Here is a 56,630-nt window from a genome sequence, read left to right on the forward strand (position 1 = left end):
AACCTGATCCACCAATGGCAAATGAAAAAAGTGCAATCATCACAAAGCAAGAAAGCCTGAACAATGTTCAGACTGATCCTCCAGGAGAGACTTCTAAAGAGGAAATGATTGTGGAGCAGGACAGGATGAAACTGTACAGATTGTTCCTTCTGCAATAGTACCTTGAAATCCAATCACTAAATATGTTTTTTTTATGAGGCAGCAGATTTGAAGTGCATAATGCTTAACAGACAATGTTAGCCAAGCTTCTGGACTGTATTGTGAAGTATTGTGAGGGCCTGTAGGGTTTCCCTCACACGGCTACAGATGAAATGAGGATATCATATTGGATATTACATGTAAAGATGGGCCTTTGGCTCTTTGGTCGCCTCTTCCAGGTCTCGATCCGGATCAGCCTCCCAGGATTCACCATTTCTATTACAATGCACTGAACAAAACGAGAATTGCATAATGACAGGCCACGTCCCAGGTCTGGGTTCGATGTAGTTGAGATGTTAACAGACTCAAATTGTTTTTTTCTTTCCTTTTTGAACTGCTTGATGAAATCTACATTTTCTTGATCTATTCTTCTTTATTTTTTTCTGTAAAGTGATTATCATTAAAACTATTATAGGGGATCATTAAAGCTGTTGTGACTCTTTGGCTTTATCTCATTATATTTCTTGTTTGTTTTGATAAAGTCTAATTGCATTCTATCATTTCAGTTCAGCAGCTGACGAGGGCAGACATTGCTTCATTTTTTGATAACATAGTAAATCCAAATAGTATGTTCTATTTTAATATCCTTGATCTCCCTCCAGGGGGAATGCCAAGATATCTGCAACATACATTCTAAGAAAAGCCTGCCTCTTTTTTCATGAATATGAGTACTATTTGCAAAAGTATTAATATAAAGATCACAGCACAGAGTGCCCCGTGTTGTTTCACCTAACATGATCTCCTCCAGGAGAAAGTAAGACTTCCTGTTGATCAGGGAAAACAGTGATAATTTGGTACTTCTACCACAATATGAATGTTATATTGTCTAAGGAGACAATTATTTCCTGACCATTTATAATACTGTATATCAAACAAGTATGTATCCATAAACCTTGGGAGTCATTGACAGATGAAAAACGGTGGAATCACACTTGTCGTTCCGTCAACATAACCGCATTAACGATTGTTAATCGTACGCAAGTATATCAATTCGTACGTGCTGTGATTTGTTTTCTCCCTCCCTACATCTTGGTTGTTATGTGGTTAGCGCCCTTGGTTACCACTCTCCTCCCATCATGCATCACTGCTAGCAGAGCTCGTGAGGTAACTTGGGCAACGGCAACCTTTCAATACAAGATAGCAGCTTCGCGGGTGGAAATTAATAACAAAAGATAGAAAAGATACACATTAATAGCAAACGTCGAATGCTAACGTACGGTAAGAATGCCTAGCTATTATCTAGCTATATGGCTAACATAACGTAGCATAGAACAGGCTAGCTATACTACCAATGTTTGCTAACAGGATGCTAGTTTCAAAACAAATGACGCTTACCGTTAATTCACTTCAGTGACCAACTGACGTTAGTACAACTTTTGAAAGTTAATAAAGGCCAATTATTCACGTTTGAACAAGCGTCCTAACTCTATTCACAGTTAGCTAAAATAGTTACAACGCTTTCGTATTGGGGACAGCTCATACTTAATTAAATTGGATCTAACTTGGATTTACAACCCGTTTCTAGGTGTGTGGTTGCAAACGAGAGCCAGCGTTGGTGAGTGAATTTCATAAAGGATGGAGAAGGAAGCGCACAACACTGTCGTCTTCAATGTTTCGAAGAGAGAGCTGTTTACGTCGAATAATGGCTACAAATCCATGCAGAAAAGACTAAGAGCTCAATGGAAAATCCAAAGGTAGGGTGTTTGCAGTGTAACACTAACAGTCTCTGCTGACTAGGGCGTTGTGCCTCGGTTTAGACAACATTTGCCATAGTGTTGCATTCATGTTGAGAAAAGCGCCCCAGTTGCAAAAACAAATGCGCTCTCTCTCCCCTAGTATGAAGGAAGAGCTGTCTTTGGAGAAGATGAAGGGAGTCAAGTTGTGGATAACCGCAGGACCAAGGGAGAAGTTCACAGCTTCCGAGGTGATGTATTGTGAAAAAGAACCAAAGCATGTTTTGTTAATTCTCTCAGAACAGCACTTGGCGTGGGAGATGGTGCAAACGGGGAAGCTTTACCAGCTGCATAAAAATCAACTTCCACTGTGCTACTTTTAGCTTCTGCACACACAAGCAGGGTTTCACGCTATTGTTGTCCCTTTTTCATTTACAGCTGGAGGTGCTGAAGCAGTACCTGGACGGAGGAGGAAATGTCCTGGTCATGCTCGGGGAAGGAGGAGAAATGAAGTACGACACCAATATCAACTTTCTCCTGGAGGAGTTTGGCGTAATGGTCAACAATGGTGCGCATTTAAATGTGTATGAAATGACAGCGGGCATCATCTGTGCAGTTAAAGATATTTTTTCTAACAATTGTACTGAATTCTGTGGTGTCTTTTGTGGTGTTTCTTTTTTCTGCATCCCTTTTGCAGATGCTGTTGTGAGGAATGTGTATTACAAATACTTCCACCCAAAGGAGGCGCTGGTGTCCAACGGTGTATTGAACAGGTTTGTCGTCACAGCATGTGTTTTTCTCACACAAACACCCATTTTATACTGCATATTCCGATAAATCCCAGACTATTTGTAGCCTGTGTATGTATCAGAATTCAGTTGTAATCATTGTACTACTATTAAATAGAATAGATTGATAGCTGATGCATATTTTCTTGTTTAGAGAGATAAGTCGGGCGGCTGGCAAAGTGGTGACAGGCATCAGCGAAGATGAAAACGTTGGAAACAATGCACAGTAAATGATTTACTTCCACATCTTCTACATTAAGCGTTGCCTTTAGTGACCTGGAGGGTGTTTGAACTTAACGCTTTCCTGTCTTATTTCTGCAGGGCTCTTACATTCGTGTACCCATACGGCGCCACCCTGAGCGTGATGAAGCCTGCTGTGGCCGTTCTTTCTACTGGCTCCGTCTGCTTCCCCCTCAACAGGCCGGTCCTGGCCTTCCACCAAGGAAAGGTCAGAGGCAATCTGTACTTTTCACACACACACACACACACACACACACACACACACACACACACACACACACACACACACACACACACACACACAGACGTGTGCTCGTGAGATGATGTTCAAAGATGTCTTGTGTCCCATGCAGGAGGCTGGCAAACTGGTAGTGATGGGTTCCTGCCACATGTTCAGTGACCAATACATAGACAAAGAGGAGAACAGTAAAATCATGGTGAGTCCAGTTTGAATTTAAAGATTTTTGTTTGTTTGTTCAACTAACGCATCAGAAGAGTGTGCTGCTTTCCAGTGGAATTTGTCAGTGTTCAGTTGTACTTTCTTCGTTCCAGGACGTTGTGCTCCAGTGGCTCATGGCTGATAATATTCAGCTGAATCAGATTGATGCAGAAGACCCAGAGGTGAGGAGGTATACTCGACAGGAGAATGCCCCCCCCCCCCGCCCCCCCATGTTGTCTTTTTAAGTAGCCAACAATCCCATCTTGTGCGTGTGTCCCCTAGATCACAGACTACACCATGTTGCCGGACATAGGGTGTTTGTCGGAACAGCTCAGAGTGTGCTTACAGGAGGGCGACGAAAACCCCAGAGACTTCACCTCGCTCTTTGACATGTCTTTGTTCAATTTGTCAACTGACACTTTGCCCCAAGTCATCAGGTGAGAATGCAAGAGGAACAACCTGGAAGGCTATGCTTGCGTCACTGCTTTCCCCCCCCCCCCCCTTCATGGCTTAAAAAAAAACCCAAATGTTTTCTGCAGTGCCTACAAGCAGCTTAATGTGAAAGACGAGCCACTTCAGCTGATAACGCCACAGTTTGAGACGCCTCTGCCTCAGCTCCAACCTGCTGTGAGTTTCAGCATTCATGACCTCATGTTCTTGCATACATACAATTTATGTCATTTTTCGAGCAAGGGACTCCAACCTTTTTTCCTCTGAAAGCTAATTTGACAAAACGAAAGAGGCGAGAACTACTCTACAGCACCAATAGCTGCCATCATTTCAGTCTTACTTTTATGGTCCTAAAATAAGCTCTCAGGCAACGCGGTCATTGCCTCTATTATGATTCACAGGCAACGGGCTTTTTGTGTTCCCTTAATCTTGAAACCAGCGTAACTCGTTTAACTGGCAGCTGATTGTCAAATAATCCTGGACAGAAATTTAAAAGTTTTTTCAAAGTGAATTAGCAAATGTTACGTATTCTTTGAACCTTTAGCGAGCTACTTGTAGCCGTTTGAGTCATAGCTGAAATGTTAAGGCAACAGACATTTTTAACGTGGGCGTTGTCTCGTCTTTTAGGTCTTTCCACCTGCCTTAAGCGATCTGCCTCCTCCCATGCTGGACCTGTTCGATCTAGATGAAACATTCTCTTCGGAGAAAGTGCGCCTAGCACAGCTCACCAATAAATGTAAGTTCAGTACCTTACTAAGCTACGTGATTAACTGGTGAGGTTAAGGGCTGTTAAAGGGACAGCGCTGATTCCATGAAATGGGGCTGTATGAGGTACACAGACTACTTATCCGTAGTCGGTGTACTACCCAGTTTGAAGAAACGAAGAGTAACATCACCAAAGCTAAGCAATGCGCTGCTGTGGACAGGGGCAGCAGCAGAATGTATTTTAGACAGCTCAAAAACAGAACAAGGACATTTCTGGTCTACTGCTGCGACACTCAGTGTTCCGAGTGGTAAAAATGCTGTTTTCAAAAGGAGCATAGATAGTAACTTCAGTTCCCTGTCTGAAAGGTAAAGCATTAAATACTCTAAATATAACGTACTCATTCTTTTTGGGTGGCTGAAATGAGTTTTGCTTACTAAGAGCGTGCCGATCGCCATTTACTGTAGATTATACAGACTATTGATTAGTACCTCATATAACCCCACTTAGGTACACTAACCCTTTAGGAACCTTATTTTAATGAGTCAATTTAAAATCTATTCTTTAAAAAAGGTACGGACGACGATCTGGAATTCTACGTGCGGAAATGTGGTGAAATTCTGGGGGTGACTCCAAAGCTGGATAAAGAGCAGAGGGATGCCAAACACATCTTGGAACACATTTTCTTCCAAGTTGTAGAGTTCAAGAAACTCAATCAGGTGAGAATCTTAGACTCTTTACGGAACAGATTATGCATCGATGGCCTTATCTAAAATGACTTCCCCCCCCCCCCCCCCCCCCCGCAGGAGCATGATGCCGACACAGAGGCACCATTCACTCCGTTGTGATTGGATACAAGAAACCGGTTAAAGATTTTCATCTCTCCTGCCGTCATACTGTGACATGACCAAGCAGATGAGACTACTCTTTCTTAGGAGGTGAAAGACTACAGCATCAACATGGGTACTGTAGTTTTACAAACTGTATTTATTTTTTTATGTAATCGGTCTATTGTATTTCACATCAAAAAAAGTACAATACACATGCAAATAAAGTTGACACTTTTATTTAAATCTTTCACATTTTTAAAAAACATTTTGAAGGCATACAGCGCTCTGCATGAATTGTCACATGAATCCTGTAAAATAACAAAACAGTTGAACACAGACGTCTTCCTTCCAAAGATCCTCCATACTAGGTGTGTGTTTAGAGGGACATTCTTGGCCACATCAGGGAGAAACTTCAGCTAGTGAATGTTGTGTGGACTGGGGTTTTGGACTCCATGTTGCCTCCAGAGCACTGGACTCCAGGCAGAGTTTGGGGCTGTTCTCAGATTTAATCAAAGACACATCCCATGACATTTGAGAGGCAGTGAGATCCCCGTACGACCGGTCAAAACCAGCAGCTTTTTTTGGCTTTCCGAGGAGCACGTGGGGAGTGGAGGACTTTGCCTGTAAAGGCACGGACAGGTGACAGTTGTCGGTCTCTTGAGCGTTCAAGATGTGCATTGAAAACGCCGGAGGGGGAGAAATGGGGTTGGAGGACAGGCAGAGCGAGGCCAGGATGGACAGCCTGGTGTCAGATCCATCAGCCGTCATGTCGTTGGACGCCCTCGACGTGGACAGCTGCTCCAGCAACAGAGCAGACGGCAAACTCTGATCCCCCAAGAACCTCCTGTCAAGCTCCGACGGAGAAGAACACTCAAAGCTTTTCATATCTAGGAGGTTAAAATGAGATTTCACTCAATCACATCATCTGATCGGACAAAAATCTATTTGTCTATCTTGAGAATGAAAGAAGTTTTCTTACCTTTAATGACAAAAGCCTTCTCCATTGTTTTCCTTGGGCCAGAGAGTGTCGACTGATCGCCAGCTGGTTTTAACCTGTTGAAGCTGCTTGTTAATTGACCCAGCTGGTGGCAAAGCAGGTCATCAGTCCAGAGGGAGGTGGGGTAGCATACAGCCTGGTGGATGATCATGATCATTTTTTAAAATGTATTAAATATGTCAATAAAATGTTATTGGAATTATGTGATTTTGTGTTTAACATTTGTTTTTGTTCTAGAAAATAAAAATCGGACTTTCTTTTTTTTTTTATTTCCTTGTGGACACATGAGTAAAACAGCGCTCCAGATAAGAATAATTGACATTATCGATAAATGTATTGATTATTTTCTCCAATTGTTTAATTTGACCATAGGTACTCTTTCAAAATTGATTATTTTGAACGATCAGAGGTCCTAAACCATTGAAACAACAAAGAGAGAAGCAGCACATCTTCTCATTTGAGAAGTTGGAAACAGGAATATTTAGTATTTTTGATTGGTAACTGATCGCCAATTCATTTTCAGTCGTTTGATTAATTGACTAATTGTTTTAGCTCTAATTGAAATGATGTCAAAAATATTGAGTACTGAGATTTATAAAACAATTATTATAATAAATATTACAATTAACTTTTTTCCCGCTATAAATTATTTTCCATTATTTTCCAACATTTTGATAAAATGATTATAGTGTAGTTTAAACATGACAATGTGCAGGTCTTGGTTCGTCACTAAGTTGATAAAGTACACGTGGAAGCAATATGACAACATAACCCGTTCTCATTAGTCTACATTTTTGTATTTGATTTTGTGTGGGACACGCGCGTCAGTTTTAAGTTTTTTTATTTTGAAGCTGTCAGTGGAAGTCTCCTATCCGGGGCCGCCTGACACCACGCGCACGTCCAACGCGCAACTACGTCACCATCCGGTGTCTACGATTGAGAAGGGCGCGAGATAGAAATCCAGGAGCGCGGACAACCCGGGCGCTCCGCTCCAGCTGGCTAGTAGCTGCAACTTTACCATTCAACACCGAGCCTCCTCCACTGAACCGCCTCACGGAGACAACAAACGCGCGGAATACACCGATATATTACCAGATATTCGTGCACATGACGTGCAACGGCTGCAGGACAAATCACCGCCTGACCGTAAACAACAGAAACAGAGGGAAATGTCTTGGTGGCCGCGCGGGTAAGATGTTATTCTTTGTTTTCCGCAGCGTAAGCACTACTCATTTTATTCCAGACGGATAAAACATTACATTTTGACGCTACGGCGTTGATGGCATTGATGGCATTCAGTTGGCTTTGGAAAAAGGTTTGATTTTGGACCTAATCTTTCCATTCGTGAGTACTTCACGGACTCCTTGTCTGTGCCGCCCTTTTCCGGAGAATCGCGATTAAAAAAAAAAAACTACAGCATTTCATTTAACGTCCATCACTCCATGTCTGTTAAATCACAGCGATCAATTCAACTGTCTAATAGTGCACCGACTATGTAGTTTACAATGCAACACTTTATATGGATGAGATCGTCGCCATGTCAATAGAAGTAAACCTGATAATCAGGTCATCCTCGCCACACCATGAAGATGTGTCCGTGCTGCGTTCACTGTCAGCGTTATCAGTGCACATCACAGCCTTTTTCTTCCTCAGTGAGGATGGGGAGGACGCCATGCACCAGGACACCGATTCCGATGTGGCAGAGCAGAGAGACGGTGGGAAAGTGAAGGTGAAATGGACACAAGAGGAGGTGATTGTCTTCACACGTTCCAGTAGTTTGCATGTTGTCCCAATGACTCCTGACACCCCCCTCCCTCCCCCTCTCCTCCATGTAAATAAAGACAGTGTAGGACAAGGTAACATAAACATGCTTGTTTGTTTGCGTCAACAGGATGACAAGCTCAAGGCTCTGGTTCAAAAACTAGGACCAAGTGATTGGAAATATATTGCCAACTACATCCCAGTGAGTTAGATCATCCTTTTTGTTTTTGTGGTTGACCGTAAGCTTCGGGGTTTCCTTGGCTATTTTATAAATGTATTTTATAATACCTACAGAAATCTGATTCATGCTCGTTTTTGTTTTGCTCAGAATCACACTGAGCACCAGTGTCAGCACCGTTGGTTTAAGGTCTTGGATCCAGAATTGGTCAAAGGCCCTTGGACCAAAGAGGAGGACGAGAAGGTAAGTGACTCGTTGGGTTTCAGTGCCCGGGGGTTTATAATACGACTAAAACAAACAGTACGATAAGTCCTCGCGCACCCCTCAGGTCATAGAGCTCGTCAATCTCTACGGCAACAAGCAGTGGGCGATGGTAGCCAAGCACCTGAAGGGCCGACTGGGGAAGCAGTGTCGAGAGCGCTGGCACAACCACCTCAATCCCAATGTGAAGAAGTCGTCGTGGACGGCGGAGGAGGACCTCATCATCTACAAGGCGCACTGCCTGCTGGGAAACCGCTGGGCTGAGATTGCCAAGCTACTCCCTGGAAGGTGAATACACTCCAGCTACGTCAGCTCAAAGGACGAGTTTTTGATTAAAACCCCTCTCAGAAGGACTCACGTTGTGATGTTTTGTTCACAGGACGGATAACGCCGTGAAGAACCACTGGAACTCCACCATCAAGCGCAAATTAGAGATGGGCTTCTTTGCCGGGGAGGTCTTCAGGCCAAATGAACTTGAAGAGCTGTTGGACCGTGTAAATAAAGATGTGCAGGTGGGCTATTTTTTTTTTTTCATGATGTTCTCCTCTTAGATGGATGTAGGAGCATTTAAAACATTTTTTGTTTTTATTACACAGATGGCCAGTTGCTCCCAAGATGGCGCAGAAAAGGATCCAGAGCAGACGACGCAACCTTCGGTGAGCAACCAGTTGCATAGATTTGTAAAATATCGCAATTTAAATACAAGGGTGGCTTTGAATAATTGAATCTCCGTCAGTGGTTTGGAAAGAAATATCTGTATTACACGTCCGTTATCGTGTTATTGATGTCAGTATTGTTATAGATGTTTGTCATTTGCCAACCGGTTGCAGGAAACGCCCGTCTCCGCCGCGGCTAAAGCTGAGTCCGGCGAAGCGGGGCCGTCAAAGGCCGCGTCCTCTCCGAAGGACGGCCGAAGTCCCAAGAGTGAAGCAGACGCCGTGGGAGAAGTGAACAGTACCAGCTGGGTGGTAGATAGCTCTGGCTTTCTCTCCCCCACTGGGCCAGTACTGAAGGAAGTGCTGGACATGGTGGACGGGGTACCTATCCCCCAATAAATACGTTTTTGTTTTTGTTTTTGTTGCTACCAATGACAAATAGTGCTTTTGAATATAAAGTTCAGTTACATACAGACAAGGAAAAGATCATTTGTGCTGTTTTAATATGTATATTGTTATTGTTCCTCTACAAAACATGTATATACTTCTATAAAATATTTTTACACATCTATATTTATCCAAAAAAAGCGGAGCCGGTTGTAATATTTTATAGTGACTAGATGTCCCGACTCACAAGTAAAAATGTCTCTTCTGCTACCAGGACCTGGATGGCTGGTGCAACCTGGCGGCCTTCGACCTGCCGGAGGACAGTCCGAGCCCAGAGCGCCACCAGTTTCGGCTGGAGGGCAGCGCCCTGCAGGAGCTGAGCAAAGGCAGCAAGGGCGAACTCATCCCCATCTCCCCCGGAGGGGTCACGCCGCCCTCCATACTGAACCGCCGGAGACGCATCGCCTTGTCCCCCGACGACAATAACTCCATGACTCCCAAGAGCACTCCTGTCAAAATCTTGCCCTTTTCTCCATCTCAGGTAAGTTAGTAAAGCATTCGGCTTTTTTTGCCACCGCTCGTAATGTCGCACGAGACGGTCCATTGACTCAACACCTGTCGTTCCAGTTCCTCAACATGTTGACCAAGCTGGACGCTCACGACCTGGAGAACCCGTCCCTCACATCGACACCGGTGTGCAGCCAGAAAGCCATTGTTACTACACCGCTACAGCGTGAGAAAACCCCCCTCACCCAGAAGGAAAACTCAGCGTGAGTGGTCTCTTAACTAGTGATGGGTTCCAATAACTTGTTGCATTTCGGCTCCAGTTTGTTTGTTGTCGGCGAAATATCTGGATTCATTAAAGTTACTGTGAGGAATTTAATGCTAATGCTTCTACGTGACCTACATAAGACCATCAGCGAGATGATTTGCTATTTCTATATTGTTATTGTTAATGTTCGTCATCGGTGCCGCGGCATTGCTGGGAGGGATATTAGAATCAGAGCCAGGACTGAAAGGGGCATAATATCAGACCCTGCTGCAGTAAAGTAAGAGGCTTTCTAAAGGGACTCAGAAACACTACCGATTTTTGTCTCGGGACCGCCAAAATCAACACAACAGGAAAGTTCCTCATAGTGGCTTTAAGCTTCGATGCTAACAAATCTCTTATCTACTCTCACTCAAGTGCAATGAAAAACATAATGGGAATAGGATTTTCAATTTTTAGCCGACAATTTATTTTTAAATGACAGACATCAGATCAGCTGCACATTATTAAAGTTCATTCAGTAACGGTTCAATGAAAAAGTTGTGAGAGAAAAACACATCACTCTGTAACACCAGTATTGTATGTTGCACATGTTCTACAGATGGCGACAAAAAAAATGTTTAGAAATGAATCCGCTCATCTCATTTACAGGTTGTGAACACGAATTAGGCTGCAGCTAAGCCTAATAAGATACAATACTGGATTTGAATTTGAGTGTCGGTGTTCACATTTTGTCTTCATGTAGGTTTGTCACACCCAACCACAAGTCCGAGCTCTGTTCGACCCCGCGAACTCCGACACCGTTCAAAAACGCCATGGAAAAGTACGGGCCTCTGCAGCCTCTGGTGAGTATCTGTGCTCGTCGGTGGAAAGTTCACCTCGTGGTTTAATCAACACCGCATTAACACGTCTTCTTTTTTTCCTGCTGTGTAATCTCAGCCTCAGACTCCGAACCTTGAAGACGACATAAACGAGGTCATCATGAGAGACTCTGGGATTGACTTGGGTGGTGTGCGCTCGACTCCACCGGAGCAAAGGCGCAAATCGATGGTAACGGGGTCAACTCTAATACTTGACTGATCTGTTTGAATCCTTTAACCCCTGTTAACAGTACACCATAACATTTCTACGTATTGGTGCTAGATTATAGAGGCCAGCATGATAATAGAACCTCATTCAAAATAACATGGACATTAGTAATAATTAGCTAACAACTGGCTAGCTAATGGCCACTGCGCTGTGCAGTGTTTCAATACCAATAGCAAGTAGTTGTAGCTAATTTATCTTATATATGTTAAAGATGGATAGTTAACTTATAGAACAACAAGTTTTCAGAAAACTAAAACAAATGAGGCATTATATAAATGTACAAAAGCTAGCATAACAGCAGCTAGCCCAAATGTGAAGTCAGGGTTCAGCTTTCTGTAATGGCGCATGCTAATGCTTTAGCACCTTGTAATTTAATAATGAAGAGTAGGGGAAGTGTTTATATGATGGGTTGTGCTTATGCTCAAGTGTGTGTCTGTTAAACTAAAACTGTAGATCGTCTGTGGGAGGTAAATCTTGGACAGCCTGACTGCTTGGGGACGTTGAATGCTTGTTGCTTCTCAGCCCCACACTGCGTCACGTCCACAAATTCACACCGTGGAGCTATGCGTTACAAGGACAGTCTTTCACTGTTGTTCAGCAGACGGCTGCAAAAGAAACGAACGAGTGTGAAATCCCGTGTTCATTCACTTCCTCCAACCAGATATTTATAGGCTTTTACTGCCACGGCCATTCAAGAATGCTTTGAACTAATTTACATTAATAAGTTTTAGCTTCCATGCTGTAACCTTCACAATGAAACCCTTTATTGAAAGTTCAATTCTGACCTCTTTCCATTTCTGCCTGGACCTATTGTTGTCGCTTTTATTTTAGGCAGAGACTTCATGATCGTCTTTCTTGTTGAAGCTACTAACTTAGCATTTGATTGTTTATTTTATTCCCAGCATCGGCCTCCTATGAAGAAAGTGCGGAAATCATTGGCCCTGGATGCCGTGGACTGCCATGTGTCTACATCTAAACGCAAATCCCTAAAAATTGAAGCCAAACACACAATTAAGGTGAAACCCAAAGAAGTCTAAACGTATCATAAGCCAGTCCGTAGATTTGACGCATCCTAACTTGTTTTGTCCTCCATTTTTCCGACCACAGGAAGAGCCGGTGATAGTGTCTCTCAACACCTCGTCGTTTTGCAGTAAGCAGCACGACAACATTTTGGATCAGGGCTTCCTTTTGGGACCCAGCGACAGTGCCATATTTCCCAGCACGGTGCCCCCAGTTCTGGTAACTTCCACTTTTTTTTTGTAAAGTTTGAAAGGAATGGATGGAAAAGTATTTGAATGTAGCTTTTTTTCTGTTTTGACCTGGGTTTTTTTCTCTCTCTACCTTCAGATGTCAAAAGAATGGGAGACGGTTGTTTGCGGACAAACTAAAGACCAGCTCATAATGACGGAGAAAGCGAGACACTACCTTCGCTCGCTAAAATCCCGTGCCCCCAACCGGGCGCTGATTCTCTCCTGAGACGTGTCTCGTCTTCACACCAACACGTTACACATGCAGAACTTAATGTTGCCGTTTGTCCCCTGTACCGTTATGCCGTTGTAACCTGTGGTGTAGAAAAGCAGCATGTCATGTGTAGGTTTAGTACAGTTCTCATTTGCAAGCACAACACTGACAATATATAGCCCCGTGAATAATTTAAGGAGTGATTTTAGATTAAATCTCACGCCAATGGCCTCGTGCGAGGCTTTAAGAAATAAATAAAAAATGAATCGCATTTAATTGTATTGTCACTTAAAAAATCAAAAAGAGCAATGAATGTAGAATCAAAATAAATCACGGCCATAGACTTTAACTATCACTGAAAAAACATGTTTTTACATTGCATAATGTGTTTGTAATATAAGTGTTTTTTAAAGTTGTGAAGAGTACAAAGACTCAGGTCACACCTCCATATCTTAAGTTCTGCTGTATGACTTGAATATGGAGTAAATTCAGACAGCTTGATCACTAATACATTTAGAGACAAGGGGGGGGGGGGGCTTCATGTTGAAAATGTTTAGTGAACATTGTCTTGTTGTAAAAATGTGTAGATTTATAATGTACATCTCAATATGCAAATTAAAAGTGAGGTCTTAAGGGCGAAACTTGGGTGTCTGCTGGAAACAGTTCCCAGCCGAACACATCTGCTATCCATCAAGGAGACCTACTTCTGATCCAGCTGAGTGAGGAATACACTTGGGAAAGTTGTTGCAGCATCTGTGTAGTGTCGATTGTAATGGGGTCATGGATGCTGTCCACCATTGATGTTAAGAATATTATGTCAGTTGGCACTGTTTGTAAATATTTAGAGTTGTATGTTTTTACTTTTATCTCACAGCATTTTGTTAAGAAATTTAATAAAACACAATTAATATGTCCAATGCACACTTTCCTCCTGATTATGCTTCTGCAGCACAAAGTGTATTTAGCTATAAGTATTTTACAATAGGTTTATAATATACCATTTCATGAAATAAAACACGGGCGAAAGAATATTTTATTAATGCAAAAAAGATATGCAATTGTAATACAATTATTAATAAACGGCGCATAACTTTAATATATTTGGCGTGTACCAATGAAACTTTCATTATCATCCTTATTTTGGCACGTAGGCTGAATTTATCTGACGTGTACTTACTGTGGCTTTTATTTTGAAACGTCAACGTACCGCCGGATATTATACCTTTGGTGACAGCTCACACAGACATACCGGAAGCAATCGTCGGTTTTGGTGACGCTGCATAAGACTGCAAGACATGGACCGGTCTCGTAAGTGAAAATTCTACTATACATTTCGGATGTAATGTTCGATAACTATATTTTTGTGATATTGACGTTTTGAGTGACATTATGGAACCGCCAATCGTAGACTTGGTGAAGCAGCAGCACCAGGTGCACGAAGTGTGTTGCTCCAAACCGACGCTAGCTAACGTTAGCTCGCCTTTGTAGCTTACCGTGCAATGAACGAGCGAGCGTTGTCTCAATGAATGAATACACATCGTCACAACAGATAGTACATTATATAAGTGTAGTGTTTGCTCTCCGTGGTGGTAACCGATCAATACGCCTTGGTACCAGGCAGCATGTTAACCTGCTTCCGCCCTGTGTCTGCAGGTCTGTTTGGGTTGTTCCTCCTCAGCCTGGCTCTCGCTGGAGCTCAGGCGCTCACACCGGCGCACTACCTCTCCCTGTCCGATGTGGCCCGACTGCAGAACCTCCTGAGCCAACAATTCACCGATCTGGACTCCGCATACTACTCGGTCGTTGGTCTGACCAAGCTCGGGGCAACTGTTCCCGATCACGAGGTAAGAAAAGCCCACCATAATGAATAATTCTGATATAAACATTCAGTGATGATTCAACCTAAATATGACATGTTACATGTTGATCCTCGATGTTCTTTGGCTTAAAATGTGTTCGTGTTTGCAGGGAGTGTGCCAGTTTCTCAAATCCCAGCTGGATCCCTCCAATGTTGACTCTGTCTTCTTCGCTACTGAGACCAGTCAGGCCATTTCAGGATGTGAGGTATGCCTGCCCCGGCCTTCTTATCTGTGCTGCTGCCATCCTTTCTATGCAAATGAATTTTGGAATAGATGCACGTGTAGTTGGACAATATAGACAAAACTATATACATTTCAAAATATTAAGACTAATGTAAATGGGATAGGAAATCTGCATCATTGCTTCATGGTCAAGATGTTAAAAACAACTTTTCATATGATGGCAGTGAGTGTAAAATACTATAAGATAACATAGACCTTAACGTCCAAATTGGCAAAGTCGACGATGGCTTTACACTGATGTGAACCCCTTAGAACCAACAGTTTTTCTTCACTCCATAGATCCCCGTGTCCAACGAAACGCGAGACCTCCTCCTGGCGGCGGTTAGTGAAGATTCCACCATGACTCAGATTCACAGAGCCGTGAGCGCTCTCAGCTCTCTGGGGCTTCCTCTGGCCTCCCAGGAAGTTGTAGGTGCCTTGACCGGTCGCATCAACAAGGAGGACAACGTCATGGCGTGAGTGTCCGTAGTGTGTGTCAGGGAGTGCGCTATCGTTCTGTGTCCTTCTTGCCGTGCTCATGAGCAAATTTGATTCGCAACGCGTGTCTTCTCTTCTCCGGACAGAATCACTTCAGCTCTGCAGACCGCAGCACGCCTGCCCCAGCAGGCAGAACTCGGAGGAATACTGGAGGAAATCGAGGTGAGCTCTTCAACCTCCACCAGGTGGTGCTGTGTGGCTGTGCTTTGAATTAGCGCAAGACGCACGCGGACTCTTAATCGTGCCCAGGTATTTTGAATTCTCTAAGTTTGAACTTGTATTTTGCTTTTTTCCCCTCTCAGGATCTTACGGCTCGTTTGGATGATCTTGGTGGCATCTACCTCCAGTTTGAGGAGGGACTCGAGGCGACCGCCTTGTTTGTGACCGCTGCTTATTCCCTGTCCGATCATGTGGACATGGAGCCCCCTCTGAAAGAGGTACGATGTCTCTCTGTCAGGCTTTTCTCCCCATGGGACCGTCCCTTTCTGAAACTGATGGGCGATGTGTTTTTCGCTACAGGACCAGGTCATCCAGCTGGTGAACTCAATCTTCAGCAAGAAGTCCTGGGACTCTCTGGCCGAGGCCTTCAGCGTGGCAAGTGCCGCCGCCGCTCTCTCCAACAACCGTTTCCACGTGCCGGTCATCGTCAGTGCTAGCGGCCCGGCCACGGTGTCCCACAGCCAGCCAACCCTGCAGGTACAGATTGTGGGATCTCAACCTGGCTACAGTCCTCTGAGTGGGTTTTAATCAGCTCACGGTGACGCTGTTTCTGTGTGATTCACAGCTCCTTGTCACTGATGTCATGTCTCAACCTCTGGCCTTGGCCAACGTGCTGCTGGAATCTGCGTACGCCGTGGCCTCCAAGAGCATCATCCTCAGCCAAGCTCCATTCACACTTAATGAGTACGTTTTGATCCGAGAGATAAGTGTTATACGCCCACACACAGTGTGACAGAAATGCAGCTTGAATTGTAACATTATACAAATGTAATTGTTGAGCTTTTTTTTGTTGACTGTGTGGATTGTGTTTTGCTAAGCATATTCAGATTCTTTTACTAGACTACAGCCCAGCCTGGTTTTGGTCGAATCTACACCGTGTTATATTTTGTTTAACTGATTTTCAGCGGCGTCTTTGAACTGAACTTCATGTCCAGCCAGCCAGGCAGCGGATATTACCAGTTTGCCGTTGCAGTGACTGGGGATACCCGGCTTGTTGCCAATCATGTTGAGGTGAGATGCCGGTCAGAATAGGAGACACAATAGTGGAATGATTTTAATTAAGTTTTAAATGTGTTTTTAGGCTTTAATTGCCTTGGTGGAGAATGTGACGCAAAGGAAAGTGCTGCTGTTGAGTCAGAGACGTGGCTCAACGCTAACTCTTGAATCGGGCACCAGCATCAGCTTTTGGTTGCCGACACTAAAAATGGGATTGCAAATTGAGTCACCTTATATTTTGAGTATTTAAGATACTATGGAGTAATACGACATGAAAGAATACAAGCTTTATTAAAGAAATGGAACATAAGTCTGTTGTAGTTTGTGTTTTATCTGATACTTTCCAGAATCTAGTATATCTTTTTTTGAATGTGTTTAAAACTAGTTGCCACTGATGGCAACCAGTTCCTCAAAATGTCTGCCAAAGGCAACCTGGCTAACCCTTCCTGTTGTGGCTGCAGCCTGTCCTGGGTTGACGGTCCATCTGAACATGATTGTAGTCATCCTTCTATCAGGGATTGGTTTGCTGCTCTCATGCCCGTCACCTGATGTAACCTTTGCGTTGTGTCTCCGTCCGCCTGCAGCTCAAAGTGAAGGTGTCCACCGAGGTGTCCGTCACTAACATGGACCTCTCCGTGGTGGATAAGGACCAGAGCATCGGCACAAAGACCACCAGGTTAGGAACCGCGTCTGATAAGTGAGCCGACCCTGCAGAGCATGACGAGAGAGAGTACTAAATGCTTCTTTTTTTTTTTTTAATGACTCAGGGTGGACTATCCCTCCAAAGGCAAGAGCTCCTTCACAGCAGACAGCCACCAGAACTTTGCCATGGCCTTCAATCTGGTTGACGTCAACACCGGCGTGGAGCTTACCCCTCACCAGGTATGTAACCCGGGTGGGACACACGTCAGCCGCAGACGGTATTATGTGGTTGGTCAAAACAATCATGAAAACAGCTGCGACCAGTTTGGTGAGGAAAAAAAAAAAAGAGCTTTGGGCCACGTTCAAGTTTTAAGACCTTTTTGTTTTCCCCGTCACAGACTTTTGTCAAGCTGCACAATCAGAAGACTGGCCAAGAGGTCGTGTTCGTGGCCGAACCCGACAGCAAGAAACTGTACAAGTTTGAGTTGGACACAGCGGAGAGGAAATCTGAGTTCAACTCCATGTCCGGCACCTACTCCCTCCACCTCATCGTTGGGGATGCCACTTTGGAGAATCCCATCTTGTGGAATGTGGTGAGTGTCCGTTCCGACGTGATGCTGGTAATGAGGGCTATTTACGGAAGTGCTCAGCCACCGAGAAGTTAATATTGAGCTCTAAAGTTGAGTTGTAATCTTTTGAAAGGCTGACGTTGTTCTGAAGTTCATGGATGAGGAGGCTCCAGTGGCCATTCAGCCCAAGACTCTTTATGTGCCCAAACCAGAGATCCAGGTAACACTTATTTACTTTTGTTTTTTAAATATCAGTTTCACTGCCCGATGATGGAAAATCAAGCAGCGTCAGTCCCGCTGTGTAAAATGTCCTCCCGTCTCTGCAGCACTTATTCAGGGAACCAGAGAAGAAGCCTCCCACGGTGGTCTCCAACGCCTTCACTGCACTCATCCTGTCTCCCTTACTTCTGCTGCTCATCCTGGTAATATTTCAAACTAAAATGTTTTTTTCTGTTTTTATTTGTTGCCATCGTCATAAAGGACTGTTTTGACGTGGGGTGTGGTATGAGGTACTCATCCATAGTCGGTGTATTTACCTACAGTAGATGGCCACGCCTCTAGTTTGGAGGGAGAGTTTAAGTTTACGCTAGATTAAGAGTATTTTCAGCGCTTTACCTCACCATCAGACCGTCCTTTCACTGAAGAACTGAAGCCTTTATCTATGCTTCCTTCAAAGTCACCAGACTCTTTTGCCAAAAACGGTAATTTAACCTCGCCGAACACGGGAGTTGTTGTTCTACCGCTGCCTCGATCAGTTAGTTTGTTTGTGTTATTGTGCGACTTTGGTGTTTATAAAGGGTTAGTTCAGATTCACCAAAAGTCACACAACAACAACAACAACAACAACAAACAACTAACCGATCAAGGCAGCGGTAGACCAGTAATGTAAAATAACTCTTTATGGCAATGGAGTCCTGTGGCTCTGCAGACAGAATAACTAACTGCCTCAATCCTCTGTCAGAAAGGGCTGTCTGACGTCAAAGTAATGCAGTAAAAATATTGTAAATGTAGGATACTTGTAAATGGATGTCTTAAATAGGTTTTACACTGCAGGGTGTTGCTTTGCTCCCGTGTTGTTCTTCCTATCAGTTTCTTCAAACCACTATCTCCGCCTATGGTCAAGTACCTCACACAACCTACCTCAAATAATCTGAACTCTCCTTTTTAACTGTAGAGCAACTTGGCTATGGATATAATGAAGATCATTTATAGGCCCGCCACCCAACAGACCTCCTTCCATTATTCATCAAACCTTCATTTTATTCAGCTTTATTGTTGTTGTTGTATGCACAGTGCTCTAGTTTTTTTTTTTTCCTCAGAAAAAGCTCTTCAGGAGTAAGCTTTCATAAACGGCGAATGCGGCTCCAGTACTGCGCAAATATAATGCTTGTATTTAATTTAGAAATCACAATAGCTTTGGTGTATTTTTATCCGTGGCATTTTCACTGCTGAGTAATAGTTATTGTTGCAGTGGATCAGCGCTTTGTGTGTTAGGTGGTAAACACTTTTTCAGCCCCCTTTGTTTGCCGCTCTTGGAGGGGATGAAAATCACATTGTCTTTCATTCCCCCTCTCGTCTGTAGTGGCTGAAGCTCGGAGCCAACATCTCCAACTTCAGCTTCACTCCCAGCACCGTCCTGTTCCACGTGGGACACGCAGGTCAGTCCCCGTCTCTCAAGTGAAATGTTCATCACGCATCTGATTGTTGCACGGCCTCTTCATCGCCAATTCATCCGCTGCCGTTCAAGATGATACGTGAATTGCAGCAACAACCGCGGCTGACATTGTACAATTTATTCCACGCGTACATTCTTAATACGAAACAACCGCAGCCAGAACATCTTAAGAGCATGCACCAAAGATCAACAATTTCTGGCGCTAATTCTCTAGTAAGGTGCCATTAAGCTATTGCAGAAGAAGAGGGAGCAATTTGTAGATGTAATTAAAGCGGTAGCGGTGAAACCTCACCGTGGAGAAGGTGATGGAAACAGGGCAGTTGATTCTTGTATTCAATTAAAAAAGGTTACGGTGATTGGTTTTTAAAGCACAAATAAACGCACCGTGTGGAGCGCCCTGCAGTTTGAACGTTTTGTGTGAAAACACTGAAAGGGTTCAAGTTCTAAGACAAAAACACAGACAACTCCCAGAGAGACCTGTCAATCACAAGGAAGACCCGCCCTAAAACATACTCTGCTTTATGGTCTATTTGACTCTAAATGGACCATAATTTACTAAATGAACATCATGACTCATCAAGACTTGAAACTCATAATCTCATGTTTACAATGTTTACTGAGGTAATAAATCAAGAGAGAAGTAGTCATTTTCTCATAGACTTCTATACAATCTGACTTCTTTTTGTAGCCGGAGGAGTCGCCCCCTGATGGCCATTAGAGATAATGCAAGTTTAATGTACTGTGCTTGGCTTTTGCTTCACTTTTCGGACCAGGCAGTGGTGATATGTGAGGACCTGGGAATTAGAACGGGCAGCACACCCACGCTCTGTTGTTGGCTGGGGGTTACACACCCACATGGGGGTCCAAAGCTTCTTTGCTGAAAGCACACAAACACAGCCACACACTTCTAGTTAGTAATAAGTGACGATTGAGAGGGTTTATTTTTGAATCGGTCCATACATACGCTGCATATTATACCTTGTTTACAGCACCCTACCCACTTGGGGAACCACTGATTTGGATGCCATTGCTCCAGCTCACTCTCTCGTTTCCTTTCAGCCTTGCTGGGCCTGATGTACGTCTACTGGACTCACCTGAACATGTTCCAGACTCTGAAGTACCTGGCGATCATCGGCACTGTGACTTTCCTCGCCGGGAACCGCATGCTGGCCCAGAAAGCTGTGAAGAGGTACGTGTCCTGATGGCGCCTGGCGTCAAATGGGGTCCCTAGAGTGTCCTTTTAGTCCCAGAGAGAGAGAGAAAAGCCTAGCCCCTTTCAGACGACGAGAACTCTGATGCTTTGAGGCCTCTTGGTAGTTCTTAGCCTCAAGCCCCTGTGGAAAAGTGCTTGTCTCATATCGCAGCTCCTCAGTTGGTCCCCCTAGAGGCCGATGTCGATGCCAGGCCCTCTGCCAGAAGCAGAGCTCGTGCCCACTTGGACCAGGAGTGAAGCGTGGCAGCAAGGTCTGCAAGAGTGATGATCTAAGTGGGCAATTTCCTCACCATCAGTATGTAGAGCCCTCCAGAGTGAGCAATTTGAAGCCTGTGTCTCCGACTCAAAACATCACTCCGTAATTGTTCACTTTTACTTCCTGCTCTTAAGACGAGCCCATTAAACCCCGTTTAAGCAAGTAGAATTTTCCAAGTAATGATTTCACAAATGTAATTTTTTTCCAGTGAGGACCCCCCCCCCCCCCCCCCCCCCCCCCCCCTCCCCACCTCCCTCTTCTTTCCTGCTAGTCTCTTTTCTCCTTTGCAGCTGATGCCTGTGTCTTTATTTAGTTTTTTAACCCCTCTATCCACACCTCGCTGTCTCTGTACTCCTTTTTTCAGGATTGCCGCAGAGCAAAGTAGTAGGTTGGCAAAGTATAGGAGCCTACGATAAAGCCCCCCCTCCCCCTCCCACATTTGTAACAAACGAGTCGGGCTTCCAGGCTGAAGTAAGGGCATCCTCATAGTCTGCATCCTCAGTGCATTTCCATAATGGCTGGCCGCGTGCATGGCTGTGTGGTGCTCGATCATTCTAACTCCCGAGTGTTCACATGTACTTGTCGTCCTCCCCCACCCCTCCCTCCTCCTGGTTTGCCTCTCACTCATCCCACCGTGGTCATAGCCATACCAGCACTGTGGTAATCCCTCCGTTGTGGTCTTAACACCCATGGTTCTGGTTGTGCCATTACATTTGAGTGACTTGTGTTGTGTTCATGAGCCAAGGTGTGCGTCGTCCAGAACCTTAAGACATTTGTAATGAGAGTTTCTCTTGTGTTTCTTTGCCCAAATTAACATTGTTTGTTGTGCATTAAAATGCATGATTAAAACCTTTTTATGTGACTATGATCAGGCTTTATGTGTTTGTAATAACTGCTTGCTTTTCTCTCTCTCTCTACAGAATTGAGAAAAAATAAGAGGAAGAAAATTAAGAAGACACCGACGAAGCTCTTTTTTTTTTTATTTTATTTTTTTTGGTTTCCAAGGAGTCATTCGACGATGCATCAAATCAGACTTTAAACATGGCGTTGCAGTTCAAGAATCCAATCGACAGTTCAAACATGCAGTTTGTCCGCGTTGCCAAATGAGAGAAATCACAGCGTCACCGAGGACAAACACCCACCGACAGATTCTCCTTTACAGAGGGCTGTAAAGCTACTGATCATTGCACTTCATCTTCCTGTGAGATTTGTGTTCTTATTGTCCAACATGCCATTGTTTTCCAAGTGAGCTGTGGGGTTTATTTCTTTTTTCTTATGGATTTAGGGTTTGATTTGACTATTTTTGTCTTGACGTTTTTTTTTTTTTTGTACATTCCTCTTTTTTCGCTCAATGCCCATTTCACCTTGTAACAAAAGCGGTTAGTTAACATGAACAGCTGAAGAAAAACCAAACATTGGCATTAGCACTGATCCGTTGAACATTACCAACTATGCCAGTGTGTTTTCCTGTTTGGTGCATCAGATGTGTTGGAGGGAGTGGTCATCCCCTATTTGATACAGAGTTGGCATCCCCCAGAAAAAAATGTTGATAAAGAAATGTGGGCAATGTGATGTTTTTGTAATGAAGAAAATGAAATAAAGAAGTGGAGGTGAATCTAAGTTTCTTTCTTTCTTCAGTAGAGGGAAAAAACAGGAACACAGTCCAAGAGTTGAATGATGATGATGATGAGATCCTGTTCCTACAATGAATAAGGTCGTTGTTGAAACGGGTGTACGGTACATACTGACCAGCAAACCCATCTCAAGTGAGAAAGTCACCAAGTCTGCAGCACTGACATCCCTTAAGGCCTCCCTCCAAAGCCCCTCTCCCAAAATGATCATGAAAAACATGGCGATTGTTAGCAGCACTCACAGCTGTCAAGCTAGCTGCTTGTAGAAGACTCCGTGCAGCGTGTGCACAGGAAGGTAGGTAGCCTAATGACTTGACGGGCTAATTACAGTCCTGCAAAAGCCACAGATACCAGATTGTTTTTCTTCTTCTTTATTTTTTTTAAATCGTTGATTGCTGTCACGATGTGAAGAGAATTTCAATAAATATAACTTTTTTTTATTTTTATTACCATCTTACCTTTAAATTGATATATCAATAACAATATACATTTTTTAATTCTTTTGCTATTTACTTCCCTCTTTGTGTTTCCCTTAAAAATATGTCCTTACTGACCTGCTGTGGAGCGTTAGTAACAATATCATACTAAAAGAAAGACCACAACTTTGAAACAGCCTCTTGGCAAACTCAGACTACTGACTTCACCTTAACTTCGATTTTTTAGATTAGGAACAAATCTCTCTGGCCAGTATGGAGAGGCATGGAGCGACCCGTGTCCATACATGCAAGTCTATGTAATACATGTATATAAATATGTAAGTACATACACTCTTCCTGGCTTAGAAGTTGAATTTGTGTGTGAACTACAGGATGATGTTCACTACTAAAACAGTGTGTAACTGTAGTAAGGTGAAAAGAGTGATACAGTCAGTAATGCCCTAACGGTCACTTTTCACAACCGTCTTGACATTTCATTACAGGTGTAATTAATAACATTAATTACGGCCCTGTTCCATTTAGGTTGGCCTGTGACACACTAAATAGAATGGGGCCATCATTCATTTCATTTATTCGACAGCAGCGTGTTGAAACAACCTGAATGGAATGCAGCCATTAGTGACGTTAATTTCATTTTGGCACGTCATGGGAAATGGGTCAGGATGAAACACAGGTGATACAAACGCCATTAATGATGACTCCGATCCATGCATGCACAGCTCTGGAGCTAAATGGAACAACTTTTTTTCACCTGTAATGAGCCAAAATGTCTGCTGTGAAAAAAGACCATCAGACAAAGTGGTGCCACAACACTCTCAACTCTCACACTAACTTACCCTGAGTGACGGGTTCCTATCGACACTTTATGTGAGTTCAAACTGTTTTTAGTTATTTAACATTAACGGTGATTCCTGTATTTATTTAATTTTCTCGTCCGTGCTATTTCTGCTGGTTTGAAGTGGGCGGGGCCGAGCTGGAAAAAGTGATGTCACATACGTCTTTGCACCAATTAGGTGTCAGCAACATTTGAGTCAGAATCTGAAGACTGTTGGTGAATTGTTGTTGTGAATCGTGTTAAACAACACACCCACACAGTCCTGATGAAGCAGGTACATATTTTTGAGTGTTAAACACCCAATAAATAAATATATATATTTTTATCTTGATTGCTGCTTATTTAGTCAAAAATGTATAATGTTATAAAGTAGGTGTTGTTATAAAGAATTTTGAGATTTGGGTCTATTTAGCTTTCATGACATGTCTTTTTTTCCAGACGAGTGGAAAGAAAACATGAATATGTTTATTTTACTACTTTGTCTATTTGCGTCTGTAGATTTCTCCTAAATTCACCACAACTTAGCATTAGATAATGCTTCATTTACTAAAACATACCATTTTAGAAAATGTGTAATACATAAAACAGTTGTCTTATTGTAACTAATCAACCAGATAAGTTTCATGATGATATCTATTTGGGTAATTTATATTATTAATATCATTTTAATCATTTTTTAACCATAATCACCTTTCGTGTCTCCCCTTAAACACATGTTACATCCTTTTATTTCTGTTAAAGCAAGAGTGCACAGTGCCATTCATTCCACAGTCATGAGCTGGGCTTTAGGTTTTCTTCAAATAAAAGAAAAAGTGACAACATTATTTTCATCTGTAGAGAACAGGTTGGAGGAAGTGTGAGAATACATCAGCGATGGTTTTGGGAGAGTGCTGTCGGCGAGGAGCACTCGCAGCCTTCAATCTGTCCGATCCACCAAATCTCAACTCAGCAGTCTGTGAAAGAGGAGAGTCAGGTTAGTGACAGACTAGCGTGTCATTATGCTTCCATCAGAGCTCAGAGCTCCAGAGTATAAAGCTCTATCACCTGGGCCTCATGACGTTCCCCTGCACTCCTCTGTACCTCTGATTGCTCTGGATGGATGTTAGATCTTCTTTATAAGTCCCTTCATAGATGTCTGACTGACGTTTCATGTAGCTCTCACTTTTATCTCTGTGGGGGGGAAAAAACACACATCAGCAATTCATATTTCACTGTTTATTCCTGTTACTCTGGTCGGATTGATTCTGCTCTCATGCTCCACCTACCCGAGCCGTTTGCCCATGATTGTCTGAAGGAACTTCCTGGCAGAGATTTGGCCCAGGACCTTCCTGTAACTGTTTGTAAAGATGGCATCAGCGTGGCGTCCGGAGCTAAAGTCAGAGAGGGGACAATTATTGCACAACAGTATTCTTGAAGGCAGTGCAATGAAGCAGCAGCAGCAGCAGCAACAACCAGACAGGTATGGAGTGTATCTGTCGGTCCATTTTACTGTTATCCAGCTTAAACAGTTCAACAAAATTACAAAAAAGAAAGAAAAAAAATCTTCTTCTTTATTATCGACATGCTCAACAATTACAGAGAAGCGACGAATACCTTGGATTTCAGGCTCCCTCCAACAATGCTCGTTAATAATGTATTTTAACAAAATAATCATGCAAGTAAAAGCAAAACGAGAATCAAAGACATTAAATAGTGCAAGTTAAAATATAAACATAAAAAAATACATAAAGTAAAGTAATATGTATTTGTGCTAGCCAGTATTGCAAATGAATAAACTGAAAGAAAAACAAGAATCTAATGAATGTATAATCATAATATATAATCATAATATGTGTGTATATATATATACAGTAAGACTACAGAGGTGTAAATCGTTTGTTAGTCTTATTGTCAGCAGGATGAAATGTATTCACCAGCCGTACAGATAGTTTGGGTTTTATTTGCCCAGATTATGAGATATCCTTCCATCTCGCTTCGCTGTGAACATTTTAAATTTCACTTTTTGGAAATACTTCCTAACAGATAAATAGTTCTTACTCCAGCACACTTGTTCTGAAAGGACACGCCGATGTAGAATTCTTTAAAATATAAAGCACCACAGGAGCAATTCCATTGACTCCTATCGTATTGTGGATGGAGGCAGAAATCGTTCAAAAAAACATATCTATTTGCATAGATATCCCTCTCGTTTCTTTTTTATTTGAACCCATTTTAACCCTATTTTAGATCAGCCACTCCGTCCATATTAACACACTGACCGTAACTCTGCTCGCTCCCTGGGAGGACTCGCGTCGTCCTCCAGCTGCTCTGCTGGATTCTTCATAGAAGATGTCATCAGTATGGATGTGTCCCTCTGGCCGAACCTGAGAAACATCCTCGTTAACTAAACGATTGTGGAATGTTCTATTCAAATATCCCCACACACGCCATAAATGCATTCAAAGTTTTTTATGATGAAGATGGATTTTAGACTGAGAAAAATATGCCCAATCTTACGGCAAAATGCTCTAGCTCTTGTAAAATGATGTACTCTGCTGCTTCGGGCACAGGGCACATGTGATTAGAGTGCTGTGCAAATGTAACGTGGTGACTAATCCAGACATCTTGACCCTATTTAGCATGACAAAACGCAGAGGGCACAGCTATGACATGCAAAGCAACCAAGTGAAAGGTAAAACATTGTGTGCTTTGTGCATGGAAATGGTCACATCTTAAAAGCCCCGACACTGTGGTCAAGTCCTTGTCCATCACCCCCCCCCTGAGCTCAAATCAGTGTCACGTTGTGTATCTTGTTGCACATCTTCATTATCGGCTTTTAAATGTTAAAATGTTTCCCATTTCACTCGCTGAAGCTTTCCAACCACATAACCTGTCCTCTGGAGCTCAGCAACGTTTAATCATACAGAGGAGTGTATTCTGATGCAATCTGTCCAAATTCTATTCAAAAACATGTTTTATCCAGAGCAATAATCTTCAAACACTTCTCAGTATACAACCAGACATAAAAAGATTTGAATACAAATAAAAAAAACACCCCACCAAACACGAACACAAAAAAAGAAAATCAGCAATGGAAAGAATTTCAGTAAATCTTCCAGGACTTACCTAATGGACGGGTAGAGCGGGGAGCCCGATAAAGACATGACCAGGCAACAAAACAGCAGCAGTGCAGCTTTCTCCATCCTCACAGCCAGTCCTGGAGAAGAAGAATGGACGGCTAGAATAAATGACAGGAGTAGAAATTACATTACCAAAAAAAAACTACAAAAAAAAGCTGAAACCACAGTTTTCCCTCAACCAGCCTCATCGCTCTGCAGGAGGACCTGAAGTTACAGCAGGCAGAGATGTATACTATGATGGACAACATCAACATGTAACCTACGATATATTTGCCACTTACATGTATATAATACACACATTACATTCACACATGGGAGTGGAAGAGTTACCTGGATAATTTTTGTGTGTGTGTCAGTTCTGAGCGTCCCCGCAGTTGCACTTTATTTGGTGCCCTCCGCTCTCATCATCTCTCACTGCCAGGAAAGGCTGATGCTGATCACAAGCAACACTGGAGCAGTACTGTTTGTTATCCCTCCATCCATGGTCAGCTTATATGAACCTGTAGCTCCCAGTCACTCCCACATCACACATGATCTCTCTCTCTCTCTCTCTCTCTCTCTCTCTCTCTCTCTCTCTCTCTCTCTCTCTCTCTCTCTCTCTCTCTCTGAGCTGTCGTCATTCTCTCTCTCTCTCTATCCATCTCCCCTTTTTTCAAATCCAAGTTTGTTTTATTTATTTACTAAAGTGTGTTGGTCAAGATTTATAATGTACTGTAGGTATAATAATTCAGAATGTAGAAAAGAATTGACACAAATGGTTGGCACATTACCACATAGTGTTCTGTGATTTCAGACAAAGAAAAGAAAAGAATATAGGTGATAGGATGATATACAGTTTATAGTACATGGTAAATATGTATTGTAAGGCTAAAGACTGCATTATTTCAAAGCTAGCAGTGGCACTTCCTGTTGCAAGCTCAGCCGCCACAACCGTTTGTGGCAGTCACCACTGTTTGTTGCCACTGTTTGGGAGAGGTGCCACGGTAGTTGCTGTTTTTAAGCCTTTATTTTTCATATTTTGACAATATGTGACAATACATTAAGGTCCTTAAGAGTATGACTTTTAGTAGTTGTAATTGGTTTAGTTACAAAATGCCAAATTGTAATATTATGGCTACTCGTTTTGATTTAACTAAGGAATTTAAATTGGCTCACGACATTGCAGTTCTCTTTGTAATTTGCATAAAACATGCAAAATAATGTCTATAATGTTTTGTCAATGATTTTAGAGACACAAACATTTCTTTTTTTTAAATTTGCCTTTGAAGATTTTCTCAGGGTCTACGATTACGGCAGATTGACATGATGGATGACAGCATGGCAGCCAGTTCACATACTCTTAGTAAAATGGTAAAAAGAAAGGAGTTCTGTGTCACAGCAGTGGAAAGGTTGAGGGCTTAGTGGAAACCTGGAGAGTCTGCTTTCTGACCACCTTGCAGTACTTGAGTGGAATGAATAGCTCACAAAAGAAACACCGTGATGGTGCATTTGGGAGATTGGTTCAAGACATTTCAAGAAAGTACAAGTAGTCCTATTTAATCACTGTTACTTGTGTAAAATAATTTAGATGTCTTTTCATCGGAGACAAACTCCAAAGAATCAGTGTACTTTGTTGTTGTATTGTCATAAAGTGTATATTCATTTGATCAGTTTTGAGTTTGTACATTTTTTTCTGTAGCCATACCAATACAATTTGGTATTTTTTTTACTAAACCAATTACAACTACCAACATTCATACTCTCAAGGACCTTAATGTATTGTCACATATTGTCAATTTAAGAAAAAGAAAGACTTAAAACCGGCAACTGCCTTGGCACCTCTCCTAAACATTGGTAGCTGAGCTTGAAACAGGAAGTGCCCCTGCTAGCTGCCGCTGTTACAATTTGAGTTAGCCGTTAGCCGTTGAGGCCAAATTTCTTCACTTTTTACATTTGCCTCGACCTCAGATATTTCCTCTTTTGGTCACAAAAGTTTTAAAGACCAACTTTTGGTGTTGATTCTTTTACCCTAGTTCATGTTAGCCATGTTTAATTATTTTAATTTTATTTTAAATCCATTACAGTTGATGGTTGGAAGTTGGAATTTTTTAAAAGGCAAATGCAAATCCATCTCTGTTCTTCTGCCTTTTGTGTAACGTTAACTAAATGGCCAGGGTAACGTAACATTGACATTGGTTTTGTTAGTCCAAAAACCACCAGTATGGGTAATAGGAGTCCCAACGGAGAGCAGAGAATCCAGTCTTTTAAAGATGGAGGAGCCAGGCTTACTGCTACACCTGAGCAGCTGTCAGCCGTTAGCCATTGAGGTGACAGCTTCGCTGCCGTTGCGGCTGCATCTCTTCACATGTGACATTTGTCTCGTCCGTTAATATTTCCTCAAGTGCTCTATCGAGCCTCCCTGCTACCATTTGTCACAAAAAGTTTTGAAGTCCATCTTCTAGCGTTAGCAAGCTTAAATTTGCCGGATAGGTTCTAGCATCATCCATCCAGTGTACACTTCCTGTCACATTAATTATGACCTGAGTGAACAGACTCAGACAAGACGTTCCACCTTCATGTTCAGACCATATAGTTCAGACCCCGACCCAGTACACGCATATGAGATTGTAGCATTTTACAATATTGATTAATTAATTAGAAGTGCAAAAGACAATTGATTTAATTAGCTTTCATTTAATTAGTTGCTTAACCCACGTTTCAACATAATGGGTAATTCTTTTTTGGAGGGGGCCAAACCCTACTTGTGTAAAAGACCCTCAAGCTCCACTAGGATAGGGACACATGTCAATTTATTTCTAGTGTGGGAGAACTGTGTGGGGTTGAGTCGAGTGTGAATGACATCCCTCCCACCAGCAGCCAACTCATTCTCCTGAGGGATTTGGCACACTTCAGGAAACAGCTGCCCCCCCCCCCCCCAACCATTTTTTATAAAGTAGAGTTGTGATCCAGTTAATGGTCAGTAATGTGGCATGATAATGACCTGAAGTTCACAATGTATTAGGATGATTGAAAACTGAAAATATGACATGATTACGTTCTTTAGTGATAGTTTAGGACAGCAAAATGTTCACACTGTTAGAATCAGCCAATGGTGTCCTTTCCCTCCAGATGGTTGGTGATGTCAGGCTCCGTTTCTATAACAACACACAGCCAGCATCTGTCACAGGAGTGCCTTTGTGGTTCATTGACCGGACCATACAGGGAGTCGGTGTGGGAAACTGAGCTCAACTTGTTACTCACACTGAATTCAAGGCACGTGTCAAAAGACTCTGCTGCATGATCACTCTGTTGAGTTTAGTCAAATGCCATGAATGCATCAAACTGGTTTCGAACATAATCTTTTACAAAATGGTACATTTTTGATGAAACTAAATTTTATGAAAAAGATTTTAAAAATGAAAAATCTAACCAATTTGCCAATTAAGATTTCACCTACTACATTTAAAGTTTTTACTCAAATCAATATATAAAAAAAATAAAATATTCAACTTTATTGTTATGCTGCATAATAGTCTGCAATCAAAATATTCTTGATGCTCCACTGCACGACTGTATACCACCAAGATTCTGCAACATTAACAGACAGTTAAAAAAGAAACCAAGCAAGCAAGTGGATTTTTTTTTATGCATTATAGTATTACGTTTGATAAATTTGCTTTGTACAAAACATAAATACATACATGTTCATTCTAAGAAAAATTGGAATGTAACATATCATCATAATTGATCCTCGACGTGTGTGATGGGATGATGAGCGTGTGCTCAGTAAAAAGTCATTGATCCAGCATCAGGCAGCAGATCTGCTCTCTCTACAGGGTCACCACTTTCCCAGATTCACACAGAGCTCTCTCTCCATTACCCCCCCCCCCAGCCCCCAGCCCCCAGTCCTCCATCTGTTCCCCTGAGATCTAACCATTGTCCCCCAGGCATTAACAGCGAACATGCTGCTCCACATCCCTCATTGTCTCACCAAGCTCTCTGATTGGCTGAGACTGTGGGAAACTCCAACTAGACCGAGACCCACACATTCATATGGAGATGTGGGACTATAAATAGGAGGGATGAAGCCAGCAGACATCAGATCAGCACAGAGATCCAGACATGGCACCTACAATCACTGCAGCAATGACCACTTCTCAGGAGCATCTCACTCTGACCCACAAGGTAAATTGAAGATTCAAGAAGATTTAAATGTTGTCAGTGAGACGTTGTCTTTCTTCAAACTAACACTTTCCTCCAGAATAAGATTATTAATGACTTTGTTCTTCTTTCTGCAGCTCAGAAAGCCTCTGGTGGAGAAGTTACGCAGAGAGCGAATCAACAGCAGCATTGAGCAGCTCAAGTCTCTCCTGGATCCAGAGTTCCTCAAACAGCAGCCAGACTCCAAGCTGGAGAAAGCAGACATCCTGGAGATGACAGTCTGTGTCCTGAGACGACTGCGGCGGCAGCAGCAGCAGCATCCAGCTGTGGACTCAGCACCTGTTGGTCAGGGCTACTCCAGATGTGTCCAAGAGGTGACACACTTCCTGTCCAAGGAGCAGGTGAAGACCCAGTCCCAGAAGAGACTGCTGAACCACTTCAGCAAGAACCTGAGAGAGGCTGACTTCTCTCCTCTGAGCTCCACAGTCCAGACCAGCATCACCAGAGACAAGAGTCCAGTCAGCAGCGCCCCCTGGAGGCCGTGGTAGACACCCAGGACTGGAGCTACTACCAGACAAACTGAGATGACCACATTGGTCAAAGATTACTGGAAGTGAATTCTTCTGAATTCTTTAATGTTATGAATTGTTCTTCTGTTTGTACAGAAGGTTTGCATTAAGTTTCCTTTGTGGAAGATGACATTTCCTGAGGAAATGACAGCAACTTTATCTTTCAAGTTAAGAAAGAGAACATCTTGTCATGCATGTTGCATGAACCCACATCTGATTGCGTCAGCAATTATTGTTGTACATCACTGTACTTCATGTATTGGTGCAGTTGTATAAGCTATGGATACATCTGTTATCTTTTGATTGTTATGGATCATTTTGATCAGAAACTTTAGTTGTTTTGTTATAACTGACTTTAATCACTCTGATTACTCCAAACTGATCTGTTGTTAGATCAAATTGTTTATTCTTTTTTTCTAAAAGATTCACTTAATATCACACTGTCACAATTTTCCAGTGACTGTAATGTTTTTGTTAATGAACATGAATGTATTTAGCAGTTATTAACCTGCAATTCATCACACTGTGGTTATAACATTTTGATCTGTTTTAAGGTCCGTTTGTACTGTTTTGCTTTGATTTATTAAGAGCAAATTATTGTTTTTGTTTCAAAATAATGTCAATGAGGCGTTTGTAGTCTCTTCTCAAATGTGTTTGTCTTTTATAAAGACAGTCGTTCCTTTACTCTATGTGAGTACAGTGTGTCTTGTAGAAATCTACAAGTTGTTGTTGTGATGTATCATCACCTTTAGTTGGACTTTTCATACTTTCTGTGGCTCATTGCGCCTTGTTGAATAAACAAACACTGCCAGCTGAAAATCTTGAGTTCTTGTGATGTTTTTTCCCATAGCCTGTAATAATATTTAATAATTTACATTATCTCAGCTCTGTTCCCATTTTATGTTGCTGATGCAATACATCCCTTATTATAAGACCCCCCCCCCCCCCCTCCTACCCAATCCACCCCTTCATTTGTTAAGGGTAGAATTATACAACAGAGACAGTTTTTGACATCTGATTAACATTTTTGTCTTATTTACATAAAACTATAGCACATAAAATAAAATAAATTACAAATGATACATGTATAATATATTATAATTGTGTTATTTAGATAAGACACAAATACAATTTGTATTTCCAGTTCACCATCTCAATGAGAATTAGCATTAACCATTGCATTAGCTCCTTAATCGACCAGCATCAATCCAAAACTCATGGAGTTTCATCCATGAGTTTTGTTGTTCTTCTATACAAGAGAGAGAGAGAGAGAGGGAGAGAGAGAGAGAGAGGGAGAGAGAGGGAGAGAGAGGGAGAGAGAGAGAGAGGGAGAGAGAGAGAGAGGGAGAGAGAGAGAGGGAGAGAGAGAGAGAGAGAGCGAGAGAGAGAGAGGGAGAGAGAGAGAGAGAGGGAGAGAGAGAGAGGTCAATGAAAGAGTCACACACACACACACACACGCACACACACACACACACACACACGCACACGCACACATACACACTCACACACACACACATGCACACACATACATACATGCACACATACACGCGCGCACACACCCACACACACACACATACATACCCATATACTTTATTCCAAATGTTCTCTTTATTCTAAAAGGTAAGTTAATGCCACAATATATTTGACTAATATATCTGTGCTCAGCCTGCAGACTTCCTACAAACTACACCACTGAAGGATGTATTTTATGTTGGTTACACTTAGAGTTGATGGTACATTCAGGTGGTACAGGTCAACTCATGAAGCCATCAGAAAAGTGCAATTTGATTGGCTGACAGAATCATAAATGCAAGACAAAAAAAACTCACGCGAAATTGAAATATTTGAGTTTATTTCTTTGCAATTCCTATAGAACCTATAAATTAATTATGACCCTTTTAAGTTGTTATCTATAAGTTTATTGTTTTTTTAAGTAGAAGAAAAACAATATTGTTGATTGTTGATTGTTGATTGTTTATTGCGATGTCACCAAGTCAAATTCCTTGTATGTGTAACGAACTTGGCAATAAACGGTTCTCAGAATCCGGAGCATTCTTACAATATAATCTCTGACATGGCATGTTTTTACCTTTTCTTAATATTTTTGATTTGTTTTCTTGTCTATAACAAATGCCTTGCATTTATTTATTTGTCTGTGAGCACACTGAGACAACTGCAAGCTGTAATCATGTTGAGGTGGGTTTACCTTTACCCTGCGTATCTCCTCTCCATCTGTCTGTGTGTGTGTGTGTGTGTGTGTATATATCTGCTGTCTGTGTAATAGGGGGCCCAGGTTTCCCAGCTCCCCTCCTCTGAGCTCCCACAGCTCCCAGCGCGGGGCTGAACGTGCCCCGGTCACACGCCCTCCTCTCTCTCTGGAGCTTGGAGCCACGGCGACACACGGCTTCCCACACTTCTGAATGCAGGCTGCTCAGCTGCAGGCACAATAGAAGTGTGTCTGCTCCCACAAAGCCTCGGGACGGTTCTCAGGCAGAAAGCCACTTCACACACAAACCATCTGCTGAGACACAAGCAGCCAGAAAATATCACTTTCAAACATTTGTCCAGCTTTTAGATCTTGTTTTAAACATTGTTTTTAGTTATATTGTATTGGGGTGTAATGCATTTTCTATTTATTAATTTTATAAATTAATTTTAAAATCTCTGTCAAGTAAAATAAACACCACAGTTCCACTTTTAATACTTGTCAACGACAATTTGTTATTCGTATGTTGCAGATTTCTGTTGAGACATGACAGTGTGTTTCAGTTGAAGTATGACGTTATTTAGTTTCTTTTCATTTCACTTCCCTACATTATAGTTATTAAAGAATCTTCATCATAATCGGCATCCAGGCCTACGCATCACAAAAACGAAATGTTCCCGTGTCTACCTCAGGAAACACATTTTCCCACTGACCTCGCTGATGTATGGCATAAAGATAAAGCATCCCACCTGTTCTGTGTGACAGGCATTAAATTCACTCTATTGTCCTGAGCTAGGAGCCCCCTGATTGGCTGGCAAAGCAGAGGGAGCGCAGCATTGAACGGCATAAATGCAGAGCAGCAGGCGCCGATGTCAACAGAGACTTCCTCCGAACCTCCTCAAGCAACACCAGAAGTTCCCACCACTGAGAAGCAAACCTTGACATGGCTCTCTACGCAGACCTCGCTCTTCAAGACAGCGTGAAGGAGCAGCTCTTTAGGTAAGCCAACGCTGCATTTCTTCAAACTCACAACTTTAAATGAATGTGTTCATAGCATTTATTTTTATTAAGTTCTCCTGACTAAACTAAATGACTTTGTTTCTCTCAGGTGTAAACTCCACATGCTGGAGAGGAAATGCAGCAGCGGCGTGGAGAAGCTGAAGGCTCTGATTGGAGAACACCTGCAGAACGGGATCCCCGTTGCAGACATCCTGGAGAAAATAAAGTCCCTGCTCACGTTGAAGAAAGCCCTGCTGTCACACAACGGCTACTCCAAATATTCAAGGGACATCTTGCGTCTGTTTCCCGACGAGGAGGAGGACTTGGCTCCACTGTGCTTTTAAAGACAACGAGGAAATGGACTCAAAAACTGCAGTGAACGAGTTGCAGTTCATTGATTTGTGACCTACAGACTTCAGTGACGCCAGCTGCATCTCTGCATGGCGATCTGTTGGCTGTAGATAAATGCATTGCTTGCAGTGCGACGAGCAGATCTTACAGAACCTTTGTGGTTTTCATTTTAGCTTCAACAGAAGCCAGAGGAAGAAAGATGGAAACGTGGATTCAGAGGCGAAGAAGAAGAGAAGAAGAGTCCGTAGCTGACTTGTTAAAACATGCTGTGCTGCTATTTGTGGGATGTGTTATTCTCGTGGTTGTAGTTTGTGTTGGAACAAGACCATGGAAGATAAATCGGGTCTTTTAACTATGCAGGAATTAGTTCGGACCAAGATGTTTTCAAAAGATTTAATTTAATAATCTTCAAAATCTATACAGATGAACTGCAGTATATTTGAAGCCAAACAGAGATATATGAAGCTATTGTTCCTGAGAAAATACTGTATAGGCTTATATTGCGTACAGTGCCTTACTGCCTTGTTTCAAGGTATGATGTACCTTATCCTTAAACACCATCCTTTCTTATGAAAAGGGATTTGTTATTGTTTTGTGTATGCCATGTATGCATATGTTTTGGGGGTTTATTCACCTGTTTTAATTTTATTCATCCAAAGTGGATTGCAATTTGTTTTGTTGCTTTTGCAGACTTTAAGAAAATAAATATATAAGAAATGTAAGTCTTTTCATGTCACCTCTTTCAAATCAACCTGGAGGAATACTTCAGTAAAGTACTCAGAACATAATCGGTACAGTCGTATTCTGTACAGATAATTACATTTTGAAGGTTATTTGTTTATCAGTTCTGAAGTGGACCGAATGTTTGAACACCATGAGCAGCAGCATCGTTTGCTCCATGACAGGCCGACTACATTTACTCAAGCACTGTCCTTCAGTACCATGTTGTACTTTACTTAAGTATTTCTGTTTTCTGCTAAACTTCTATCCACTATATCTCAGAGGCAAAATATTGCACTTTTCTCTCCGATACATTTATTGAACAGCTTTATTAACTTTGCAGGTTTTAATGATTACCACAAAATATAATCAACTAAACCATTATTTATTATTACTGAATAAATCACCCAGCATGAGGTATTTAAGATGAGCTCCACATTTACCAGCTGCATCATTAACATTAATGCATCACTAATTATAATGATAATGTGATAATGTTCTGCATGATGAGGACTTTTGCTTTTAATACTTTCCGTATATTTTCATGCTGGCACTTTTGTACTTTTACTTACGTAAGCTTTTAAATGAAGGACTTTTGACTGACAGAGTACTTTTACTTTGTGGTATTGCTACATTTACTTAAGGAAAACATAAAAGGGGAAACCTGATCAAAAGGGTGGATAAACGTAATGAATTCCTGTGCTTGCAGAAAGGACAAAGAAGGTTCAGTAAATGATGAGTGATGAGGCTGATAATGTACTATGGCCTTTGCATTCACCAGATCGGAGCCCAGTTTATCACCTACAGGACACTGACTCGTCCCAGTTCTACCAGTGCCTTTCAGAGGAGCGGCGTTCCTCCCACCAGTAAAGAGACGTGTTTGATCCGCGTCACCGCGTCAGTGTGTTGACGTGAGCTCACAGCTGAAGGGACGTTTGCTGGCTCATTGTTCATCATACGTTTGTGACAATGTCTTCAAGATGTGGAACTACCGTCACAAAGGCCAAACCCCTCTAATCACTGACCAGGTGCACCGTTTGTGAGCTGTTTTTTTACATGCTCTCCATGTTATCTTCCTGTTTTAAAATACATTTGAAAATATGCAGCAGATTAAGGTGTGGTTCTTTGTGTTCAGGCATTTACAGACGTTTGTGATAAAAAAGAGAAAACAACTTTTTTTTAGTTTGTTTGTTTTTCTGATTGTTTTATTGCGCATCACTTGGCATGAAGAGATACATTCACGTTGAGACAACAAGCCCTTCATTGAAGGTATAGGTGCTGTCACTCACAGAGTTATAAAGCAGCACATTTGTCTGAAAATACAAAATGCGTCTGCTAGAAATGCAGACAGTTGAGATGTTTAAAGATATACCAGAAAGTACATTTCAATAAACAGAATTATGTGAACATCACATATAAATCAGAAACATGTTCAACATGATTAACTGTGCCTCCTAAATGGAGTAAAAGTACATACATCATTGTCGGTGTTACTGACAACATAAAGGCATTCCCATTGGGAACAAAAAAGTTAACTCCACAGAGCAATAAGTGACTACCTTTAAAAAACTAAGTAGTAGCCAACCTGCAAATATCACAGAACCACAGAATGTGACCTTTACAAAAGGTCATACAAGTTAAACATTGCAATAACATACAATAACTCTTCCAAATGAGACTACCACAAGAATTAGGACGAGGTTAAAAGTCCAACAGCACAGAGTGAACCTCAATTTTGTCCTGGGTGTCTACCACGGCCTCCAGGGGGCGCTGCTGACTGGACTCTTGTCTCTGGTGATGCTGGTCTGGACTGTGGAGCTCAGAGGAGAGAAGTCAGCCTCTCTCAGGTTCTTGCTGAAGTGGTTCAGCAGTCTCTTCTGGGACTGGGTCTTCACCTGCTCCTTGGACAGGAAGTGTGTCACCTCTTGGACACATCTGGAGTAGCCCTGACCAACAGGTGCTGAGTCCACAGCTGGATGATGCTGCTGCTGCCGCCGCAGTCGTCTCAGGACACAGACTGTCATCTCCAGGATGTCTGCTTTCTCCAGCTTGGAGTCTGGCTGCTGTTTGAGGAACTCTGGATCCAGGAGAGACTTGAGCTGCTCAATGCTGCTGTTGATTCGCTCTCTGCGTAACTTCTCCACCAGAGGCTTTCTGAGCTGCAGAAAGAAGAACAAAGTCATTAATAATCTTATTCTGGAGGAAAGTGTTAGTTTGAAGAAAGACAACGTCTCACTGACAACATTTAAATCTTCTTGAATCTTCAATTTACCTTGTGGGTCAGAATGAGATGCTCCTGAGAAGTGGTCATTGCTGCAGTGATTGTAGGTGCCATGTCTGGATCTCTGTGCTGATCTGATGTCTGCTGGCTTCATCCCTCCTATTTATAGTCCCACATCTCCATATGAATGTGTGGGTCTCGGTCTAGTTGGAGTTTCTCACAGTCTCAGCCAATCAGAGAGCTTGGTGAGACATTGAGGGATGCAGCATGCTGAATGGTTTTATTGCCTGGGGGACAATGGTTAGATCTCAGGGGAACAGGTGGAGGAGGGGGAGGGGTTGGGGGGGGGGGGGGGGGGGGGGGGGGGGGGTGGACAGAGACTGTCAGAGCTCTGTGTGAATCTGGGAAAGTGGTGACCCTGCAGAGAGAGCAGATCTGCTGCCTGATGCTGGATCAATGACTTTGGCTGAGCACACGCTCATCGTCCCATCACACACGTTAGACTGATGATGAAGATATGTTACATTTTCTCTTTATCTACAACTGAAAGTAGATTTATTTCTGTTTTATACGAAGCAACCTTACTAAACTAAACATGAACTAATACATGAAAAATAGTCCTCTAGCTTGGTTTCTTTTCTTCTTTTTTTAACTTGGGTGGTTTGTGACTAATAATATTGAGGATACATCAGATTTATTTCTCAAAGACGGATACAAATTGGATAAAATGAGGAAAAAAGCAGTAAACTCCAATACGGATAGGAAGAAAACAAAATGTATTGATGTTGCAGACTGCAGTTGAGGCGTAGTCATACTAAACTTAAAGAGACACTCTCGTGGATGCAATGGAACCTTTTTATTTTATAGTTTTCAAACTCAAATCTTCTTGTCAACAGCTGGATGAAGATGGTTTCATCATGTTTTAAATGTATTTTAATTGCAGGCTATTAAAAATAAGCTCGAACTTCAAATTCATAGTCTCATTGCAGCATAACAAGCACCTGATTGATTCAGGAGTAGACACCCTTTTATCCATCACGTCAACATAAACAGCCTGGAATGCAGAGGAACAATTTGAATGTAAAGGGGGGGGGGTTTGAATGTTCATTAATCCTTAGCATGTCTGCATTCCTGGTAGACATTTTACAAAAGCCTGGTAATGACGAGTCAGGATGACAGGAATTTCCATTTGGAGGCAGTGAGACAAAACTCGTAAACTGACTCCATAATTAATGTGATGTGCAACCAGACACACTTCTTTTGTTCTTGGGAGCGCTGAATGGACAGAGTGTGGGAAAGCAGGGAAAACTCACTCACAGAGCCGCAGTGGGACAAAAGAGACAGACATAGACGTCTGTGAGCGGGGGAGGACTTCTTCTCTGAATTTCAAAGGTTTATGTTTTTTTACTCACTAGACTTCATAGTATACTGACATTATATGTTTAAATATTCATAGTAAAATAACCCACTTGGAAAATGTTTAGTTTTGGTTGTTTGTTGAAAGAAATTCATTCGGACGATTTTGATTCAAATTAAATGTTGCTGAATTATCAAATATGTTTTTTTTAATCTAATGATAGTATAGTTTATCTTCTTTTAAAGGTATCATTTAAAAAGTTTATAAAAAATAGACAGCCTCAATCTTTTAAACAAGAAGATACAGAAACACCTTACCTCAACCCTCCTTATTTAGCATTCCTACACAGTATATACAAACTAAATAAGTGACATGAAACAGCAGATATGAGTGTTTACTTATAGATTTGTCACCAACTATAACTCTTCCTCAAGCCCCCATCGTTTGAGGCTTGTGTATAAACAGATAATGGATTATAATGCTGTATGAACATAGTTATAATTATATAAACTCTGTCCTTATAGGAGATGTTATAATTGTCGATGAATACTGTACCTTAATGAACACAAAATGTCCTTTTAGCTGCTTACAATGTGTTTTAAAACAGTTATTAAAAGTGTTTATACTTCTTATTCAAATATTATGCAGTTTAAAGCTCTACGTAATTATGAAATCTGCACCTAAATACACCTGGCTGGTTGTTACATTACATTACATGCACTGGCTACATTCCCAGTCAAAATATTTGTGTTTATTTGTCCTGCTCTCGTCTCCTAATTGAGGAGTGTCTAAACAACAAACGTTCCCCTCGGGGGAGAGCTGGGAGCTGCTTGTGTGGGGATGAATTAGCATTTAACAAGGCACATGTCTATTGTTGAGCAGGAGCTCTGTCAATGGACCGAGTGTGGGAAAGCGGTGCGAGCAGAGTCACAGTTCAGTGTGATTAGCATCCTCAACCCCACCAGCACCTGACTATTCTCCGAGGGGAGTTGGCACACTTTTTCTCTCCTTATTCTCCTTTTTTCCCCCCTCTCCTGTATTTCTCTCTCTCTCTCTCTTTTTGGTCCCAACTCGATAACTTTTGCCAACTTAATTTCCCCTCTGTTTATAAGGTCATTATTTCAATGTAAGCCTTTTTTTTCTATTGATGGATGCCAAACTGGCACAGCGGTGGCGCCCTTACAACAAGGGTTATAAAGACGTGCTTCATGTTTGGACAGACATGTACCGTTGTCTAGTTTCCATGTGTTTTAGGAAACCTTTTAATAAATTGACTATACAGATAAAAAAGAGAGGGAATTCTTGCTTTAGAAATAAATAAAAAGGGAATTTGGTATTTATTTTAATCAATTACCTGTAACCTTATTTCCATCCAAGCCTCCCTTCACTTTTTTGGACATTAAAACATCGTTTTCTTCCAGATGGTTTGTGGCGCCAAGTTGTGCCCTTTTCTCAGCGGAGGGCCGCCAGCCGCCACGAGAGCCAATCAAACGGCTTCTGTGGTGCACTGATCACAGCTCCCAGTGTGAGAAACTCACCAAGTCTTCACTCACTGGAACAACACACAAGGCACATCTGTTTCACCTGGACAACTTTTTCGGCTGAATGAGCTTGACTTTAATGTATTACACACTGATCACAATGTATGAAGGAATCACATGTATTGTTGCTTGCAAGATTGTTGTGTTTGCTTAGAAACATTGAGCTGCCTGTTCAGAATAATGTGATATGTCCGCTTTAAGGGGAGACACCTGCAGGCAAAAACAGTGTTTTTAATTAATTAGCTATTTTGCTTCCATAACGTGTCTTTTTTCCAGACTAGTGGAAAGAAAACATCCAAAATAATAATTGTCTTAAGGTAAGTAATCAACTGGGGAAGTTTCATGGTGATATCTATTGGTTCCTTTTTTCTTTTTACCCTGTAGCGTCTGTAAAATGTGTCATTTTAGAAAACATATCTTGAAAGGGTGTTTTCTCTGAAATCTCCACTTCGGTGCACTTACACCAAACTTTCCAGTTTCCACTCCTATATTCACTTTTACAGAGGGGCTTTGTTCATACATCATCAATAGTCTGATTTATATAATATTGCATTCCTAATAACATGGCCACATCCAAAAGTCCATCTATTAAAACCATTGAGTCAAACACATGAATTAGTAAATTTGTAATAGAAAAAATAATTGTCTCAAAGTTATAATCAACGGGCAAAGTTTCATGGCGATATCACTCAGATTCACATAACAACCTATCAAGGACTGAGACTTGATTTAATAGCCCAAAATGCAACAATAGTTAAAGGTATAAAGGTGTTTTCCCCCTTGTGATGATGAGCGTGTGCTCAGTAAAAAGTCATTGATCCAGCATCAGGCAGCAGATCTGCTCTCTCTACAGGGTCACCACTTTCCCAGATTCACACAGAGCTCTGAGAGTCTCTCTCCATTAACCCCCCAGTCCTCCCCCTGTTCCCCTGAGATCTAACCATTGTCCCCCAGGCATTAACAGCAATAAGTGTGCTGCATCCCTCATTGTCTCACCAAGCTCGCTGATTGGCTGAGACTGTGGGAAATTCCAACTAGACCGAGACCCACACATTCATATGGAGATGTGGGACTATAAATAGGAGGGATGAAGCCAGCAGACATCAGATTCTCTCTGCAGAGACCTCTACAGCACAGAGATCCAGACATGGCACCTACAATCACTGCAGCAATGACCACTTCTCAGGAGCATCTCACTCTGACCCACAAGGTAAATTGAAGATTCAAGAAGATTTAAATGTTGTCAGTGAGACGTTGTCTTTTTTCAAACTAACACTTTCCTCCAGAATAAGATTATTAATGACTTTGTTCTTCTTTCTGCAGCTCAGAAAGCCTCTGGTGGAGAAGTTACGCAGAGAGCGAATCAACAGCAGCATTGAGCAGCTCAAGTCTCTCCTGGATGCAGAGTTCCTCAAACAGCAGCCAGACTCCAAGCTGGAGAAAGCAGACATCCTGGAGATGACAGTTTGTGTCCTGAGACGACTGCGGCGGCAGCAGCAGCATCATCCAGCTGTGGACTCAGCACCTGTTGGTCAGGGCTACTCCAGATGTGTCCAAGAGGTGACACACTTCCTGTCCAAGGAACAGGTGAAGACCCAGTCCCAGAAGAGACTGCTGAACCACTTCAGCAAGAACCTGAGAGAGGCTGACTTCTCTCCTCTGAGCTCCACAGTCCAGACCAGCATCACCAGAGACAAGAGTCCAGTCAGCAGCGCCCCCTGGAGGCCGTGGTAGACACCCAGGACTGGAGCTACTACCAGACAAACTGAGATGACCACATTGGTCAAAAGTTATTATCAGACATAATATTTTGAAATGTAAAAGATATGTGTCTGTGCAAAGTGTTTTAATTATCCTCAAGGTAATATTGTATGGAGATTTCCATTTATTTTTGGGAATATTTTTTCAATGAAAAGTTTATAATATTTTTGTGAAAATATTGAGTAGCATAGAAATGTATTCTATGAATACCAAATATCCTCGTACTGATTTATGAATACAATCAAATGTTTGGCCGATATTGGCCAGAATTATCACAACTGCCTTAAAGTCCTATAAGTCTTCTATATCAAGATTGATTCAGTGACAAAAAAATTGGCAAATCTCAGCTACTTTCTGGTAGCACTTTGTGCTTGACTGACTGTTGACTTTGTAAAAGATTTTTGACCCATGTTGGGTCTTCAAGTTTTCTGTTCTGTCACCAACATGTTCTGTTAATATCTGGAAGTTATTTTCTCTCAGTGTAAGAGAGTTGGTTCACTGTGTTTAGCTAGTACTAAACGATTCCCTGTGTTTTGTAACAAAAACTGGAGCTGTTACCTCTACTCTATTTGAGTACAATGTCTTGAACTGCACCGTTTTGCTGTGATGCATCATCACCACTAGTGCCTTTATGATGTCTATGGTTCAATATTGTTGAATAAAAAACATCAACTGAATCTTGAGCTGTGTCATTTCATAATTTATTAACAACATTATCTGATATATTTTTGTATTGGGGCGTACTGGGCAGTAAAAATGTGTATACCTCAGTCTGTGGTCAACTGCAGCATCTCTCATTGCACACTTTATATCTCTAATATGGCTGAGCAGTATCCTCTAGTGGTTGCTTTGTATATGTGCACTTCAAACGAGGGAGTTAATGCATTACCTATTGTAGTTTTAAAATACAAAAAAAGCTTATTCTACTTTGTCTCACAGGATCACATATATTTTACTGTATCAGCCTGATCCAACTTTTCATTCACTGCTCCGTTTCATCACCAAATGGAAATATTTGACACATCTTGTGTATCATTAATACATATTTCCATAGAAAGCTGGAGAGACACTTTATTTTTTATTTTTAGACACAAGGATTTTAAAATGAGGTCATGTGGGTTTTAACAAAGTAAAACTTGCTTGTTAAAGGGTTAATGTTCAACAGGCAAAACAATTAGTTGAGATAAGTGACGGGCTAGCTGTTACTCCACCTATAATGCTTTCAGTAGTCATAAATAAGCAGTTTAGTAAAAATATAGCATTCATTTTTTATTCTATAGCTGCCACACATTCAAATAATCCGTATGAGCAATACACAATAAAATCGCATTATTCATTGTTACATCAAAAGATTAATAAACAACTTTTGACTTTTTTGATATGCACCAATTACACCTCAAAACACAGGCCTGGCAGTTGTCTACTCCTTTTTTAAATCATTCTTGACAGTTTAGAGTATGCAATTAACTGTCAATAAGTAATTTACCAATTCAGTCTTTTCTTTAGATGTTAATCAAGTTATATAAAAGAGTAGGAAAGTCTTTGGAAAATGTTTCCGCCCCCCAATGTCTTCTACGTTTATGTTGGCGGAAGTGTTTACATGAAAACTCACACGCCTCACAGTGTAAGCGTATGCTGATTGGACGACTGGGGCCGCGCACGTACGCACGGTGCGCACGCAGCGTCAGATCGTTGCCGACCATGGCGGAATGTGGTGGACTCCACAGCAGCACAAGTAGACACACCATGGATAAAAGCATTATTCTCCCTCCTGACGAAATATTCCGCAACTTGGAGAACGCAAAGCGGTTCGCGATAGACATAGGTACCCGGGAATACAAACGTTTTCTTTATTTATTTAGCCACTTCTGCGTTAACAAAGCTAATGTCCGTGTTTATCGACCAGCTATGCCGCAGCCTGATACTATGACAACACATGATTTTAAAGTAAAATTAAACAAGACCACGCTACCTTTAGCCGCTTGAATTCGTGTCTGATTTGAGTTTGTTTGCCAGCAAGTCCGTTTGCCTGTGTCAGGGTTATCTTTAGCCGATAAAACGGACGTGTGCCAAACACACCTGGCCAACTTTGACAAGTGGAACAGCGTTGGTGTTAGCTGCTAGCTAGCTGGTGCTGAGGTTTGTGTCGTCTCTGTTTAGCCAGCTAACGCTTCAGTTTCACAGTTCACGAGGTCCAGAGTCTGATTGTCAATCCCGTGTGTCACTGGTTTAGCTTCTGCTGGCTAACCGGTTTCTTATCGGACATTGTCCGTGCTGTTTTGCTTGAACAGGGGGATCTCTCACGAAGCTCGCCTACTACTCAACAGTACAACACAAGGTGGCCAAAGTGCGATCTTTCGACCACACTGCAAAGGTAATAAACGTTATCTGGTTTACACCAGTGTCTGTAAAAGCTGTGGTGTTCTGGGTTACATGTTAGCATGCATATCTTACATATGCTAGCATGCATATCTTACATATGCTAGCTTACCAGCAGTATATATAATGAAGACCTCACCCCTCTCTCCTCTGTGTTACCGTCTCGTGCGTGTGTCTCCAGGAGGCTACCGGTGACGAGCTCTATGAAATATCTGTGCAGGAAGAGGTCACTGCACGGCTGCACTTCATCAAGTTTGAGAATGCGTACATTGAAACGTGCCTGGACTTCGTCAAGGACCACCTGGTCAACACGGACACCAAAGTGATCAAGGCCACGGGCGGAGGGGCGCACAAGTTCACAGAGCTCATCGAGAGGAAGCTCGGACTCAGGTGAGTGCACCATTGTTTCTGAGAGAGGAGGCGAAGATCTGATACGTGTTGTGATGACAACACAGCATTCACATCGCACATCGTTTGTTCAGCTTTCCAGTTAAATGTGAGTCTTGAGGTTTAACTTGGAGAACGGGAGATAATACATGAAATCAGCATTAATGTTTGTTTATTGTTTTTCTGCTTATGCGGCTGCTCTGTCGAGAAAACTGCAAATCTGTAGTAGTACTGTAAAAACAAGGGAGATTGCACATTATACTCAATGATTAACCAGATGGAAGACAAATCAGTTAGTCTTCTTTCCAGGATATATTTCGCATTTCGGCTGCCGATGATTCCTTCTAATGGATTTTTTTTTTGTGGCAGAGTGGACAAGGAGGATGAGATGACCTGTCTCATCAAGGGCTGTAACTTTGTGCTGAGGAACATTCCCCACGAGGCGTTCGTGTACGCCAAGCACGCAGACTCCGAGTTCCGCTTTCAGACGACTCAACCCGACATCTTCCCGTACCTGCTCGTGAACATCGGCTCCGGCGTGTCCATAGTCAAGGTAATAACCGCCCAATCCAAATGCTGTCAGTGGTTCAGACAAGTAGACATCCCTGTATAATCATTTAAAGAAGGGCGGCCAGGATTAGTGACGATGTGCAGCTTTTTTATCGAAGCAAACTATTATATTCTAGTTTTATCAGACAAAATACACAAAAAAAGCAACATCCCGCTCTCTCCCTCCTCAACAGGTCGAATCAGAGGACAAATTTGAGCGAATAGGAGGAAGCTCAATAGGCGGAGGGACGTTCTGGGGCCTTGGAGCGTTGTTAACTAAAACAAAGGTATCCTAAATAACTCAACCAGTAACGATGGACTTCTCAGTGCAATATTTCGTTCCCGTAAACATCGTGAACTTTACTCTTTTTTTTTTTTTTGTCTGCTGCAGAGATTTGACGAGTTGCTGCAGTTGGCCTCAAAAGGTCAACACACGAGCGTCGATATGCTCGTCAAAGACATCTACGGAGGATCCTACGGGTCTTTGGGCTTGACTGGAGATCTTATCGCCAGCAGTTTTGGAAAATCTGCTACTGCTGACAAAGGTAACACATGGGCTCATTGATTTTAAGGTTGCCCTGTAGTGTTATAAATGTATATATGTATATATATGTCTAGGTTAGTGTAATAACAGACTGTATAGACACACTTTATACATTGGTTTGTGCAGTTTATTTGATTGATTTGACCAAAATATACATTTAAACAGTACCGCAAACTTCTTTTGAGTATCAAAACAATATGTGGACTCGAGACTTGGTTGTAAAAAGGTTGTAACATCAACGGGCAGCAACTACAGTCAGCCTTGATCTGTGAAATATATTTCAATGGTGAGGAGGTATCAGCCTTTACATTGAAACCTAAACAGCTGCTGCACGAACCACATCAGTATCATCAGAATTTTGCAAACAGAAAATAGTTGATGGCTAAATCTGGCATAAATCGTCTCCAATCATTTTGAGATGAATATCTTTGTCCTTGTTTAATTAAGACTATTAATGATGATAATAATAATAATAATAATAATAGTCAAACTGTAGTTTCCACAATAAAAGGTGGAATACACTACTTCAGTTCAACCCTCATACTTCACGATTGGAACTCGTATTAACCCGACTGACTCACTGCAGGCTGCAAACTCGACAATCAAAGGATTGAGTTTAAATATAATTAAAAGGAAATCACAAAGTCTGTGATGTCATCTTGGCAAGGCAGGTCTAATATTTTCCAGTTTTATTGCAAAACCTGCGTTGAAGTGAACCGTTGACCTTTCAGTTTCCTATGACTCCGTTCTACATTGTAGGGTTCTCTAAAGAAGACATGGCCAAGAGCTTGCTGCATATGATCAGCAACGACATCGGGCAGCTGGCCTGCCTGTATGCCAAACTCCACAACCTGTCCCGGGTGTACTTCGGAGGCTTCTTCATCAGAGGACACCCCGTCACTATGCACACGATCACCTACAGCATCAACTTCTTCACCAAGGCGAGGCCTCTTCCTCCACTGGCCTTAAAAACAATCTAAACACATTCCAGCGGGAGGACGCCGTGTCTCTGTCCCATGAACTTGGTTTGTTATCGGCTCCACTTCACCTACAACCCAGTTTTTAATGTCCTCCCTTTCCTTTTGTAGGGTGAAGTTCAGGCCTTGTTCCTAAGACACGAAGGCTATCTCGGAGCCATCGGAGCATTTCTTAAAGGAGCAGAGGAGGACAGTAAGGAATTTTTTACTTTTACATAAACACATTTAACTAACTGCCATGGCAGAATCTAGAAGCACTGATGTACTACAAGGACCAATAACAGAGGAAGGTTTTTCTGACTAGAACTGATTTCAAGCCACCTAGCTTGGCACCAGATATTTAAAAAAAACAAACCTTAAATAATAATAAAATGCACTTTAATTCAGAAACCATGTGTAATTGCATCTTGTACCCATCTAGATCCAAACCAGTACAGCTGGGGGGAGAATTACGCAGGAAGCTCAGGCCTGATGAGCGTTTCTCCAGACATGAATCCCATGCAGCGTGCACGCAGTGGAACGGTGAGTGATCAGACCAGCATGCACCACAAGGAGCCCCCTTAGACCTCAAGACCTGTTCTCACTCTGCTGGTTTCTATTTCACCTTCTTCCCCTTTCTTCCAGAAATCATCAAATATCTGATTATTTTTTTACCTTTTTAATTTATCTCCTTTATGGAAACACCATCATCTCTGTTCTCACTGAATCCATGAACGTCATTCAAAGACATTTATTGATCTTTCTTTTCATTTCCTCTCCACACACACACACACACACACACACACACACCCCTCTGTCTACCTAACCCTCTCCTTCAGTTTTCAGTAAGTATCTCCGTCTGCCTCACTGCTGTGTTGTGGTTTGATAACTGGTGGCTCCTGCTCAACGTTACAATGTATTTCTGTCACTTTGTTCACTGCGGGCTTTTTTTTTTATAGCTCAGCTTTGACTCTACTGAAAGTCTTGCCACTGATTTGTCCGTAACTAACTCATTTTTTGGTAAAATTCGCTGGAAAATAACAGTTTGATGTTTGTGACAGCCGCTTTGCTTTGTGATACTTTGATCATAATGGTCTCCATAGAACGTCGACCTCTGTCGAGCAATCAGCTCTCGCCTCCCAAGTTCCTGCTTTTCCCGAGCGTAGCTCTCTAATTTTCATTAGTGCAAACTGCGACTGAAATATGAGCTCATCTTTGTTGACTAACCTTATTTGAAACCTATCGATGTATCCTTTAATGGAGTATCGATTGTGTCCCTCAATTAATAAATCTACTGGCTTCCGATAGCTTTTTAGAGTAAATCTTTCTACAGCCTTCCCTGCTTTTTGTTGCATATTGCATCTTCCTCTCTGCTTTTTTGACTAACACGACTGAAACCATGACTGAAATATGTCCTAGAATAACCGAGTGATGGCTGGAGTAGGCTTTGGCGTTGGAGGAGCTGCAGCTGTGACAGCGTGGTGTCTTCTCTGTCTCTTTGTTGGGTCTAGTTCGACATGTTGGAGATGGACCGTCTGGAGAGAAAGCTGGTGAATCTTCCTCTGCTGCAGGACGCTTCATCGTACATCCCCGACACTGTGGACCTCGCCGAGGACGCTCTGGCCCGCGAGTACTGGCTGTACTGCTTCGAGGAGGCCCTCGACGGGGTAGGGGTGGCGGCTCGTGGTTCGGAGCTAAATAGCAGCGTCTGAAATGAAGACTTGCCGTACAGACACTTATTCTTGAAGGCATGAATGATGAATTTCATAAGTGAATGAGCAGGTTTTCAACTGATAATCTGCGATAAATCTCTTCCTCCTGATACGGATTTGTGTCTGTAAAACTAATGAACAATATTGTGAATTAAGGAAAAAGCTCCAACTAAATTTCTCTGTTACCATTGACATTCTAGACCGCTTACAGTTTTTGTTAATATAAAGCTACATTGTATTTGTATTGAAGAAAAAAACAATCACAGTTTGATATCATTTAGCCAGTTAAACGCGAAGATATTAACACAAAATGAGCTCAGAAATAGACGGTACATTTGGTGTTTCCTACGACTAGATGTTGTTATTTTCCCCACTCTGTTCACGGTCGAGGTCGTGAAGACATGGCTGATTATACGTGGTTCTTGTTTTGTTGTTTTGTCGGAGCAGGTGGTTAAGAGAGCTCTGGCGAGTCAGCCCGACATGCCGGAGGCGGCCGAGCGAGCAGAGAAGTTCCGGCAGAAGTACAGACACAAGCTTCAGACCCTGCGCCACCAGCCTTTGTAAGAAGCGCGTTTTGTTTTTGTGCACGTGCACGTGCACGGCTTATCAGTTTGACCCAGAGGTCGCTTCCAGTAGACGAAACCTCAAGACATTTTTACAACGTCTGCATTAGTTCCATGTCTTTATACCTGCTGTAGCTGCCCATGTCAATGAAAAAGGGGAAGTCTGTTAACTGTGTCAGTCGTATAAATGTAGTCAATAATTCATTAGAATAAACAGTGACAGCACGACGTGAACATGTAAGCTAGTGTTGAAATTCGTCCAAAAAACCCTGTAAAAATGCCATATTTTCAGAAACCAGCTCCGTATTTCAATACAGAGTGTTTAAAAAGTCAGTTTGACAACGTTTTTTATAACTTTATGTCGAGCCAAAAATATCAAATATTGTCTGCATTAGGGCTGCAACAACGAATCGATAAAATCGATAAAAATCGATTATCAAAAGAGTTGGCAACGAATTTCATTATCGATTCGTTGTGTCGATTATTACGCCACTCAATAAGTCGAGGAGATGTTTGAGTGTTCACAGCAGGCCCGGTCGCCTGAACACCGCAGCTCGGAATAATGGAATAGGACTCCGGTTCTGTAGCTGACGCTGACCGGCGTATAAACGTTGCCATGACAACACCGGAAGTTGATTTACGCGATTTGTATTATTTTTTGTTTATTTCTGCAATTATAATACATTACATGTATTGCCATTTTGGGTACCTTGTGTTAAACTCGTAACTGCTTCGCCGTTGTTTTACTTATGATAGACGAGCTTTTGTTTTTGTAACATGACCATTAAACCGGAAGTTAAGCGGAGCTCAGAAAGATGAGAAATGGCGGGTGAAAACAGCGAATTTTTTCTTCCCATTCTGTTATTCTACTGCTGGTCTACCAGGCGAACACGGTAAAGTTTATTCAGTTAACTCATTAAAGTACTGTTATACTTGTAGGTGATAAGAGACAGAGTATTTTGGGTAACCCACTGAACCCCACTCCTGATATTAGTCCATTTCTTTTTTTAAATTATTACTTTAACAGCTCAGGGATGTTCAAGCAACCTGTTTGTGCACTTTCTGAAGATGTTTTGCACTGTGAATTTACACTGTCAGCTCTGTTTTTGAAAAAAGGGTTAGAAATTAATGCTTTTTTGTTTTTTTTATCCGATTCATCGATTAATCGAACAAATAATCGACAGATTAATCGATTATTAAAATAATCATTAGTTGCAGCCCTAGTCTGCATCAACCGCCGCAGCCCTGAAGCCCAGTGTGAATGTTTCTCTCTCTGGCTAACGTAGAGTGCTTCTCTCCTCACCCAGTGCTTACGGATCCCTCACTGTCAGAAGCCTGTTGGACACCAGGGAACACTGCTTAAACGAGTTCAACTTTCCTGATCCCTACTCTAAGGTCTGGGCCAAACCCATCCACCTTTCCTTGTCTGCTCTCTGCCTCCTCTTTGTGCGCTACACAGCTGCTCTGGCTCTCATCTGACCATGTTGTCACACAGTCGCATGGTGACGGTTCAGTTCCACCTCATGATGTCTGTATGAGCCGAGTGCTGTCAAACCAGCTGACTGGTGCCTCCGCTCCGTTGCAGATCAAACAGAGGGAGAACGACATGGCTCTCAAGTACTACCAGAAGGCGGTGAAGTCCCTGGAGGAGCTGAGCTGGGAGGAGAGACAGTTCGCCCTGGTCAGGGGTGTCCTGGCTGGGAACGTCTTCGACTGGGGAGCCAAGGCCGTGTCAGAGTGAGCGGAGTTTGGCAATGTTGCGTTGTTGTGAGAAGTGAGCCAGACTGCAAACAGTTGGCAGTAAACGGAATGAAAAATGTCTTAACGCACCGTAGGGCTGCTTGCATCCATCCCAACAGAGAATGTAACGGCATCACAATGATTTATCGCTTGACCTAGAAAATCTGAAGCTGAATCGTTCATTGCCGTTGCAGCCCTGGTCTCAATGGTTTGTTTCCACTGTAATCCAAACATCTGTCTTATTTTTGCACCTTTTTGTTTTGATGTTGTGCAGCGTACTGGAGTCTGATCCTGAGTTTGGGTTTGAGCAGGCTAAACGACAGTTGGAAGGTATCCAGGTGTTTCTCTCCTTTATGTTTGCTCATGAATCCTTTGACTCAAGAGAAAATAGTTGTTCTGCTCTGACTGACTCTTTTGATCTCTTTTTGTTCTCCTCAGAGCGGCCGTGGCTTGTTGATACCTATGACCAGTGGTTTGAGAGACTGAAGGTCAGCCTCTTACTCATTTCAAAGCCAAGTTATTCACAGTAGCATTATTGTTTTATCAGAAGCATGTGGCGTTTAGCACCAAGTAGTATTTGCAACACTTGCGAGCGTGTTTCTGTGCTGTGTGCTGTTGATGATGAGTGCTTGAATACAATCCATCCTGGTTTTCTCTTGCAGGGTCCTCCTCATAAGTGTGCCTTGTTTTTCGTAGATAATAGTGGAGTAGACATCATTCTAGGGGTGATGCCTTTTGTCAGAGAGCTTCTCTCTCGAGGAACGGAGGTAAGGAACTCTTTAACATTTCAAAAATACAGGAAACTTGGAGGAGATTCATACGCAGTCAAACCTTATTTCCCTTATAGGAATAAAATATAGATGATCCAGTATCACCTGAATTAATAGTAACCATCTTTCAACAAACGTGTCTGTTCTCAACTTTAATCTTTTATTTTCTCAGTGATAAGGACATCTTTTTATTTTATTTTATTTTTTGCTACTCTAACTCTTCTATCGTGTATCCTCAGGTGGTGTTGGCCAGCAACTCTGGTCCGGCTCTAAATGACGTAACGAACGGTGAACTGCAGATATTGACCGAAAGCATCGCTGCTCTGGATCCAGTGATTCAGTGAGTGTTTGAGTGTTTTTAAAAAGTCTAAGATATAGCTTTCTGTCTGATCTCGTGATTTCACACCTAAAAAGCTTTTGACCTGTGGTGACCTGTGGTGACCTGTGGTGTGTTTGTTGAGCAGGGCTGCTCTGAGTGAGGACAGGTTGACGTTGGTCCAAAGTGGTTCCAGTTCTCCCTGCCTGGATCTGAGGTTGGTTATTTAGCAGTTTTACGGTTTGGGCTGTAAATGTCCACTTTTAAAAGCTAGACCTCTGAGCTCCTGGTGCAGACTTCATTAGACAAACTGTGTTGTGGTCATTTAGTGCAGAAAAGGTTTTATCCTCCATCTCTTTCTTCCCACAGTCGCCTGGACAAAGTGCTGGCGATGGTGGCGCGCGAGCGGAAAACCGACCTGGTGATCATCGAGGGAATGGGCCGAGCCATTCACACCAACTACTACGCCATGCTTAGCTGCGAGAGCCTCAAGCTGGCCGTCATCAAGAACTCGTGGCTGGCCGACCGCCTGGGAGGAAAGCTGTTCAGCGTGGTCTTCAAGTACGAGGTGCCGGCGGCCGGCCCCGACTCCCCGGCGCTGACGCCCTCGTGAACGCGGCGGAGCTCGACAGGGCGGCAAAGTCCAGGAAGCGGGAAGGGATTGGCTCTGAATGTAAGGATGATGGTCGCGTACTGCCACTAAGTGAATGAACAGAGTTTTAGAGGTGATCGTTGGCAGGGAGGTTTTTACATTTTCGTTTTTAAACGGTGTTGATTTCAGTTGCAATCTACTTAGTTTGCTACCATCATTACTTCCCATTGATCTCCATCAACGTCTGCAGCTTGTTTTCGTGCCGAGTCATCGCCGGCTGCGTTCGGTGAACTTCAACAGACTGTTGTGACGGATGAGATCATCAGCTGGTGGAAAAATCAATGAGAAACCCTCATTTTTCATCAGCCATCGACATGCTGCCGACACACAACGCTGCGTGCACCCATACGGGCTAATGTGATGGCTGGAGTGTGTTAGAGAGAGAGAGATTCCAGCTTTCAGCCGCAACACTTTTTACATAAAGTGTATTTAATGTGCCTTGAGGCCAATGTGATTAGCGCGTTATTCACTCGGAATTGCTTTTAATTCCTGTCCACGGTGAAATACCACACAAATATCTACTTTTGTTTCCCAGCAATCTCACGCCAGAGACGAGGAGGAATCTGCTGTTTAGTTTATGATTATTATTACTGCCAGGGAATGAATAGAGATTAAGAAATGAATCACTGGAGCTGTTCAGGTAATCAGGGAAAATGTTCGACCCGTGGGAGAAGCAGGGCTTTGTCACAAAGTGAGTCGGTCGTGTTCGTCCACAAGGTGGCAGTATTCTACTGTGACATCGTTCTTTTTCTTTTGTTTTTACCAAGGTGCTTGGTGTGAAAATGAACACCGCACATTTTCAGGTTGAATAGTTCTAACCGTCTCCATGGATCCACTGTAATGAACCGGCATGTACAAGTACACGCTGTAATCCATCCCTCAATCGCAAACAAATGCAATTGTTTGAAGGCAATAACAGTGCAGCAGCTAGTTGTAACAAAAATCAGACAAAGTGGCTGAATGTTTCGGTGACTTCCTCGTCAATATCTGATTTTGAGGCAGGATGTGATTTAAAAGGAAAAAAAAAAGGCCTTGTCTTGGTGTGAACAGTTTTCACAAAGTTGCAGTTGCTTGATATCACATTGTAATATTGTATTTGTCATATGTTCATACAGTGTGTGTGTTTGTGTGTGTGTGTGTGTGTGTGTGTATATATATATATATATATATATACACACACACATACATATATACAAATAATTTGCATCACACCGAGCACAATCGTGTGTATTATTCTCCTGACAATCGATTTTAATTAAATGGTGAAAACCCTTTCTATGTGTGCGTGTGTTCATTTCTCTCTGCGTGTATCGGGGGAGGTTGCAGCCCTGTAGAGGAAAGTTGTCCCATATTTAAAAAAAATGTAAAAAAATAAGCCCAACCTGCCCCTGGCGGTATAAAAGCTCGGCACCCTGGTACGCAGCGGTTGCTGCCTGCTGTGGGCTGTTAATGCACGAGGAGGCCTGGCAGGGGGTCCTCCTGCTTCTCCTCTTCCTCATCACTCTGACTGCCAAAAACACACACATTAGTTCTGCAAGACACACTCGTGGGTTTAGTGACGTCTATGTGTAACGTATGTAAGCTCTGTCCTGGTTTTAGCTTTCTTTCCTCAGCATCGGTACACTCATGGACGCATTATGAGACGAAGGACTCACAAAGAGACCTCAGTATTTACTCACATCCACACTGACGCTCCGCACACACACTCGGCAGCAGCACGTGACGGGTCACCGTTTTCAACAGACGAGTTCCTGCAGCTGCGAACAATTTCTCGCCATGGCTTCTTTGTTTCTTTTTTTTTCTCCACCGTATAACTTTCCAAATCACAGGCGAGTCTCGTAACACCCGGATGCCAGCGGGCCCTGAGAAAACAGTGCCGCATTGACTGCATCTGTTTGCATAACACTAATTACTGTAGTTACAGTAAACAATGATTTCAAAAGACGTGTTTTTTTTCTCGCTCTTCGAATTCAACACACGGTAGCTGAACCTTTTGTGGCTCCGGAGTAACAATAACATCAATTTGATTGGTCACGTGACCCGCCACGTACAATACGGCACTTTGTGTGTGTGCCACCGCTGTTTGGATACATGTACATACAGTTAGTTCCTTGTGTCTCATGGGTAATTTATGTTAGTTTGAATGTCGCAGTGTGGTATCCGAGTCATAAAACACTCAAATGTTCTTCAAATGTAACACATTCCTCTGGTTCTTATTGCAGTAAAGGAGTGTTCAAACGTGTTGTGATTGAGGGCCATACACAGACAGATAAAAGGAGTTATGGGCAAACAATAGTGACGTTTTCAACTAGTTGCACTGTTTCTAACCAGAAAACCTCTTGTGCCATAGAATAATAATTTCAATCAAAATAACCACTCGACAGTTTAATGTTTGACTTGACACTAGTTTATTGGTGTGCCAACATATTACAGAAAGTATTTCTGTATGTGATGCTCTTAAATATAATTCAAATGTGCATCTCTTGAGGTCCCTCTTGATATGTTATGTCTAAATCAGAAGTCAAGTTAAAACAGACAGAAATAGACAAATATTGGTTTCTGTTCGTGGCTTAAGCGCCCACTTAAAAGATTAAATGCACAATATAAATGTGTCTAATATTAAGATGTAACAGACCGAGAAAGCAGAGATGGTAAAATATTGGTTTCTGTGCCGAGAGGGTAAGACAAAGATAATTTCACTGAATTTGGTCAACATCTATAACGATGTAGGCTACCTACCGTGTGATTTATTAGAAAGATGCACAAGCCATATTCTAGTTCATGTTTGTTTCCCCTCGGGACATTTAAACACAGGCAGTGGTTCCCAACCCTTTTAGTTTGACAGACCTGATGTCATTTAACATTTATATAAAAATAGATTACAATTACACAAGACGCAGGCATCCTGGAGTTGTCGTTCTCTTTACTCTCTTCAGCTTCTGCTTCTCTGATGGCTTACAAAAGTTGTCATGCTCAATCTCAGCAGGTGGCGTTCGGGTGTTTCAACTAAAAACTCAGCCTAACACCAGCTTGTAATCTTGTTCGTGAGTCTATTTTCCACCAAAACTTTCCACATTTCCACGTGACCCCATACAGGTGGGAATCACTGATCTCCATAATCCACCCAGAGAAGAGAGTACCTGGCT

General features: G+C 42.3%; 8 protein-coding genes across 9 annotated transcripts; 6 read left to right on the top strand and 2 right to left on the bottom strand.

Annotated features, from left to right (window-relative positions):
• Positions 1–1,299: 1,299 nt before the first annotated feature.
• Positions 1,300–6,442, top strand: ift52 (intraflagellar transport 52 homolog (Chlamydomonas)). Its single transcript, XM_079186603.1, has 14 exons — positions 1,300–1,416; positions 1,724–1,892; positions 2,035–2,122; positions 2,310–2,439; positions 2,569–2,644; positions 2,814–2,885; positions 2,981–3,107; positions 3,253–3,336; positions 3,452–3,520; positions 3,621–3,775; positions 3,878–3,965; positions 4,416–4,524; positions 5,065–5,210; positions 5,298–6,442. Exons 2-14 carry the CDS (start codon positions 1,774–1,776, stop codon positions 5,337–5,339), a joined length of 1,305 nt encoding a protein of 434 aa, XP_079042729.1. The 5' UTR covers positions 1,300–1,416; positions 1,724–1,773; the 3' UTR covers positions 5,340–6,442.
• Positions 6,443–7,293: 851 nt separating this feature from the next.
• mybl2b (v-myb avian myeloblastosis viral oncogene homolog-like 2b) lies at positions 7,294–13,393 on the top strand. The gene is made up of 15 exons (XM_079186602.1): positions 7,294–7,507; positions 7,972–8,068; positions 8,210–8,281; positions 8,408–8,500; positions 8,586–8,806; positions 8,898–9,030; positions 9,115–9,174; positions 9,349–9,555; positions 9,836–10,102; positions 10,189–10,331; positions 11,076–11,175; positions 11,270–11,380; positions 12,322–12,435; positions 12,527–12,658; positions 12,767–13,393. Exons 1-15 carry the CDS (start codon positions 7,488–7,490, stop codon positions 12,893–12,895), a joined length of 1,899 nt encoding a protein of 632 aa, XP_079042728.1. The 5' UTR covers positions 7,294–7,487; the 3' UTR covers positions 12,896–13,393.
• Positions 13,394–14,133: 740 nt separating this feature from the next.
• On the top strand, positions 14,134–22,649 carry rpn2 (ribophorin II). The gene is made up of 17 exons (XM_079186601.1): positions 14,134–14,188; positions 14,534–14,724; positions 14,849–14,944; positions 15,262–15,437; positions 15,546–15,621; positions 15,762–15,896; positions 15,979–16,155; positions 16,244–16,362; positions 16,584–16,689; positions 17,259–17,350; positions 17,442–17,556; positions 17,715–17,909; positions 18,019–18,105; positions 18,212–18,307; positions 19,468–19,543; positions 20,620–20,749; positions 21,950–22,649. Exons 1-17 carry the CDS (start codon positions 14,176–14,178, stop codon positions 21,963–21,965), a joined length of 1,896 nt encoding a protein of 631 aa, XP_079042727.1. The 5' UTR covers positions 14,134–14,175; the 3' UTR covers positions 21,966–22,649.
• Positions 22,650–24,872: 2,223 nt separating this feature from the next.
• Positions 24,873–27,138, bottom strand: ghrh (growth hormone releasing hormone; the record flags this gene model as incomplete). Its single annotated transcript, XM_079186285.1, has 5 exons — positions 27,038–27,138; positions 26,191–26,295; positions 25,198–25,302; positions 24,977–25,102; positions 24,873–24,885 (listed from the first exon to the last, which is right to left on the bottom strand). Exons 1-5 carry the CDS (start codon positions 27,112–27,114, stop codon positions 24,873–24,875), a joined length of 426 nt encoding a protein of 141 aa, XP_079042411.1. The 5' UTR covers positions 27,115–27,138.
• A 3,937-nt stretch (positions 27,139–31,075) lies between these two features.
• LOC306716057 (transcription factor HES-5-like) lies at positions 31,076–31,739 on the top strand (the record flags this gene model as incomplete). The annotated part of the gene is made up of 2 exons (XM_079186605.1): positions 31,076–31,215; positions 31,329–31,739. Exons 1-2 carry the CDS (start codon positions 31,153–31,155, stop codon positions 31,737–31,739), a joined length of 474 nt encoding a protein of 157 aa, XP_079042731.1. The 5' UTR covers positions 31,076–31,152.
• A 6,045-nt stretch (positions 31,740–37,784) lies between these two features.
• LOC306694341 (transcription factor HES-5-like) lies at positions 37,785–38,383 on the bottom strand (the record flags this gene model as incomplete). The annotated part of the gene is made up of 2 exons (XM_079157136.1): positions 38,309–38,383; positions 37,785–38,195 (listed from the first exon to the last, which is right to left on the bottom strand). Exons 1-2 carry the CDS (start codon positions 38,369–38,371, stop codon positions 37,785–37,787), a joined length of 474 nt encoding a protein of 157 aa, XP_079013262.1. The 5' UTR covers positions 38,372–38,383.
• A 3,822-nt stretch (positions 38,384–42,205) lies between these two features.
• LOC306715714 (transcription factor HES-5-like) lies at positions 42,206–42,889 on the top strand (the record flags this gene model as incomplete). Its single annotated transcript, XM_079186170.1, has 2 exons — positions 42,206–42,365; positions 42,479–42,889. Exons 1-2 carry the CDS (start codon positions 42,243–42,245, stop codon positions 42,887–42,889), a joined length of 534 nt encoding a protein of 177 aa, XP_079042296.1. The 5' UTR covers positions 42,206–42,242.
• A 1,728-nt stretch (positions 42,890–44,617) lies between these two features.
• pank4 (pantothenate kinase 4 (inactive)) lies at positions 44,618–54,750 on the top strand (the record flags this gene model as incomplete). Of its 2 annotated transcripts, none has more annotated exons than XM_079186626.1 (19): positions 44,618–44,741; positions 45,208–45,290; positions 45,477–45,685; positions 46,052–46,235; positions 46,426–46,518; positions 46,623–46,776; positions 47,535–47,716; positions 47,864–47,945; positions 48,174–48,274; positions 49,243–49,398; positions 49,891–50,003; positions 51,314–51,401; positions 51,592–51,743; positions 52,021–52,076; positions 52,185–52,234; positions 52,409–52,513; positions 52,756–52,856; positions 52,981–53,049; positions 53,202–54,750. In XM_079186626.1, 19 exons carry the CDS (start codon positions 44,618–44,620, stop codon positions 53,443–53,445), a joined length of 2,346 nt encoding a protein of 781 aa, XP_079042752.1. In that variant the 3' UTR covers positions 53,446–54,750. The 2 variants fall into 2 exon arrangements, with proteins under 2 accessions (XP_079042752.1, XP_079042753.1); XM_079186627.1 differs by having other exon boundaries at positions 45,516–45,685.
• Between the last annotated feature and the right edge of the window lie 1,880 nt (positions 54,751–56,630).

The sequence above is a fragment of the Pholis gunnellus genome, assembly GCF_910591455.1.
Source record: "Pholis gunnellus genome assembly, chromosome: 3".
Classification (NCBI taxonomy): domain Eukaryota; kingdom Metazoa; phylum Chordata; class Actinopteri; order Perciformes; family Pholidae; genus Pholis; species Pholis gunnellus.

Coding starts and splice junctions, on each gene's coding strand:
- ift52 (XM_079186603.1), top strand. CDS start 1,774: ATGGAGAAGGAAGCGCACAACACTGTCGTCTTCAATGTTTCGAAGAGA. Junction 3,966..4,415: donor TGCCTCAGCTCCAACCTGCT/GTGAGTTTCAGC, acceptor CTCGTCTTTTAG/GTCTTTCCACCTGCCTTAAG. Junction 5,211..5,297: donor AGTTCAAGAAACTCAATCAG/GTGAGAATCTTA, acceptor CCCCCCCCGCAG/GAGCATGATGCCGACACAGA.
- mybl2b (XM_079186602.1), top strand. CDS start 7,488: ATGTCTTGGTGGCCGCGCGG. Junction 9,556..9,835: donor TGCTGGACATGGTGGACGGG/GTACCTATCCCC, acceptor TTCTGCTACCAG/GACCTGGATGGCTGGTGCAA. Junction 10,103..10,188: donor TGCCCTTTTCTCCATCTCAG/GTAAGTTAGTAA, acceptor CTGTCGTTCCAG/TTCCTCAACATGTTGACCAA.
- rpn2 (XM_079186601.1), top strand. Junction 17,557..17,714: donor TGGAGCTTACCCCTCACCAG/GTATGTAACCCG, acceptor TCCCCGTCACAG/ACTTTTGTCAAGCTGCACAA. Junction 17,910..18,018: donor ATCCCATCTTGTGGAATGTG/GTGAGTGTCCGT, acceptor ATCTTTTGAAAG/GCTGACGTTGTTCTGAAGTT.